The following is a 72,089-nucleotide window of genomic DNA, read 5'->3' on the forward strand; positions in this document are numbered from 1 at the left end:
AAACAAATCGGTAGCTCGACGAGCGACATGCCAGCACATAGGCCAGCCCATCGCTCGACGAGCCAGCCCGCAAGTGCATCGCAGCACGTCAGGCGCAAGGCCCAGCGCACAGCAATGCACGCCCAAGCCGCAAGGCCCAGCGCACAAGGCAGCACGCCAGGCCCAGCGCGCACGCATGGAGCTAGGCAACGTTGTTTGGGCCAGCGCACAAAGCAGGCTTCGAAGCCTTGCTTATGCATCAAGGCTGGTCAGTTTGCTTCCCTTGCAAGCAGCCGGTCAACCCAAGTGTTTTAGGGTTTTGGTTTTTGGTAAATTCCTAAAACTTGCCTAATTCCTTCTAGGGTTTTGGCTCCTAGGGTTTTTCCTGTTTCCTATAAATACATGGCCTATGGTCATGAATTAAGACACACAATTCAATACACTTTGCCTATCACCTAAAAGCGAGGTCCCGAAATCATGAACTAAGACACACAATTCAATACACTTTATATCCTAGTTGGTACGATCTAAAGCGGATCCGAACGTACTGTGGACTTTCTACGGAGGGACGACGTTTGGCGTTCTAACTTTGTTCTTGTTCGGTTCGGGAGCAACAAGGGAAGGCACGCCTCACAAAGTGTGTTCACTACATTATGCTAAATGATTATGTATATTTAATTTGGATTATGGCATTTATGGTTTTTCCGCATGACATTAGATTGTTCATAACCTTACACATAGGAGACGCGCTGGTGCCAAAATAAGGCGTAGGTAGCCATAGACACAATATTGTCTAATACCTAAGGGAACAACTTGGAGTTATTCAAATCATACCCGACAAGGAAAGTCGTGTCCTCCAAAGAAAGTAGCTTGAGTCTACCCATTCCCAAGTTACTTTAAAGTGAACTACCATCTCCATGAGCATGGGTTTTGTCATTGGCAATAATAAAGGAGATCTTGTTCTTGCTTGAGCCAAAGCTTTAAACCCTAATGCTTTGGCGGTGGGATGCAAAAATCGAAGGGGATAATTTGGTGTTAATCAATTCCATGAATTGAGTGTGGCAAGTCCTTGGGAAATTGGTGGCCTCATTGAGGATACTTTGACGGACTTAGGTAACACCGAGGGCTTCTTGATCAACCATTGCTAGCGAATTTTATGGCGGCAAAAGGAAGCTCTTGTCATATTTGTCGCTCTGGTTTTCGTCTTTTGACCCTTCACTCTCTCTCATCATCCGAAAGGAAGTTGTAGGTTGACAAATCCTGGTTTTAATTTCTTTCCTTATATATTTATATATATGCAGAGCTGACCTGACAATGATCTAAACCCTACTCGAGAAACCGAAACCACTTATAACCCGATATGATTGGTGGTAAAATAAAAGTTTGGATTTTTAGGTGGTAAAACACAAATTTGGATTTTTTGTAGGTGGTAAATCACAAAAAACCCTAAAAAAAATAAAGAGAAAAAAATTAACACACTAAACTGTTTGTCTATATTAATAAAAAACAAAGTATATCAATGTCCTTAATGGTCATTTTACATATTAAACAGCTAACAGCTATCAGCTAATTTACCAAACACTTTTACATAAACAACTAATACAACCAGCTAGTCAAATCAACTAATACAAACAGCTAACCGCTAACAACTAGTCAAACCAGCTAACAGTTCCTAACCAAACGGAGCCATAAATCCAAACGGTGAAAAAAGTGAAATATTAAACCCCATTTATTAACTTAACTCTCTAATTTCTTGTCATGTTTGTCTGATTAAATCTGGCCAACTCCCAAAACATGATTTTACCAATGGGCCCATTACCCAACCTAAAAGCTCAAAAGTAGCGGAGTAACATTTTTGGAACCTCTAATTCCTAGTATCGATTCAAAAATTTCACCATTAACAAGCAAAAGTACTACACAAAACCCTTGTTTGTTCACCATTCCAAACATTTTCCATTTCCTCTCTCCTCTAATTGGGCGGTGTGGAAATGCCTTCAGAAGACGCAAAACCATTGAAGAAAGAGGAGCTTGAAGACGACGAAGACGATGACGAGGTGCCTATTTCTGTAACCCGCAACAAAAACAAGAAACCCAGTAATTCTCCTGCAACTGCGACGCCCAAGCCGAAACCCAAAGTGACTAAAAAAGAAGAAGATTCAAGCGACGACGATGTCCCTCTGAAGAAACCAACTCCTAAATCAACCAAACCCAAAAAGGAAGAAGTTGATACTAAGAAAATTGTTGCCAAAGATGACAAGGTTTGTCTCTCCTTTCCAATTTCTTTTGGGTTTGTTGTAATTTTAATTTAATTTCTGGGTTGTTGTAATTTTGATTGTTTCTATGTGTTTTTTTCTGGGTTTGTTGTAATTTTAATTATATTTGCGATTTCTTCTGGGGTTTTAGAAAAAAATCAAGAAGAAAAAGGAGGAGGAAACGGTGAAGATTGAGGTGAAGAAGAGGGAGAGAAAGGTGTATAGTTTACCTGGGCAAAAACGCGATCCTCCTGAAGAAGTAAGCTCTAACAATTTTGGTTTTTGTAAATAAAATAATTTTGTAGGTGTTTTGATTTTATAATGTGAGTGATATCTCATTATCTTGTTTGCAGAGAGATCCTTTGAGGATTTTCTATGAGACATTGTATCAGCAAGTGCCCACCAGTGAACTGGCTGCAATTTGGTGAGCATTTTTTCATTTCTAATTAAGACATTATTGTTTATTACTTCTATGAGTAGTTTATAATGTAATATGAGATTGAAAAGAGGAAGATCGAATAGACTGAATGTTGTGTACTAACAGAGAGGAAAGGGGTAATCTTTTCCAGTTGTCTAACCTTCCTCATTATGCTTGCACGAAATGATAAACTTTGGTAGAACTTGCAATTTGTAATTTTAGAGTTTATGATTTTTGTATGGTTCTTGCAATTTGCAAATGTCTCTTAAGGTTATGGTTAGGAAAAGCTGCCCAATAGTAAACCTTTACATGCCTCAAGGGCCAAGCTTTCCATTTTCCGAGGATTCTCCTGCTTGAGGGCTCAGGGTATTGTAGTGACTTAGTCCCTGGAATTTTTATGGATTATGTTACTTTGTCAGCTTCGTTAATGTATTTGAGACTTGAGAAATCAATTTTACATCAGCGTTTGCTGTTATTTTATTGGCACTCAGTGTGCATTGACACAGTAGGCCTATTTTATGGTGTTCTGATGTAGCTGAAGTTCCTCCTTTTCTGAACCAAATTATTATGTTTCTTTTTTTCTTGTAATATGTCTTTCCAAAGTTTGTCCTCTGATGACTATCCACTTTCAATTTGCTTGATTTTCCATTCCTATTGACTAAAGTCAACCAGTAATTTCTTACATATAATCTTCACTCTTTAAATTTATTTCAGATTGAATTCAGGTGTATGTCTTTGTTGAGTCGTTGTAGTAGTTGGTTTGTTAATCTGTTGGGAGTTACAGATAACGTTATTCTTCCTCCATTTTTTAATAATTGCACCATTTGGGTTTTAACACTATTCCTATATTCTTATATAGTCATTTTTTTGTGATTTATATGTGGGAAAAATATATTCATGTGAGATCTTGTTAGATTCGTCTCGAAATATAATTTCAAATTATCAATTTTTTTTAATTTTTTAAAATGTATAATGAGCGATATTAGTATTTAAAATAGTACATTAGCAAGCGTGAAATCTCAAATGGCGCAATTATAAAAAAAATGGAGGAAGTATATGATTTTTTTCTTAGTATTATAGAATCACCGTTGCATCATATCTATAAGTTTAACACTTAAACTGTTAAGTTATTTGCAAGTTTGAAAAAGTTGAAATTGAATTTCTTGAGATGCTACGTTGGCCTTTTAAATTGACACCGTAGTTAGTGTTTAATCTTGAAACCTGAGAAGCACATCATTGTTTGAAGCCGCATCTTTGGCTAATAGAGTGTTTCACAGACTGAAGTCTTTTGTTAATTCTAACGTGAAAAGGTATGAAGTGCACAGCATGATTAATCATTACAGTTCATTACAGTTCATGGAAACTTTCTACTTGACGAGGCAGAGTTAGACTTAATATGATTAATCTGCAATAGTTACTTTTATGTTTATGATTTACTTGTCAGTGTATCTTTGAGCTTCCAAGGACGCAGATACTTCAAAGTTTGTGTTTTTATAGATACAAACATCTTATCTGAAACATCTTATCTAGTTGTGAGTTGCGAGTTGCGAGTTGCTACGTGGCACCACTTTAACTGCTTAACCATAAGAATCTATCGCATGTGCATTCTTTAGCTAATTTTTTTCTGTATTTATATTGTTATATGCTTAGTGTTATATTTTCTCTGTGGTGCATAAATTTGCAGGATGATGGAATCTGGTTTGCTTCCATTGAAGGATGCGACGCAGGTGTATGAGAAGAAAATGAAGAAGAGTAAGAACCAAAGAGTTACTTCCCCATTAAAACATGTGAAGACAGTTAAGGAGACCAAATCCGTGACTGTTAAAAAGAAAGTAGTTTCTTCCACCCCAAAGTCCTCAGACAAAAAGAAGAAAATAGAAACCACTACTGCGACGAAACAATCAAAGAAGCGCAAGGCTGTAAGCTCTGAAGAAGATGCAACCTCTGAGGAAGATTCGGAAGATGATTTTGTTCTGTCAACTAGGAAGAAGGTAAAGAGAGCCAGAGTCAATTAACTTAATGATATCAGTAAAAAGTAAAGGATTCATGATGATTTTTAGAGATGAAAAGTTTGATAGGTAACCTGATTTGTATTGACATATGAGCAAATCTTTTAGATTTATCAGTGAAAAAAACGGTGTAAGAAATTCTGGTGTTCCGTTGTTTGTCTCGTAACTTAATCCACGCGATGCATGGACAATGTGGCATACTTTTTGGGGCTAATGTGCAGTTTAGAGTTATTGATTAATTGTCCATGCATCGATTAATTTCTTATAGTTATCGATTAATTGTCTCAGCTGCTGTCATGTTCTTCCATAAATTTCTCGTCCGAAAACATATTTTAAATTTCCTATGATGAAAATGTGAAAGGGCTGCTTCACATTTTTTCATATGCAAATCTCTGTTGCCTTCATGAATCTACAAAATTCATGCAATTGGTTGGCCTATTGTTAGAGATTTGCCTTTATGAATCTACAAAACCAATTGGTTGGCCTATTGTTAAAGATTTGCCTTTATCATGAATCTACAAAATTCATGCACACCCTGCCAAGGGTATCTTCGGATGTTCCTTTATCATTTCCCCTTACTCTGTATATCGCATTCATATTGAGGGGATTCGCGGTAATTAAAAAAACTCCACAAAATGACCCGAATTTGTATAAATTGTACAAAAATCTACTTCCTCCGTTTATAAATAAGTGTCCATATTGAGGGGATTCGCGGTAATTAAGAAAAGTGAGAAGTATCACTGTAATTACAACTAAAAATGTCAAAATATGTATTGGAGTATCATGCATTGCAGCATCAACATCGAGCAGTCATAGCTCTCAGCAAGATCAGCCACACACAATGCAAGATAGCAATGCCACATGGGAAGCCTTCTAACTAACTTATTCTAGAAGCATCTTAAGTGTAACAAACTCAATGATTCTGTTATGGAATCAATTAGGCATTCATGATGTAATAACTAGCATTAGATGATGATGTGTACTTTAGGCACAATATGATTGGTCATCAGATTGTATGAAGCAATCTGATTGGTTAGCATACATCATAGCTCTTGTATATATACTAATCTAGCTGCTGTAATAATGATCAATCAATACAATAATTATCTTCTCTCTATTTCTTCATTCTCTGAGTTCTCTACTCTATCTCTCTCTTTCTGAGTTCCTTAGAACTCTAACATGGTATCAGAGCAAGATCACTGATCCTGCTTCTCTTTGCTTCTAAATCTGGTTAACAGATTGAGTTCTTCAGTATTTCTTTTGATAGTAAATCAAGAGATTCCAACTTTCTCTTCGAAAATTCAGTAGAATTGTTTGAAGAATTCTCATCACAATGCCTGGAGATCAACAAACCGAACCTGCTACAAATCCAAATTCAGCCTATTACTTGAGCAACAATGATTTGAATGCTCCCAAATTGGTTAATATAGTGTTTGAAGGTAAATGTTTCAATGATTGGAAACGTTCGATGATAATAGCTTTATCAGCAAGAAACAAGCTGTGTTTTGTTGATGGTAGCTTAAATCAGCCAGCTGCAAACTCTCCTAATTTCAGAATATGGAATAGATGCAATGATTTGGTCATTTCCTGGATTTTAGCTTCTTTAGAACCTTCAATTGGCAGAAGTGTTTTATATCTCAGAACTGCAAGGGAGATATGGCTTGATCTAGAAGAAAGATTATGTCAATCTTCTGGTCCACAGTTATACACCATACAACAGCAATTGAGTGATCTTAATCAGGAAGAAAATGAGGAGATCTCAAGTTTTTTCACTAAAATTAAGCTATTATGGGATCAGCTTGATGGATTAGATCCTATACCAGCCTGTGTATGCACTGGATGTAGTTGCACACTCACCTTGAAATTGCTGAAAATACAGCAGAACCAGAGATTGATTCAGTTTTTAATGAAACTGAGTCAGAAGTTTGATCACTCTAAAAGTTCAATTCTCATGATGAATCCACTTCCTACCATTTCGAAAGCTTCTGGATTACTGCTCCAGGAGGAACAACAGAAAGGAGTTTACATTAACAAAACACAGCCTACTGAATTAGCAGCTTTTGCCACAAGGAGATTCAATGAAAACAATAAGCCATACAGAAATGTGTACACACCAGGAAACAACAATATTTCACATAACACAGCTGGTCAAGCTAGAAACTACAGCTACAACAGGAACAGTTTGTTCTGTGAGCATTGTAGAATGAAGAATCATACAATTGACAAATGCTGGAAATTGCATGGCTATCCTAAAGACTTCAAGAACAAAGGCAAAAGAGTAGCAGCTGCAGCTCAATTGGAAGATTATGCAGACAAAGATAAACAAAGTGAAGAGGATTCAGGCATGATACATGCCACATTTACTGAAGAACAGTACAACCAGTTGATGAAATGCTTTAACATTCCCCAAGTTGCTAAACAAGTTGAGGCACATGGCTCTAGCTCACTTGGTTTGGCAACTAGCTCTCAATACAAAGGTACTTTCTGTCTTTTCTCTGATTTTAAAAGAAAGTGGATATTAGACAGTGGTGCTAGTGATCACATGTGTTCAGATATCACTATGTTTTCATCTATTGAAGCTATTCACCACAGAAATCATACTATTACAATACCAGATGGTAAAGAATTACAAGTTACTCATCAAGGACAGATTAATCTTGCTGACAACATTGTTCTACGGAATGTTTTACATGTTCCTGGATTCAAGTTTAACTTGATTTCTATCTCTAAGTTATGTTCTGATTCTGGATATTCTATTTCTTTCACCAATGATGAATGTTTCATTCAGGACCTTTCCAAGAACAAGCTTACTCTGCTTGGTAAGCTGGAAAAGGGATTATACACTTTCAGTGAAGATTTACTGGTTTCTGGCACTCCTCCAATTCCACAGACTGACTATGCCTTGTCTAGCCTAGATTCAGCTGCTGTAGAAGAATCTAAACTCTGGCATCTTAGACTAGGGCATTTACCTTTTGGTAGAATAAAGAACATCCCAAATATTGATGTTAAAGGTTGCTTAGCTGAATGTTTCTGTCAAATCTGTCCATTGGCAAAACAAACTAGGTTTTCATTTCCAATTAGTAGCATCAAAAGCACTCAACCCTTTGAGTTGCTACATATAGATGTATGGGGTCCATACTCTATTCCTGATCATTCAAAGTGTAATCAGTTTCTAACCATTGTTGATGACTTTACCAGGATGACCTGGACACATCTTTTGAGAAATAAAACTGAATCAGTTTCTATTATGGCTCAATTCTTTCTCTATGTTGAAAACCAGTTTGGTTTATCTGTCAAAAATGTTAGATCAGACAATGCTCCTGACTTGACTGAAGGTGATATGAAAGCTTTGTTTCTTAGCAAAGGAATTTTACACCAAAGAAGTTGCAGTTACACACCACAGCAAAATGGTGTGGTTGAAAGAAAGCACAAACATCTCCTTGAGACTGCTAGGGCACTTTCTTTTCAATCTAAACTACCAGCAAAATATTGGAGTGATTGCATTCTTACTGCCACCTATCTAATCAACAGAATGCCTCTCAAAAGCATACAATTTTCTACACCCTATGAGAAGCTCTTTAAAGTTCCACCTGATCTGTCTCATCTCAGAGTTTTTGGTTGCCTAAGTTACACTACCACTCACAAAGTAAACAGATCAAAATTTGATCCAAGGGCAGATCCTTGTGTTTTCCTTGGGTATCCATCTGGCCAAAAGGCATACAAACTCCTCAATCTTACTACTCACAAAATCTGAAGGAAATAATGCCCTTGGTCCAAGTATGCATTCTATGTTAAGTCTAATAAATGCGGTTCAGTATTAATTAACAAGTTAATAATTCAGTGAGATCAAGTGAGCTGAATGCCTAGCTAGAGGCCGCTTCAGTTCAAGTGGAATTAATGATATTAATCCACAGCTTACTCTTGACTGAACCCGTAGGGTCACACAAATAGTACGTAAACGGATCAAGTATTTAATGGCATTAAATACTCCATCTATGAATATTCGGAACCGACGGATCTTGGTTTCAGTGGGAGCTAAGATCGTCACAGGCAAGAAATGAATACTCCGGAAACGATGATATTGCCGGAAACGGAAATATGGATCGTATCGGAAATATGAATATTATCCAAGTCGTAGATGTTGCCGGAAACGGAAACATGGTACGTATCGGAAAATATTATTGGAAATGGAAATATTACCAGAATCGGAAATATTGCCGGAAACGGAAATATTGTCAGAATCGGAAATATTACCGGAATCGGAAAATAATTCCGGAAACGGAAATATTAAATATTTGTTCGAAACGGAAATTAATTCCGGAATCGGAAATATTAAATATTGTTCGTATCGGAAATAAATTCCGGAACTGGAAATTTAATCGGAAGCGTATCGTACGAATTAGCATCGGACGAGGCCTGCCGGACGAAGGCCCAGCACGAAGCCGGGCCATCGCCCAGCAAGCACGCGCGCCACAGGCCCAGCCAAGGCAGCGCCCAGGCCTACCGCAAGGCAGGCCCAGCGCGCGCCAAGGCCACGGATGCGTGGGCCGCGCTGCGTGGGCTGCTGCTCGCACGCGCATGGGCAGCCCTTGTGGCTGCCGTGTGTGTGTGAGTTTGTGCTCATGCGTGATTCCTAAATCTACAAGAGTTAGTGTATGATTAAATTCCTATTCCTAATTGGATAAATTAATTAAATAGAATTCATGTAGGATTCTAATTTCAATTAATTCGTATCCTACTAGGATTACGATTCCTTTTCCATAACTCTATAAATAAAGGCCTAGGGGTCATTATTTATACACAAGTTTTAAGTATTCAAAACTAAGATTTTTAAGCAGAAAAATCAGCCAATATTCTTGCCTACCTAACCGAAAATATTAGAACCTTAAGGGCGATTCTAGTTGGTCAATCTTAAGGCGGATCCGGACGTGCTGTGGACTATCTACGGAGGGACGACACTTGGAGTCCTAAAGACTTGTTCTTGTTCGGTTCGGGCGCAGCTAGGGAAGGCACGCAACAAAGAGTATGCATCTAAACTATGCTAAATGATTATGTGTAAATAATATGTTTCCTGGCTTTATGGTTTTTCCGCATGATTTATGAACTGTCATATGAATCATAACCTAACAGTGGTATCACGAGCCCCTTATTATTTTCATAATCTAAATTGCATGAACATGGTTAAATATTACAAATTTGCAAGAATTAAAAGGGGTGATTAATTTTCGTAATTGTTAATTAATTGCAAATTGCGTTTATTTAATTATACGTACGCAGTTTTTCGGCAGTTTCTTCGTTACTCATCCAAATCGAGTGATTTTTGTGTCAATTCCGCATGTAAAAGGCATTCTAAAATTTTGACAAAAATAGCATTTTTCTGCCGAACCCAGAATTCTCAAATTCGAAGCCTAACTATGACTTTTCGAAGGTTTTAGTTTTTCGAATGCAAAATTTCGTAAATTTAAGATGTTAAATTAAATATTTGCAATTCTTGTTGATAAATCTTGAATTTTTGATTGACCTACTGCATATGTTTAACAAGTTTGAATGCCTAGTCTTGTTAATTATGCAATCTAATTTGTAATTATGATTAATTTGTTGAAAATTAGAATAATTTAGAATTAATTTGATTTTCATAATTAATTGTAATTTAATTAGAAACCTATGATTAAAAACCACCATAAAAATTGTAAATTTACGATAAGTTTTAAATTTTTATGACCTAGACTTGAATCCATAACAATCGGAAATCAATTGGATAATAAATTTTCGATTTTTTCGCCCTAAAATTATGAAATTAATATTATTTATTAATTTGTCATTAATTTTAAATATAAATTTTAAATTTTATGCGATTCGTTCATAAAACTTGCACGCACGAAGCAATGGACGCTTCGTGTTACCCTTAAGGGGTGTTGTATAATGCGGGCATGCGACGACGAGCAAGGGAGCTCGTCGCCCGTGCGGCACGAATGCAATGAGCAAGGGCGTAGTGCACGAGCACAAGGCAGCAGCCCTGCCTTGTGTCGTGTGCCACGAGCAATGAACGAATGGGCATGGGCGAAGGGCGAGCCAAGGCAGTCGCGTGTGGGCAGCAAGCGAGCTGCGCCACAACGCGCGCTGCCTCGCACAAGAGCGCGCAGCCTCGCGCGCAGCGAGCGCAAGCTCGCGTGCCACGAGCGCTGCGCCCAGCATTACTCGCGCGCACAGCGCGCGAAGTCGCCCGCCCAGCGAGCGATGTCGCGCCCCAGCGAGCGATGGCTCGCGCGCACAGCGAGCGATGTCGCGCGCCCAGCGAGCGATGTCGCGCGCCCAGCGAGCGATGGCTCGCGCGCCCAGCGAGCGATGTCGCGCGCGCGCACTGCGAGCGATAGCTCGCGTGCGATGAGCGCTGGCGCGTGCAGCGAGCACCAATGCGTGCGGAGGCTTGCGATAGGGAAGCAGCAGCTATGCGACGAGCGCATGGGCTGCGCGCACATGGCCAGCAATGGCTGTGTGCGTACGGTCCATGGGCGTGCAACGCGTAGGGTGTTTGCGTTACGATTAGATCGTTTTGAATGTTTAATTTGAAAATTTCAGTTCACGTAATTTTAATTAATTTTAAAATTAATAATTTGAATTATTTTCTTGGATTTTAATTTTGAATATTATAATTATAATAAATGTTATTTATTCTAATTATTTTACTAAAATTAAAATCATGAATTAATTTAAATACGACTGAAATTAAATTAAATTTTTTTTTGGATTCAATTATAAATTGATATGAGCTTTAAATTTTAATTAAATTTGTATGTTTCCGGTTAGACTAGAAATACATTTTTATGTTTAAAATTGGTAAAGCATATGAATTTATTGGTTTAAGTGGGAGCGCTTTTTAGTCATAAACTCTTGATTAGGTCTACAAATCCTTAAGGTTAAAACAACTTGATTAGAATTAATAAGGACTGAATAATTGGTAGATTATTGGTGCCCTTGATTAATTGCTGCAAATGTTTACGTGATGCATAATGTGTTTTACTAACCAGCTATGTGGGCCATTCATGATAATGAATGGGTGAATGGTATATATTGTATATGTACTGTTTTGCAGGTTATGAAGTGACTAGTATGGCCCAAATAGGATAGAAAATATGGTCTGCGTACCATTAATTTGAATGTAATTGGTCTAAAGTACCAAAGTTATTTTTCAATTCAAATATGGTCTGCGAACCATCAAATAGTTGTAATTAGTTATAGCTTATCCTATTTGAAGAAAATGGTGCCTCCCACGGAGATTTTCAAGACGGACTTTGAAGTCAAAGCTTCAAGATGAAGTCGGGCCATACTAGATCACAAATATCTTATGCATGTTTTAAGTTATTTATTGTTTTAAATATGTCTTAAAATGCATGAGATCAAAAGCTTGATTATGTTGCATGATTAAGGATTTTAGTTCACTTAAAATCTAACCAACATAGTAAGAGCCTTAAGTTCCAAACTTAAAAATTGAGTTAAAAGGTGCCATGCCAAAATATACACTTGCTTGGATATCCTTTACATCAATCTAGTAATAGTTTTCGCTCAGCGAGGTGTTACTTATTGGTCCTAAAGGGGCAAGGTACACAAATAATTGTGAGTACATGTTAGTTTTGGTGAAACTCAACGATATAAGTAAGGAGTCCTTTTATGTCGTGGCAAATTCGATAGGTTTACCTAATAAGTTCTTAGACGTACCTATCAACCAAGAATAGTTTCTAGACTATTAGCAAAAGGCTTTTGCTTACCTAAGATGTTCTAGGATTAAGTCGACAAACTGTGCTTAGTTCTTCAATGATTTTAGGATCTTGGAATCATTTTATTCACACCTGCCGGAACACATTATTTGAATAAAATGCTTAATAAACACTGAATTATGCATGTATGCTAGAATTTAAGTTTATTAAGAGAAACTGTGAATGGTTATTTATTTGTTTATTCTTTTCAATTGTAGTTTTTAATATGGCAAACAACAATTCATTCAACATTCGATCAATTCTCGAAAAGGAGAAGTTGAACGGGAAAAACTTCCTTGACTGGCAAAGGAACTTGCAAATAGTTCTTATGCAGGAAGAAAAGGAGTATGTCCTAGATGAGGCGATGCCCGAAGCTCCAGGCGACGGGGTCACTCAGGCAGCCCTCAATCGTTGGATTGATGCCAACAAGGATGTGAAATGTCTAATGCTCGCCACCATGAGTGCGGATCTGCAGAAAACGTTCATCAACTCAGATGCTTTCACAATCATCAGTGAGTTGAAGAACATGTTCCAAGATCTGGCTCGAGTCGAAAGATTCGAGACTCATAGGCAAATTCTTGAGACCAAGCTTAAGAAAGGCGAGCCCGTAAGTCCACATGTTCTCAAAATGATTGGACTCATTGAGAATATGAGTCGGCTGGATCAGCAATTTTCTCAGGAAATGGCTATAGACACCATCCTCCATTCTCTTCATAGCGGGTATGATCAGTTCAAACTGAACTACAGTATGAATAGTCTGGACAAAACGCTCACTGAGCTTCACGGTATGCTGAAGACCGCTGAAAAGACGCTCAAAAGTGATAAGCAGGATGTGCTTATGGTGCGTGGGGGCAAGTTCAAGAAATCTGGAAAGAAGAGGAATGCAAAGAAAGGTGGCAACAAGGCCAGCCCAACTAAGCAAATTGGCGCCAAATCTGCAAAGAGAAAGGTCAGTCAACCCACTTCTGAATCCGAATGCTTCTACTGCAAGAAGAAGGGGCATTGGAAGAGAGATTGCTTGAAGCTAAAGGAAGATCAGAAGAACGGAACAGTCGTTCCATCTTCAGGTATTTTCGTTATAGACTGTATACTTGCTAATTCAACTTCTTGGGTATTAGATACAGGTTGTGGCTCACACTTATGTTCCAATCCACAGGGACTAAGAAGAAGTAGAAAGTTAAGCAAGGGTGAAGTCGACCTACGAGTGGGAAATGGAGCACGGATTGCTGCATTAGCTGTAGGAACTTACTATTTGTCGTTGCCCTCCGGGCTAGTTTTGGAACTGGAAGAATGTTTCCATGTTCCAAGTCTTACTAAAAACATCATTTCAGTTTCTTGCTTAGATGCTAAGGGATTTTCCTTTATAATAAAAGACAATAGTTGTTCGTTTTATTTTAAAGAGATGTTTTATGGATCTGCTAGATTAGTCAATGGACTTTATTTATTAGATCACGACAAACAAGTATATAACATAAATACCAAAAAGGCCCAAAAGGATGATTCAGATCTCACCTATCTGTGGCATTGTCGATTAGGCCATATAAACTTGAAACGCTTAGAAAGACTTCAAAGGGAAGGAATTCTAGAACCATTTGACTTAGAGGATTATGGTAAATGCGAATCATGTTTACTTGGCAAAATGACAAAGCAACCTTTCTCTAAAGTTGGAGAAAGAGCAAATGAACTATTGGGTTTAATCCATACAGATGTATGTGGACCAATGAGTACAAATGCTAGAGGTGGTTTCAGCTACTTTATCACTTTCACTGATGACTTCAGTAGGTATGGTTATGTCTACCTAATGAAGCATAAGTCTGAATCCTTTGAAAAATTCAAGGAATTTCAGAGTGAAGTAGAGAATCAATTAGGCAAGAAGATCAAGGCACTGCGGTCTGATAGAGGCGGTGAATATCTGAGCTATGAATTTGATGACCATCTGAAAGAATGTGGAATTCTATCAGAATTGACTCCTCCTGGAACACCACAATGGAACGGTGTGTCAGAACGGAGGAACAGAACCTTGCTAGACATGGTCAGGTCAATGATGGGTCAGGCCGAACTTCCATTAGAATTTTGGGGACATGCACTAAATACAGCTGCACTCACTATAAATAGAGCTCCGTCTAAAGCTGTCGAAAAGACTCCATACGAATTATGGTTTGGAAAGCCTCCAAATGTGTCTTTTCTTAAGATTTGGGGATGTGAAGTATACGTCAAACGATTAATTTCAGAACAACTTCATCCAAAATCTGACAAATGTATCCTTGTGGGCTATCCAAAGGAAACAAAGGGGTATTACTTCTACAATACATATGAGAACAAAGTGTTTGTTGCTCGAGATGGTGTCTTTTTGGAGAAGGATCACATTTCCAAAATGACAAGTGGGAGAAAAGTAGACCTCGAAGAAATTCGAGTCAAACAACAAACTCTAGAGAATGCTCAAGATGACATTCAGGATGAAACTCAGAGATCTTTAGAAGAATCTGGTGAGAATCATGGTCAATCTAGAAATGTTACCCCGCGTAGATCGCAAAGATATAGATCTCAACCGGAAAGGTACTTAGGTATTTTGACGAACGAGAGCTTTGACGTTCTATTACTTGAAAGTGATGAACCTGCGACTTACAAGCAAGCTATGACGAGCCCTAGCTCCAAGCAATGGCAAGAAGCCATGAAATCTGAATTAGACTCCATGTCTGAAAACCAAGTATGGGATTTGGTCGATTTGCCAGATGGCTACCAAGCCATTGGAAGCAAATGGGTTTTCAAACTGAAAAAGGACAAGGATGGGAAACTTGAAGTTTTCAAAGCTAGATTGGTTGCAAAAGGTTACAGGCAAGTCCACGGTGTGGATTACGATGAAACCTTTTCACCAGTTGCAATGCTAAAGTCTATTCGAATAATGTTAGCAATCGCTGCATATTACGATTACGAAATATGGCAGATGGATGTCAAAACTGCTTTCTTAAACGGCGTTTTAACAGAAACTGTGTTTATGACACAGCCTGAAGGTTTTGAGGATCCAAAGAATGCTAAAAAGGTATGCAAGCTAAAGAAGTCAATCTACGGATTGAAGCAGGCATCCAGGAGCTGGAATATACGTTTTGATGAAGCAGTCAGTGACTTTGGTTTCATCAAGAACGCGGACGAATCTTGTGTATACAAGAAGGTCAGTGGGAGCAAAATTGCTTTCCTAGTATTATATGTCGACGACATATTACTTATCGGAAATGACATTCCTATGTTGAACTCTGTCAAGATTTGGCTTGGGAAATGTTTTTCGATGAAGGATCTAGGAGAAGCACAGTACATATTGGGCATCAAGATTTACAGAGATAGATCTAAAAAGATGATTGGACTTAGTCAAAGCACTTATATCAATAAGGTGCTTGATAGGTTCAAGATGGCGGACTCCAAGCGAGGCTACCTACCCATGTCTCATGGAATGACTCTAAGCAAGACTCAGTGCCCAAAAACACTTGATGAGCGTAGACGAATGAATGGGATTCCATATGCATCATTGATTGGTTCAATAATGTATGCTATGATATGTACACGCCCGGATGTTGCGTACGCACTCAGTGCTACGAGCAGATACCAGTCAGACCCAGGAGAGGCGCATTGGACTGCTGCCAAGAATATTCTGAAGTACCTGAAAAGGCACAAAGATGACTTCCTGGTCTATGGTGGAGATGATGAATTAATTGTTAAAGGCTATACGGACGCAAGTTTCCAAACCGACAAAGATGATTTCAGATCACAGTCTGGGTTTGTCTTCTGCCTCAACGGAGGAGCAGTAAGCTGGAAAAGTGCTAAGCAAAGCACCATTGCGGATTCTACAACTGAAGCGGAGTACATTGCTGCACATGAAGCAGCAAAGGAAGCTATATGGCTAAGGAAGTTCATAGGAGAACTTGGTGTAGTCCCCTCCATTAAAGGACCAATAGCCCTGTATTGTGATAATAACGGAGCTATTGCACAGGCAAAAGAGCCTAGACACCACCAGAGAGTCAAGCATGTACTTCGTAGATTTCACCTTCTACGAGAGTTCGTTGAAAGAAAAGAAGTCGAGATAAGCAAAATTGGAACTGATGACAACATATCAGATCCATTAACTAAACCTCTGCCGCAAGCGAAGCACAACTCGCACACTGCAGCTATGGGAATCAAGCATATTGGAGAATGGCTTTGATGTCTCTGTTTAATGTTTTAAAGTTTTAGAGTTTAAATCTTTGTAAAACATTATTGGTTAATCATTCACAATAAATGAAAGGAATTCATTTTTCCATTTAATTTGTGGTTTATTAAATGATGAGTCCCTTCAACTTGACGATATATTCAAGATAGACTGTCAGGACCAGTCCTGTGACTAAGAAATGTCTATCAAGTGAACTTGAATGTCAAAGGTTGAAAATGGTCCCTAATCGGAGTTTTCTATAAAATTGGACGCATAGAAAACGTTAGACGATTAGAATGCAAGATGACTAGTAGTTCTGTTTCTTGAACTATGTGGACATGGCAATGTCATAATCATTTGCATAGATACTTACTTTGGGAAGACTAGTATCGGACAAGACCTATGAAACTTTACTGTAAGAGATGAAAGTCTGTCATAAGTAAATTTCATTAAATTATTAGACACTAAATCCTCAATACCTGAGTGATTTGAGATTACTTGTTTGAGAACTGGTTGCTTTGACGTTGACCAACCGTCGCACCGTAAAAGGAGGCTATAAAGGCAACGCTCAGGTAATCACCTATCAAACGAAGTCTAATCTCAAGATCGCAAGATTGGGATTGTCCTCCCATAAATCGGGATGAGATGCTTAAAAGTTGTACAAGGCCACTCGGAGAGCTAGAAACTGTGAAATGCATGGCCGTGCTCGGATGAATCATAGGCTATGATTATCTGTTTATTTGATCAGTTGAACTCTGAAACCGAGGAACACCTCTGGACATAATAAGGATGACAACTCTTACCTTATGTTCAAGAGCAAGCATCGAGTGACAAAGGAATTAGGAAATGCACACTTGTCCCTAAGGACAAGTGGGAGACTGAAGGAAATAATGCCCTTGGTCCAAGTATGCATTCTATGTTAAGTCTAATAAATGCGGTTCAGTATTAATTAACAAGTTAATAATTCAGTGAGATCAAGTGAGCTGAATGCCTAGCTAGAGGCCGCTTCAGTTCAAGTGGAATTAATGATATTAATCCACAGCTTACTCTTGACTGAACCCGTAGGGTCACACAAATAGTACGTAAACGGATCAAGTATTTAATGGCATTAAATACTCCATCTATGAATATTCGGAACCGACGGATCTTGGTTTCAGTGGGAGCTAAGATCGTCACAGGCAAGAAATGAATACTCCGGAAACGATGATATTGCCGGAAACGGAAATATGGATCGTATCGGAAATATGAATATTATCCAAGTCGTAGATGTTGCCGGAAACGGAAACATGGTACGTATCGGAAAATATTATTGGAAATGGAAATATTACCAGAATCGGAAATATTGCCGGAAACGGAAATATTTTCAGAATCGGAAATATTACCGGAATCGGAAAATAATTCCGGAAACGGAAATATTAAATATTTGTTCGAAACGGAAATTAATTCCGGAATCGGAAATATTAAATATTGTTCGTATCGGAAATAAATTCCGGAACTGGAAATTTAATCGGAAGCGTATCGTACGAATTAGCATCGGACGAGGCCTGCCGGACGAAGGCCCAGCACGAAGCCGGGCCATCGCCCAGCAAGCACGCGCGCCACAGGCCCAGCCAAGGCAGCGCCCAGGCCTACCGCAAGGCAGGCCCAGCGCGCGCCAAGGCCACGGATGCGTGGGCCGCGCTGCGTGGGCTGCTGCTCGCACGCGCATGGGCAGCCCTTGTGGCTGCCGTGTGTGTGTGAGTTTGTGCTCATGCGTGATTCCTAAATCTACAAGAGTTAGTGTATGATTAAATTCCTATTCCTAATTGGATAAATTAATTAAATAGAATTCATGTAGGATTCTAATTTCAATTAATTCGTATCCTACTAGGATTACGATTCCTTTTCCATAACTCTATAAATAAAGGCCTAGGGGTCATTATTTATACACAAGTTTTAAGTATTCAAAACTAAGATTTTTAAGCAGAAAAATCAGCCAATATTCTTGCCTACCTAACCGAAAATATTAGAACCTTAAGGGCGATTCTAGTTGGTCAATCTTAAGGCGGATCCGGACGTGCTGTGGACTATCTACGGAGGGACGACACTTGGAGTCCTAAAGACTTGTTCTTGTTCGGTTCGGGCGCAGCTAGGGAAGGCACGCAACAAAGAGTATGCATCTAAACTATGCTAAATGATTATGTGTAAATAATATGTTTCCTGGCTTTATGGTTTTTCCGCATGATTTATGAACTGTCATATGAATCATAACCTAACAATCATCATCTCAAGAGATGTCAGATTCTTTAAGAAACATTTTCCATTTCATTATTCTTCATCACCAACAACTACCTACCCTAAGAAATTCTTCTTGCCACTTGTTACTCCCTTTTCTACCATTCCCCATGATCTTACTTCTCCTTTGTCCATTTCTACACAAACAGATTCCCTTCAATCTCCACCTCTACAGGACACTTTTCTATCTGAATCACCTTCACCAGAATCATCTCAACCAGAATTATCTCAACCAGATTTAACACACCCTGAATCACCTCCAATACAATTATCTCACCCAGAAATCTCTTTTCTTTCCTCATCTCCTCCTGAACCTCCCAGAAGATCCACTAGAATCATTAAACCTCCATCTCACCTTCAGGATTTCATTTGTTCCAAGTCAACCAAGCATTGGTGCAATCTGGTTGCTTTTGATCATCTACCTGATCATCACAAAATTCTCATTGCAGCTCACATGGATTTTGTGGAACCTACTTCATATAAAGAAGCTGCTGGTGACTCTAAATGGATAGATGCTATGGAAAAGGAGATTAATGCTTTAAACAAAAATCATACATGGGATTTTGTACTCCTGCCTAAAGGAAAGAAACCTATAGGGTGCAAATGGGTTTATAGAATCAAGAAGAATGCAGATGGTTCCATTGACAGATACAAAGCCAGACTAGTTGCAAAAGGCTTCACTAAAAAATATGGCATTGACTACACTGGAACCTTCTCTCCTGTGGTCAAAATGTCTACTGTCAGATGTTTAATCTCTCTTGCTGCCAGGAAAGGTTGGAATTTGTTTCAACTTGACATTAATAATGCTTTCCTCCATGGAACTTTGGATGAGGAGGTTTATATGAAGGTTCCTGAAGGTGTTCATGCTCCACCAGGCCATGTTTGCAAACTCACAAAATCCCTCTATGGCCTTAAACAGGCATCTAGACAATGGTTTGCTAGACTTGTTCAAGAACTTAAATCTCAGGGCTTTCATCAATCAAAGAATGATTATTCTTTGTTCATTAGACATACTGGCTCAGATGTTACTATCATGGCTGTCTATGTGGATGACATCATAATTACTGGCTCAAATGTTGCTCTTATCAATGATATTAAAGCTCATTTGCACAATACATTCAGCATCAAGGATTTGGCGTTTCTGAACTTCTTCCTGGGTATTGAAGTCAGCAAAACTACTGAAGGCTACATCCTTACCCAAAAGAAATACACCAAGGAACTTCTTCATGATTGTGAGCTTGACATTTCAAAGTCAGTTGTCACTCCATTTCCTATCAATCTCAAACTTACCTCTGAAGGCCCTCTCTTTGACAACCCTGAACTCTACAGGTGTTATGTGGGAAAACTCAACTTTCTCACACACACTAGGCCTGATATTGCTTTTGCAGTGCAATCTCTCAGTCAGTTTATGCACTCTCCTAGAATACCTCATGTTGAAGCTCTTACTCATACCCTTAGGTATGTTAATCACACAGCTGGCCAGGGCATTCTTCTTCAAGCTACTGATCAACTCACACTTCAAGCTTTTTCTGATTCAGATTGGGCTGCATGTCCTACAACTAGAAGGTCTGTTACTGGCTACATTCTTCTCCTTGGCAATTCCCCTATTAGTTGGAAATCCAAGAAGCAAACAACTATTTCAAAGAGCTCCTCTGAAGCGGAATATAGGGCTATGTCCCATGCAGCAGGAGAAGTTACTTAGATAATCAGATTACTTGAAGAACTTGGTGTCCATAATCTCAAACCAGTTGTGCTACACTGTGACAACCAATCTGCATTACACATTGCTCACAATCCAATTTTTCATGAACGTACCAAACACATAGAGGTTGATTGTCATTTTACAAGAGATAAAGTCCTTGAGGGTTTATTACAACTAAGCTATTTGCCTACACAGAATCAGCTAGCTGACATTCTCACCAAAATTCTTCCTAGTACTCAGCATAGACTCTTATCTTCCAAACTTGGCATGGTTAATGTTCCACCAGTCCCAAGTTTGAGGGGGGGGGGGGGGGTATTGGAGTATCATGCATTGCAGCATCAACATCGAGCAGTCATAGCTCTTAGCAAGATCAGCCACACACAATGCAAGATAGCAATGCCACATGGGAAGCCTTCTAACTAACTTATTCTAGAAGCATCTTAAGTGTAACAAACTCAATGATTCTGTTATGGAATCAGTTAGGCATTCATGATGTAATAACTAGCATTAGATGATGATGTGTACTTTAGGCACAATATGATTGGTCATCAGATTGTATGAAGCAATCTGATTGGTTAGCATACATCATAGCTCTTGTATATATACTAATCTAGCTGCTGTAATAATGATCAATCAATACAATAATTCTCTTCTCTCTATTTCTTCATTCTCTGAGTTCTCTACTCTATCTCTCTCTTTCTGAGTTCCTTAGAACTCTAACATGGTATCAGAGCAAGATCACTGATCCTGCTTCTCTTTGCTTCTAAATCTGGTTAACAGATTGAGTTCTTCAGTATTTCTTTTGATAGTAAATCAAGAGATTCCAACTTTCTCTTCGAAAATTCAGTAGAATTGTTTGAAGAATTCTCATCACAATGCCTGGAGATCAACAAACCGAACCTGCTACAAATCCAAATTCAGCCTATTACTTGAGCAACAATGATTTGAATGCTCCCAAATTGGTTAATATAGTGTTTGAAGGTAAATGTTTCAATGATTGGAAACGTTCGATGATAATAGCTTTATCAGCAAGAAACAAGCTGTGTTTTGTTGATGGTAGCTTAAATCAGCCAGCTGCAAACTCTCCTAATTTCAGAATATGGAATAGATGCAATGATTTGGTCATTTCCTAGATTTTAGCTTCTTTAGAACCTTCAATTGGCAGAAGTGTTTTATATCTCAGAACTGCAAGGGAGATATGGCTTGATCTAGAAGAAAGATTATGTCAATCTTCTGGTCCACAGTTATACACCATACAACAACAATTGAGTGATCTTAATCAGGAAGAAAATGAGGAGATCTCAAGTTTTTTCACTAAAATTAAGCTATTATGGGATCAGCTTGATGGATTAGATCCTATACCAGCCTGTGTATGCACTGGATGTAGTTGCACACTCACCTTGAAATTGCTGAAAATACAGCAGAACCAGAGATTGATTCAGTTTTTAATGAAACTGAGTCAGAAGTTTGATCACTCTAAAAGTTCAATTCTCATGATGAATCCACTTCCTACCATTTCGAAAGCTTCTGGATTACTGCTCCAGGAGGAACAACAGAAAGGAGTTTACATTAACAAAACACAGCCTACTGAATTAGCAGCTTTTGCCACAAGGAGATTCAATGAAAACAATAAGCCATACAGAAATGTGTACACACCAGGAAACAACAATATTTCACATAACACAGCTGGTCAAGCTAGAAACTACAGCTACAACAGGAACAGTTTGTTCTGTGAGCATTGTAGAATGAAGAATCATACAATTGACAAATGCTGGAAATTGCATGGCTATCCTAAAGACTTCAAGAACAAAGGCAAAAGAATAGCAGCTGCAGCTCAATTGGAAGATTATGCAGACAAAGATAAACAAAGTGAAGAGGATTCAGGCATGATACATGCCACATTTACTGAAGAACAGTACAACCAGTTGATGAAATGCTTTAACATTCCCCAAGTTGCTAAACAAGTTGAGGCACATGGCTCTAGCTCACTTGGTTTGGCAACTAGCTCTCAATACAAAGGTACTTTCTGTCTTTTCTCTGATTTCAAAAGAAAGTGGATATTAGACAGTGGTGCTAGTGATCACATGTGTTCAGATATCACTATGTTTTCATCTATTGAAGCTATTCACCACAGAAATCATACTATTACAATACCAGATGGTAAAGAATTACAAGTTACTCATCAAGGACAGATTAATCTTGCTGACAACATTGTTCTACAGAATGTTTTACATGTTCCTGGATTCAAGTTTAACTTGATTTCTATCTCTAAGTTATGTTCTGATTCTGGATATTCTATTTCTTTCACCAATGATGAATGTTTCATTCAGGACCTTTCCAAGAACAATCTTACTCTGATTGGTAAGCTGGAAAAGGGATTATACACTTTCAGTGAAGATTTACTGGTTTCTGGCACTCCTCCAATTCCACAGACTGACTATGCCTTGTCTAGCCTAGATTCAGCTGCTGTAGAAGAATCTAAACTCTGGCATCTTAGACTAGGGCATTTACCTTTTGGTAGAATAAAGAACATCCCAAATATTGATGTTAAAGGTTGCTTAGCTGAATGTTTCTGTCAAATCTGTCCATTGGCAAAACAAACTAGGTTTTCATTTCCAATTAGTAGCATCAAAAGCACTCAACCCTTTGAGTTGCTACATATAGATGTATGGGGTCCATACTCTATTCCTGATCATTCAAAGTGTAATCAGTTTCTAACCATTGTTGATGACTTTACCAGGATGACCTGGACACATCTTTTGAGAAATAAAACTGAATCAGTTTCTATTATGGCTCAATTCTTTCTCTATGTTGAAAACCAGTTTGGTTTATCTGTCAAAAATGTTAGATCAGACAATGCTCCTGACTTGACTGAAGGTGATATGAAAGCTTTGTTTCTTAGCAAAGGAATTTTACACCAAAGAAGTTGCAGTTACACACCACAGCAAAATGGTGTGGTTGAAAGAAAGCACAAACATCTCCTTGAGACTGCTAGGGCACTTTCTTTTCAATCTAAACTACCAGCAAAATATTGGAGTGATTGCATTCTTACTGCCACCTATCTAATCAACAGAATGCCTCTCAAAAGCATACAATTTTCTACACCCTATGAGAAGCTCTTTAAAGTTCCACCTGATCTGTCTCATCTCAGAGTTTTTGGTTGCCTAAGTTACACTACCACTCACAAAGTAAACAGATCAAAATTTGATCCAAGGGCAGATCCTTGTGTTTTCCTTGGGTATCCATCTGGCCAAAAGGCATACAAACTCCTCAATCTTACTACTCACAAAATCATCATCTCAAGAGATGTCAGATTCTTTAAGAAACATTTTCCATTTCATTATTCTTCATCACCAACAACTACCTACCCTAAGAAATTCTTCTTGCCACTTGTTACACCCTTTTCTACCATTCCCCATGATCTTACTTCTCCTTTGTCCATTTCTACACAAACAGATTCCCTTCAATCTCCACCTCTACAGGACACTTTTCTATCTGAATCACCTTCACCAGAATCATCTCAACCAGAATTATCTCAACCAGATTTAACACACCCTGAATCACCTCCAATACAATTATCTCACCCAGAAATCTCTTTTCTTTCCTCATCTCCTCCTGAACCTCCCAGAAGATCCACTAGAATCATTAAACCTCCATCTCACCTTCAGGATTTCATTTGTTCCAAGTCAACCAAGCATTGGTGCAATCTGGTTGCTTTTGATCATCTACCTGATCATCACAAAATTCTCATTGCAGCTCACATGGATTTTGTGGAACCTACTTCATATAAAGAAGCTGCTGGTGACTCTAAATGGATAGATGCTATGGAAAAGGAGATTAATGCTTTAAAAAAAAATCATACATGGGATTTTGTACTCCTGCCTAAAGGAAAGAAACCTATAGGGTGCAAATGGGTTTATAGAATCAAGAAGAATGCAGATGGTTCCATTGACAGATACAAAGCCAGACTAGTTGCAAAAGGCTTCACTCAAAAATATGGCATTGACTACACTGGAACCTTCTCTCCTGTGGTCAAAATGTCTACTGTCAGATGTTTAATCTCTCTTGCTGCCAGGAAAGGTTGGAATTTGTTTCAACTTGACATTAATAATGCTTTCCTCCATGGAACTTTGGATGAGGAGGTTTATATGAAGGTTCCTGAAGGTGTTCATGCTCCACCAGGCCATGTTTGCAAACTCACAAAATCCCTCTATGGCCTTAAACAGGCATCTAGACAATGGTTTGCTAGACTTGTTCAAGAACTTAAATCTCAGGGCTTTCATCAATCAAAGAATGATTATTCTTTGTTCATTAGACATACTGGCTCAGATGTTACTATCATGGCTGTCTATGTGGATGACATCATAATTACTGGCTCAAATGTTGCTCTTATCAATGATATTAAAGCTCATTTGCACAATACATTCAGCATCAAGGATTTGGCGTTTCTGAACTTCTTCCTGGGTATTGAAGTCAGCAAAACTACTGAAGGCTACATCCTTACCCAAAAGAAATACACCAAGGAACTTCTTCATGATTGTGAGCTTGACATTTCAAAGTCAGTTGTCACTCCATTTCCTATCAATCTCAAACTTACCTCTGAAGGCCCTCTCTTTGACAACCCTGAACTCTACAGGTGTTATGTGGGAAAACTCAACTTTCTCACACACACTAGGCCTGATATTGCTTTTGCAGTGCAATCTCTCAGTCAGTTTATGCACTCTCCTAGAATACCTCATGTTGAAGCTCTTACTCATACCCTTAGGTATGTTAATCACACAGCTGGCCAGGGCATTCTTCTTCAAGCTACTGATCAACTCACACTTCAAGCTTTTTCTGATTCAGATTGGGCTGCATGTCCTACAACTAGAAGGTCTGTTACTGGCTACATTCTTCTCCTTGGCAATTCCCCTATTAGTTGGAAATCCAAGAAGCAAACAACTATTTCTAAGAGCTCCTCTGAAGCAGAATATAGGGCTATGTCCCATGCAGCAGGAGAAGTTACTTAGATAATCAGATTACTTGAAGAACTTGGTGTCCATAATCTCAAACCAGTTGTGCTACACTGTGACAACCAATCTGCATTACACATTGCTCACAATCCAATTTTTCATGAACGTACCAAACACATAGAGGTTGATTGTCATTTTACAAGAGATAAAGTCCTTGAGGGTTTATTACAACTAAGCTATTTGCCTACACAGAATCAGCTAGCTGACATTCTCACCAAAATTCTTCCTAGTACTCAGCATAGACTCTTATCTTCCAAACTTGGCATGGTTAATGTTCCACCAGTCCCAAGTTTGAGGGGGGGGGGGGGTATTGGAGTATCATGCATTGCAGCATCAACATCGAGCAGTCATAGCTCTCAGCAAGATCAGCCACACACAATGCAAGATAGCAATGCCACATGGGAAGCCTTCTAACTAACTTATTCTAGAAGCATCTTAAGTGTAACAAACTCAATGATTCTGTTATGGAATCAGTTAGGCATTCATGATGTAATAACTAGCATTAGATGATGATGTGTACTTTAGGCACAATATGATTGGTCATCAGATTGTATGAAGCAATCTGATTGGTTAGCATACATCATAGCTCTTGTATATATACTAATCTAGCTGCTGTAATAATGATCAATCAATACAATAATTCTCTTCTCTCTATTTCTTCATTCTCTGAGTTCTCTACTCTATCTCTCTCTTTCTGAGTTCCTTAGAACTCTAACATGGTATCAGAGCAAGATCACTGATCCTGCTTCTCTTTGCTTCTAAATCTGGTTAACAGATTGAGTTCTTCAGTATTTCTTTTGATAGTAAATCAAGAGATTCCAACTTTCTCTTCGAAAATTCAGTAGAATTGTTTGAAGAATTCTCATCACAATGCCTGGAGATCAACAAACCGAACCTGCTACAAATCCAAATTCAGCCTATTACTTGAGCAACAATGATTTGAATGCTCCCAAATTGGTTAATATAGTGTTTGAAGGTAAATGTTTCAATGATTGGAAACGTTCGATGATAATAGCTTTATCAGCAAGAAACAAGCTGTGTTTTGTTGATGGTAGCTTAAATCAGCCAGCTGCAAACTCTCCTAATTTCAGAATATGGAATAGATGCAATGATTTGGTCATTTCCTAGATTTTAGCTTCTTTAGAACCTTCAATTGGCAGAAGTGTTTTATATCTCAGAACTGCAAGGGAGATATGGCTTGATCTAGAAGAAAGATTATGTCAATCTTCTGGTCCACAGTTATACACCATACAACAACAATTGAGTGATCTTAATCAGGAAGAAAATGAGGAGATCTCAAGTTTTTTCACTAAAATTAAGCTATTATGGGATCAGCTTGATGGATTAGATCCTATACCAGCCTGTGTATGCACTGGATGTAGTTGCACACTCACCTTGAAATTGCTGAAAATACAGCATAACCAGAGATTGATTCAGTTTTTAATGAAACTGAGTCAGAAGTTTGATCACTCTAAAAGTTCAATTCTCATGATGAATCCACTTCCTACCATTTCGAAAGCTTCTGGATTACTGCTCCAGGAGGAACAACAGAAAGGAGTTTACATTAACAAAACACAGCCTACTGAATTAGCAGCTTTTGCCACAAGGAGATTCAATGAAAACAATAAGCCATACAGAAATGTGTACACACCAGGAAACAACAATATTTCACATAACACAGCTGGTCAAGCTAGAAACTACAGCTACAACAGGAACAGTTTGTTCTGTGAGCACTGTAGAATGAAGAATCATACAATTGACAAATGCTGGAAATTGCATGGCTATCCTAAAGACTTCAAGAACAAAGGCAAAAGAATAGCAGCTGCAGCTCAATTGGAAGATTATGCAGACAAAGATAAACAAAGTGAAGAGGATTCAGGCATGATACATGCCACATTTACTGAAGAACAGTACAACCAGTTGATGAAATGCTTTAACATTCCCCAAGTTGCTAAACAAGTTGAGGCACATGGCTCTAGCTCACTTGGTTTGGCAACTAGCTCTCAATACAAAGGTACTTTCTGTCTTTTCTCTGATTTTAAAAGAAAGTGGATATTAGACAGTGGTGCTAGTGATCACATGTGTTCAGATATCACTATGTTTTCATCTATTGAAGCTATTCACCACAGAAATCATACTATTACAATACCAGATGGTAAAGAATTACAAGTTACTCATCAAGGACAGATTAATCTTGCTGACAACATTGTTCTACGGAATGTTTTACATGTTCCTGGATTCAAGTTTAACTTGATTTCTATCTCTAAGTTATGTTCTGATTCTGGATATTCTATTTCTTTCACCAATGATGAATGTTTCATTCAGGACCTTTCCAAGAACAAGCTTACTCTGCTTGGTAAGCTGGAAAAGGGATTATACACTTTCAGTGAAGATTTACTGGTTTCTGGCACTCCTCCAATTCCACAGACTGACTATGCCTTGTCTAGCCTAGATTCAGCTGCTGTAGAAGAATCTAAACTCTGGCATCTTAGACTAGGGCATTTACCTTTTGGTAGAATAAAGAACATCCCAAATATTGATGTTAAAGGTTGCTTAGCTGAATGTTTCTGTCAAATCTGTCCATTGGCAAAACAAACTAGGTTTTCATTTCCAATTAGTAGCATCAAAAGCACTCAACCCTTTGAGTTGCTACATATAGATGTATGGGGTCCATACTCTATTCCTGATCATTCAAAGTGTAATCAGTTTCTAACCATTGTTGATGACTTTACCAGGATGACCTGGACACATCTTTTGAGAAATAAAACTGAATCAGTTTCTATTATGGCTCAATTCTTTCTCTATGTTGAAAACCAGTTTGGTTTATCTGTCAAAAATGTTAGATCAGACAATGCTCCTGACTTGACTGAAGGTGATATGAAAGCTTTGTTTCTTAGCAAAGGAATTTTACACCAAAGAAGTTGCAGTTACACACCACAGCAAAATGGTGTGGTTGAAAGAAAGCACAAACATCTCCTTGAGACTGCTAGGGCACTTTCTTTTCAATCTAAACTACCAGCAAAATATTGGAGTGATTGCATTCTTACTGCCACCTATCTAATCAACAGAATGCCTCTCAAAAGCATACAATTTTCTACACCCTATGAGAAGCTCTTTAAAGTTCCACCTGATCTGTCTCATCTCAGAGTTTTTGGTTGCCTAAGTTACACTACCACTCACAAAGTAAACAGATCAAAATTTGATCCAAGGGCAGATCCTTGTGTTTTCCTTGGGTATCCATCTGGCCAAAAGGCATACAAACTCCTCAATCTTACTACTCACAAAATCATCATCTCAAGAGATGTCAGATTCTTTAAGAAACATTTTCCATTTCATTATTCTTCATCACCAACAACTACCTACCCTAAGAAATTCTTCTTGCCACTTGTTACTCCCTTTTCTACCATTCCCCATGATCTTACTTCTCCTTTGTCCATTTCTACACAAACAGATTCCCTTCAATCTCCACCTCTACAGGACACTTTTCTATCTGAATCACCTTCACCAGAATCATCTCAACCAGAATTATCTCAACCAGATTTAACACACCCTGAATCACCTCCAATACAATTATCTCACCCAGAAATCTCTTTTCTTTCCTCATCTCCTCCTGAACCTCCCAGAAGATCCACTAGAATCATTAAACCTCCATCTCACCTTCAGGATTTCATTTGTTCCAAGTCAACCAAGCATTGGTGCAATCTGGTTGCTTTTGATCATCTACCTGATCATCACAAAATTCTCATTGCAGCTCACATGGATTTTGTGGAACCTACTTCATATAAAGAAGCTGCTGGTGACTCTAAATGGATAGATGCTATGGAAAAGGAGATTAATGCTTTAAACAAAAATCATACATGGGATTTTGTACTCCTGCCTAAAGGAAAGAAACCTATAGGGTGCAAATGGGTTTATAGAATCAAGAAGAATGCAGATGGTTCCATTGACAGATACAAAGCCAGACTAGTTGCAAAAGGCTTCACTAAAAAATATGGCATTGACTACACTGGAACCTTCTCTCCTGTGGTCAAAATGTCTACTGTCAGATGTTTAATCTCTCTTGCTGCCAGCAAAGGTTGGAATTTGTTTCAACTTGACATTAATAATGCTTTCCTCCATGGAACTTTGGATGAGGAGGTTTATATGAAGGTTCCTGAAGGTGTTCATGCTCCACCAGGCCATGTTTGCAAACTCACAAAATCCCTCTATGGCCTTAAACAGGCATCTAGACAATGGTTTGCTAGACTTGTTCAAGAACTTAAATCTCAGGGCTTTCATCAATCAAAGAATGATTATTCTTTGTTCATTAGACATACTGGCTCAGATGTTACTATCATGGCTGTCTATGTGGATGACATCATAATTACTGGCTCAAATGTTGCTCTTATCAATGATATTAAAGCTCATTTGCACAATACATTCAGCATCAAGGATTTGGCGTTTCTGAACTTCTTCCTGGGTATTGAAGTCAGCAAAACTACTGAAGGCTACATCCTTACCCAAAAGAAATACACCAAGGAACTTCTTCATGATTGTGAGCTTGACATTTCAAAGTCAGTTGTCACTCCATTTCCTATCAATCTCAAACTTACCTCTGAAGGCCCTCTCTTTGACAACCCTGAACTCTACAGGTGTTATGTGGGAAAACTCAACTTTCTCACACACACTAGGCCTGATATTGCTTTTGCAGTGCAATCTCTCAGTCAGTTTATGCACTCTCCTAGAATACCTCATATTGAAGCTCTTACTCATACCCTTAGGTATGTTAATCACACAGCTGGCCAGGGCATTCTTCTTCAAGCTACTGATCAACTCACACTTCAAGCTTTTTCTGATTCAGATTGGGCTGCATGTCCTACAACTAGAAGGTCTGTTACTGGCTACATTCTTCTCCTTGGCAATTCCCCTATTAGTTGGAAATCCAAGAAGCAAACAACTATTTCTAAGAGCTCCTCTGAAGCAGAATATAGGGCTATGTCCCATGCAGCAGGAGAAGTTACTTAGATAATCAGATTACTTGAAGAACTTGGTGTCCATAATCTCAAACCAGTTGTGCTACACTGTGACAACCAATCTGCATTACACATTGCTCACAATCCAATTTTTCATGAACGTACCAAACACATAGAGGTTGATTGTCATTTTACAAGAGATAAAGTCCTTGAGGGTTTATTACAACTAAGCTATTTGCCTACACAGAATCAGCTAGCTGACATTCTCACCAAAATTCTTCCTAGTACTCAGCATAGACTCTTATCTCCCAAACCTGGCATGGTTAATGTTCCACCAGTCCCAAGTTTGAGGGGGGGGGGGGTATTGGAGTATCATGCATTGCAGCATCAACATCGAGCAGTCATAGCTCTCAGCAAGATCAGCCACACACAATGCAAGATAGCAATGCCACATGGGAAGCCTTCTAACTAACTTATTCTAGAAGCATCTTAAGTGTAACAAACTCAATGATTCTGTTATGGAATCAGTTAGGCATTCATGATGTAATAACTAGCATTAGATGATGATGTGTACTTTAGGCACAATATGATTGGTCATCAGATTGTATGAAGCAATCTGATTGGTTAGCATACATCATAGCTCTTGTATATATACTAATCTAGCTGCTGTAATAATGATCAATCAATACAATAATTCTCTTCTCTCTATTTCTTCATTCTCTGAGTTCTCTACTCTATCTCTCTCTTTCTGAGTTCCTTAGAACTCTAACAATATGGCTGTTACAACAGCTTAGCTCCTCTGCTTGCTGCTCTTAACAAATACAGCAGCCCTGCTTAATTGTTTTAACCAAAAGTTGAAGCTTCTTAATTGTTTTAACTAAAAAAAAAAATACAGTTATCAGGTTAAGTTTTAGCAAAAGTTTACCAATTGCAAGCTTGTGTTTCTTGTACTACGTTTAGGAATTGCAAATTTGTCAAAATTTACCTTATAAAATCGTTGAATTGATACTTGTGCTATAGTCCATCTGCAATAAAATTACAATATATTTCATCCCAAATTAATTTGATGCAACAAAATTCTGATCATACTATGTACTTGTTTAACTAACACTTGAATACGGCTCAATTCGAATTAATAATTGTTTGAAGTTGGAATGATAGTCTAATTTTATGCGAGAAAGGTTTTGAAGTTTTCCTTTTGTTGTTCTTTCTTACGATGTAATGTAGTACGTCTTGAGGTTTTATTAAGCAATCGATCGATCATCCTCCATGTTTCTTGCGCAAACATGAAGGATGATCGCTTCAATTCCTTTCCACCCTAAAAAATTCAGGAAATGATTTCGTGGCTCGTTTAATATGAACAAGTATTATTTTTTCCCAACATTTTTTTGGCAATTAATAATTGATTGTATTATAACCAACGGACCTCGGGAAAACCCAAGGGAAAACAACGTGTTACAAGCCACCAAAACAACAACAGCTACAACACCTCAGAGCTACAATAGCAGCTACAACTAGGGATGACAACGGGTAGGATCTGGACCTGATCCTCTAGGATCCAGATCCAGATCCGTTTTTTAGGCAAGGATCCAGATCGTACCCGGATCCGCTGGGTAATGAAATCGAGGATCCAGATCCAGATCCGACGGATCCTAAACTATTTTTCTTTAAACGACCCTAATTTTCGAGCAAATTAAAAAACCAAGCTGATTAAACAAGCAAAATAAATTTCGAGCAAATAAAAAACCAAGCTGATTAAACAACCCAAATAAAATAAATTTCGAGCCAAAAAACAATCGAATTAAACAAGAAAAAAACCAAATTCATCAAAGCAACACAAACTGTTTCCGACTACTGTTCGAAACAAACAAGAAAAATAAAGAACAAATTCATCAAAATAATCCGAGCAAATAAGGAACAAATCGAGCCAACAACAAGCAAAATAAATCAAACAAACAAGAAAAATAAATCGAACAAACATGCAACTAAAAATTTCTGACTAAATCGAAAGATAAACGAAAGAGTTGAGAGCAACCTGATTTCCGGCGCCGGCGGTTCTTGCTCGCGGGTTGACTGCTGTTGTTGTTCGCTGGTTCGTGGCTCGCTGGTTCCGGCTGCCGAGTTTCGGCTGGTGTTGTTCGGTTCTGGCGACCGAGTTCCGGCAATTTTAAAGATCAAAGCAGCAGCGACCATTTTCTTTTTGAACTGAAAATCTCTAGGCTCTAGCTGTGGTAATTAGATTTAGAATCTATTGCTATTATTTTACGATTAACTAGTTGTGGTGATTAGATTTAGAATCCATTGCTATTATTTTACGATTAACTAGTTGTGGTAATTAGATTTAGAATCCATTGCTATTATTCTATGGAGTAGAACTGATGTTACAGCCTACTAGATAACTTAATGAAACTACAGTAGGATTACAGTCTTAGAAATGCAGTCCATTACTATTTTCGGAAATGTGAACTTTTTCTAGGCATCCTAACATTAGTATATACGACTCTCAATTCTGGACAGAGGGAGTAATTGCTAAGTTAACACACATATGATCATAATGCTAGAGTTCACAGCTGAGAAACAAAGTATTTAACTATGTACGGCCCTTTTTGTTGTCTGAATATCTTGTGACAGAATGCCCCTTGTCTACAAAATAGTTCTTGGAAACAGAAGTTTCATATTGCTCAATAAAGTATGTCTGCGGTCTGTTGTGCAGTGTTGCTGTTGTGTAGCCTCGGCTGCAGTTTCTGCTGTCAGTCTGAGCCTCTGTGCAGCTGCTGCTTTGTGCTTTTTATGCTATGCTCTGCTGGTGCTTTGGCTTAATTTCCTGGTACAAATGCTTTACCTGTGGTACTGGTGCTGTGTTTTGTTGCTGACTGCATCGGTTTCTCTGTTGCATGTTGTGATGCATCAGGACCATAAATACATAGAACCGTTACTGGTGCATTTTTTTTTTTTGACTTTGTTATTGTCTGGATTAATAGGAAGGGTCAATTTTTTTTAACAGTTAGCATTACTACTAACAGAAGAAATTCTCCATGAACATCAATAGAAACATTAATATTTTTAATATTTAAAACCCACCCATCAATTTTACACGTAAATACTCCCCAAGAAAATTTTTGAGTACTGACAACTATTAGCAAGAGAGCATTTATGATAAATAAAATAATCCAGGAAATTGCTAAATTTGATTCATTTAATACAAACAAAACCTGGAAGAAAAAGAACAAAATCGAAAATGTTGAGATCATTGAGTTAAAGAATAACAATTTGGGGTGCTTTAATAGTTCATCTCTATCTCTCAAATCCTCCTCCACTACCTTCATTTATGATAACTCTCCCCCTTGACCCTCTTATGCATGATAAACATGAAAGAGTGAACGGGAACTAATCGAAAGGAGATAAAGATCAAATAATGAATGGATGAGAAAGTGATGCTTATTGCGATAGAATCTGAATATATAAGTTACTCAGGTGATTCAAATTACTAAAGTAAATAATTCTAGGTTATTATACTGTCCTATTATATCTTTTTTGTAAGATTACTAAGGCCTCTTACATAATCACAGTGCATACCGGACTTCATTTTGGACCAATCCAACTTCTCTCATGCCAATGGAATTCTTCTGTCACTGCTGTTGACAAAGGAACTGAAAGAAACAGGACATTATCATAACTGGTGCTAACACGTTGTCTAAGGATGAGGTACGTTTTTGTTGTCGGAAAATGAACTGAACTAGAAAGAACTGGGTAAGGAACACGATTTGTGGCCTGGAATAAAATTCAACCCAAAGCTGGCTAGAAACTGGTTTAAAAAGAATCTGATTAGAAACAAAATTAAACGATCAGAAGCATACACATAATTTGATTTGCACCGACTTCCTCTTGGTAAGCAGCACAGTTGTTTAGATTGATACTCATGCGGATGAAATGAATGTAACAGGTGGAAAACATGGTTCAAGAGGTTTGCAAAGGGGGATAAAGAGAAGAGACAAGCAATTGACATCAAGAACCAAGCTAATTCTGTAGTATACCAAATTGAGAAACAGCTGAAGGAGTTAGGAGGAAATCCCAGCTGCAGTGAAGGAGAAAGTTGAAGCCAAGCCAAAAGACCTTAAGGATGCTATGGATGGAGAAAGTTGAAGACAAGCCAAAAGACCTCAAGGATGCTATGGAAGGTGGCATTACTCACAAGATTAAGGATGCCATAGCTGCAGTAAACCAGTAAGTAATGCAGATAAGGCAAATATTTGAAAGAAAAGAAACATTAAGTATTTCTGTAAAAATCTTGCTAAGAAAACGAGCACTTTTAAGTATCAAGTATTAATTTGTGCATGTATTCATTTTCAACGTACCAATTAAAATTACTACGTACTTTAAATCCGGAAAGGGTGAAATTTTACCAAGAAGGTCTATAATCTGTTGAACATCATAGGTAGGATCTGAATACAAGAAGTAAGAAAATAATCTGAAGTTTACTCTTTCCCTCACCCACCTAATCCCATCGAAAACAAAAAAATTGTTATAGCACTAATACATGAAGCAGCAACTAGAAAATCCAGTGAATTTTTGATCGAGATGCATTGGTATTTTCCTATCCCTCACCCTTTTCCCTACAATTGATCTAACAATGAGCGGTGTTCAGTTGACAAATTCATTCATACAAGGTCCATGACTCACTCTAGGGTGTGACACGGTGATAGTATGGAACATTGAAATTTGTATGTGAGGATCCCCTGCATCATCATCCCTAAGGTCTCAACCTGAAATATCATTATTCTCATATCTCAACCCATGACATAAAGTGCAACATAAGACATAATCATAGTAGTAAATTTTAGCATGTGAGAAACTTGATCCCAGATTACCAGCTGTAGTTCATTAAATGCCTTGCAATGTTTATCATGTATGAAGACGAGCCAATAGTACCAGTTTACCACCCACTAATAGTTGAATGGTGTACACTAAGTTTATACCTAACTCAATCATTACAACATTTTCAGTTTCTGATACATTTTCAGTTTCCAAACTAAGCAGCAAGAAAGGTTGATATTATGTTATGGAAGATATTGTACAACACAAATGCATGAATCATGATTAGCTAATGCTAGTTCTACGAGACCTTTGTGGTTAAAGAGACACCACCTCAAATGGACCAAGTTACATAAGATGAGAATTTAATAGGTATTATCAAACAAAAGTCATTAGTATAACTCAAATTCTATTCTAACAGTAATACAAAGTACCAAGTAACAATGCGTATTAAGCATAGCCTCACGGGTTTTATTATGTTATCACAGATATGACATACATGATACTGTGATAGATGATACATGCCACCATTAGTATTGAACCGCATTTTTGAAACTACTAACTTGCTAACTACTCATGGAGTGGATCGGATCGGATAGATTACCTCTTCGCTCTTCTTCTTAAAGTGGCTCATGATCCCCACTGTATAATACAGGTAATCTGTTCTTTGTTAATGCTAATTGCTAAAGCTTTCTCATGCAAACAAGCCAACCATAAATATTAAAATATAAAACAAAAGACTAAATAGAATTCCCTCCAGATATGACATATCTCAACAAAAATATACAGTACGATTATATGTTATACATGTTGAGCACTAACACTCAAAACACGTAGACGTATTTTTTTCCCTTGCCAAATACGGACTAGTTTCAAAGATTATCAGAATCACATACATAATAAGAGTTTTTCAGCTGATGCAACTAATTAACAACTCACATGACTATGCGTATTTCAGATCAACAAAAATACCATACAGAAACTGTCTTTGTCTTCTTCTCTGTCACCAATACTTCTCGGATGAGACATTAAAGATTCTGCACCAAACGATATTGAACCAAGTCACAAAAATTATCAAACAAAAGGTTTAACAAAGAGAAACTAAAGGTATTCATTTAGACCTTCAAGTCACTTCCAGAGTAACCATCCGCCATATTTGCAAGTGCAGCCAGATTAACATCAGGTGCCGGCTCTTTAGCCAAAATTACACACAGAATCTTTTGCCGGTTTGTTGTATCTGGTAAGCCGATCATCAATCTGCCACAAGTAAATAATCCAGGAACATCAATTAATGAACCATTAAAAATTACTGAATGAAAAAATAATCAGAACCTCCTGATAACAGCTTCATCCAGGTCAAAGGCCTGTTTGTCGCTGCGAGCACTAACACGCGTTCTCTATCCATAGTACGCAAACCATCCCGGTTCACCATAAACTCATTCTTTCATCTCTCATAGCTTAGTGTTCACCTCTGGCCTCTGAAGAGGTAACATTACTAATTCCTTTAATGTATCTTTAACATTTTCCAAAGGAATACAATGTTTCACTGAGAGAGGTTTAAAAGGAAGAAAAGTAGGAAACAGTTTATAAAAACCTTTCGCTAGAGATAACGAGTTTTGAACATCAACAGAAGTATAATGCCTGAATTGACAAGTAAACACCCAACTATAACTACAAGTCTACAAAGACAGAAGAGAGTGCAAGAGACATTAAACCAAACAATTTGATTCACTAATTGTATTCCCAATCCTGTTTCCAGAAAGAATTGAATTACAAATGTACACACACAAAAAAAAAATGAAGTATAAAGATAACCAGATGCTTTGCTTGCACTTCCAAGTTGTTTATTCCCACATGTATTCGCTTCCTATATAGAAAATGGTGACACCAGACTCTTTATGCGAGTAAGAGCTTTCCATTTGTTCTCGATATTCACCTTGAACACTTGGAGTGGACTTGATTCAAAATCCATAATCATTACATTTTGATCCTCAGTCATAACCAGAACTTTGCTTGAACAAGGGAATCAAAATAATTCTTGAATATAATGCCCGGGGTCCAATTGAAATACTTTGATCCAACACTCAGAAACCCCATAGTGTTTGAGCATCCACATATCTAATACTTCATCATTTGGATTTCCTGCTTAATTAATCCTATCACTAACTTTCCCCATGCGCATAAATTTCCATTCAAAGAGCAAAGTTTAAAGGTTGAATAGTATTTGAACACAGAAGCAACTCCAAAACCTCCATATGGTAATTGGATAATCCTGAACTCTGTTGAAATATTAATCTAGAAAAATCTAGATAATATGTTTGTAAAAATCGAGTAGGAAAATTTCTAGAATTATCCTAAGAAAAATCTAGTAAAAAAAAATCTAGATATATGACAAGTGTAGAAAAATCTGATAGAAATTTGAGGACGCACGCGGAAGTTTTGATGGACCCGAATAATATATCAAAATTGTATTTTCATCATTGATTATATGGATAAAAATTGATGTACAACAATATTTGCGAGAGCTCATGTCTCTCACTTATCTCTTTGGTAGAACCCTTCTTTCTACCCCTCACTCATGGTTTTTGTGGGAGCTCTCTTGATTGGCTCACCCCAAACTTATGCACATACAACCTATTTATAGTTGTTGTATTATGGTTTCTAGATTTTTCTACTCCCTTCATCATCTAGATTTTTCTTAGGATAATTCTAGACATTTTAGTTACTAGATTTTTCTAGTCTAGCTCCTAGATATTTCCTAAGATTATTCTAGATTATTATATTTCTAGATTTTTCTACATAATACATTTAACTATTTTTACAAGTGTATTATCTAGATTCTTCTAGATTAATATTTTAACAAAATCTAGAAACTACGATACACTCACTATAAATATGTTATTTGCATAAGTTTAGGATGAGTCAATCAAGAGAGCTCCTATAAAATATGAGGGATAGAAACATGGTTCTACCAAAGAGATAAGTGAGAGACATGAGCTATCGCAAATATTATTGTACAATTCTTATATATTAATGTAATCAATGATAAAATACAATTTTATTATATTATTAGGGTCCAGCAAAACTTCCGCGTACGTCCTTAAATTTCTATCAAAATCAGCTATAAATTTGTGATCCCCTATAATAATGTTCCAATGTAGATGTTCATTCACAAGGACAATATGAGAGTCCCAACCCTTTTCTTGGAAATTAATTGGCATTTTGCCTGAATTTGAGAACTCTCCATTTTGTGGCCCCAAATGAATATTCATAAAACACTATATTGGGATACCTCGGGTTTAAAGGTAACACTTGAAGGAAATAATGTCCTTGGTCCAAGTATGCATTCAATGCTAAGTCTAATAAATGCGGTTCAGTATTAATTAATTATGCAAGTTAAAAATTCAGTGAGATCAAGTGAACTGTATGCCTAGCTAGAGGCCGCTTCAGTTCAAGTGGAATTAATAATATTAATCCACAGCTTACTCTTGACTGAACCCGTAGGGTCACACAAATAGTACGTGAACGGATAAAGTATTTAAGTGAATTAAATACTCCATTTATGGATATTCGGAATCGACAGATCCAAAAAGTTCTATGGAGTGGCAAGTGGTGGAGTTTATAATTTGTACTATTGTACTACATAATAGTTGTAAATGTAAGATTAACATAAATATAACAAGGGAGTGTTTGTGTTAACGATTTTCATATGAATTTGAAGGGAAAAATGGTTAAGGTGGTGGTGCTCTGGACAACAAACAGGGAGAGGTACAACAATATGGTTATGTGGTTGAATTACACCACAAGAACCTGATAGCATTATAGACTTATAGGATTAGTACAATTTTTTTCCTAGATGTATCAACAAAGTGATGGGGAATGATCCTTGTTTTCTTTGATTGATTTTTGTCTTTTATGCTCTTGTTGACTGCTCAGAACACCAATTGCTTCTCCGAGATGATAATGCTAATAGTCGTCTTACGCTGTTGGCTATGAAATTGGTTCAGTTGGAAGATACACCAAGATAAGCAGTCACGAATGAAGAAAAAAGGAACGACTGAAAACTGTCAGGATATATGGTAAGTCCTCTTCTTTATTTTATTTTTTACACTTTCTCCAGGGCAAGAAGTTGTGGGTCAGAGAAGGGGCATTATCATAGCAAGAGTTTCTTGTGATTCTCTTGAAGTTATTGTGGAAATTATGAGTTGTTTTCTCATGCTGTATTGCAGTTTTTGAAAGGAGTTGTGATCCTCTTAACAGTCTAATATGCTATGTGAAAACTCAGGAAGGGAATACTCTACGAGAGATATTATAACGAATATTTTGAATTTATACAGCCTTCCCTTTTTTGTTGCCACAATAACTAATTTGTTCTCATTTTCTGGTGTGGTGGTTGTTTTCTTGCCTGTTCCAAATATAGACTTTCCGTTGGTCAACAATCTACTCTTTTGAGTAACTTTCTCTTACAGGTTTCTATTTTCGATTTAAAATGTGGAACGTCGTAATACAAATAGAAGTAAAGCTGTTGCTTTCCTGGGTATGCTTAAGTTTCTGATTCTCTTTTTGGATTGTTTGTAGGTAGTGATCTGGCTGCTAATGTTACCCTCTTATCTAGCCAACCAGTGAAGAATTTATCAACCTTGGAGAGCCTGCTGAAAAAGCCACATGTAGACTATAAAACTCTGGATAGGCACGGCTTTGGAAATCAATGCTTATTCAAAGTAGAGAAACAAATATTTACAAAACAAATGTTATACATGTATTTATAGAAATCAGTAAGAAATATATTTCCTCCTTTAAATACAAGGTTGTATTAATTAACCATAATTGAGATAATTCAATAAAAATAATTACACGATTGATTTTTTTTTCTACCTTGGGAGACGGCGCGCGTTAGCGCGCCGGCCAACAACTAATTTATTTAAGGGATAGACTTGCCTTTTCCGGACGTATTTATTTAAGAGATACATTTGTCATTTTTAGTAACTTATTAATCCCACCATCTAATTAAATAATCTATCTAATATATCATATGTTCCACCATCCTATTAAACAAATAATTTTAGAACCACACCCACCCGACCACCCCCTACCCCTCTAAAATAACATGGTCCCCACTTGTTTTACTTATTAAATACATACCCCAACTCTACTTATTTTATTACTTTATTTATTTAATTCTTTTTCTTAATACTCGTGTCCGGTCAAGTGTATCGCTTAAATAAATACTGATGAAATAGAGAGATAACTAAATGGGTGGGCAAGCAGCAAACTTACTACTCCCTCCGTATTTATTTAAGGGATACACTTGCTTTTTCCGGCCGTATTTATTTAAGAGACACACTTGCCATTTTTAGTAACTTATCAACCCCACCATCTAATTAAATAATACATCTAATTTACCCTATGACCCACCAGGCCACCATCCTATTAAACAAATAATTTCATAAACCCACCTCACCTCACCTCCCATCCCATCAAAATAGTATGGTCACCACTTATTTACTTATTAAAATATCTATCAAATTCCACTTGCTTTATTTTTTTATTTCATTCAATTCTTTTTCTTAATACCCGTGTCCGATCAAGAGTATCTCTTAAATAAATACGAAGGGAGTATTCCATAAGTACCCGTCAAAAAAAAATACTATTCCATAAGCAAGAGCAACATAAGTGGGCTAAAAATGTAAGAGTACTACTTGACAACACGATTGTAAAATCCAAGAAGTGATTAGCCCATTAGGGTTTATTTTTTATTTTCATCGGTGTATAAAAAGGAATCAAAACATGGCTGGCCATCTTCCTCACTCATTCAGCAGCTGCAATTTGCAAATACTCCAAAATTTTTCTATCTTTTTAAAATCTAACTAGTTTTTGGGCCCGGGCGATGCCCCGGGTTACTATATTAATAACATTCATTTTTAGTTATATGTGTTTTTTTTCCAATAATTACATGAAACGTGTAATAGCTTAGCGGTAAAAAGCTTTATGGGTTAAACTCTAGGTCAAGGGTTCAAACCTTAGCAAACTATATTTGATTTTTTTTAATGCATATGAAGATTACATAGAGCAAATTACCCATAAGCAGAGTGCCACGTGTCACGTATACTTTCTCATAGACGCCTTTTAATATATAGTATAGATTTTCTCTCTCCAATGTTTTTTTGTTAAAAATAAAAATGGGTTGGCAAATGATGAGTTATTTGATTATATTATGCGAAGCTTTGCATCTCATTTAATATTTATGAGATTGCTAGGCCATGTTGCTTCTTACTTCCATGACTCTGATGCCTTCACTCCTCATTCATTTATACGATTAGCTCGATCTTAAATCATTTATACGATTAGCTCGATCTTAAAGCACGTGTTGTGTGTTTTAAATTCATTTATCGAGTATTTTTTCTTCGTATATTTGTGTTGTGTTAATCTCAAATCTTAGACCTTTATTTTCAAATAACCACATTGTTTGTAATTTGTTTGGCCCAAGTTATTATTTCTAAATGTTTCGTGATAAAAATAAAAAATATATTATGGATTTAGTTGTTGTTACGTATCGACCTTTATAAAGATCCTTTGTCAAAAATTTCGTACTTTGGTGAGACTTGGTTCGCAATAATAATCTCCAGTACTCCGTATCTATGTTTTCTAAAGAAAAACATTTACGAACTGGTAAATGTCCCAAGTTCTGTTTTATCTTAATTTTTATTTTATAATCATATTATTTTAATATTTTCATGTTGAATGATTAAAGGCATCACCCAGTCACCCTATGAACAAGATAAACAATATTTAAATATTTAAATAATTTGTAAAACAATTGAGGGACACAAATTAATGGGGCAATTTTTGTCGTGATATAGAATTTCCGTCGTTAATTTACTGATGATTAGTAAGGATTCGTCGTGACTCATGACTTTAGCTCCACAATTACCAGAAAAGTTTCAAGGAACACTCTTAGTCTTAGCGGCAGAACTTCACTCGTTGGTTCAACAAAAAGATTTTGATTTGTAAAGAAGGAGTAGCTCTTCCAAAAGCTTCGCTTTAGTATACCCATAAGCTTCAATTTCATTCATGGCCGGAAAAACTCCGGTAGAAAAGACCAAGGATAGAACCAATTCATCCCATTCTTCGGTTGAAGCTGCTAATGTTTTTTTCGCCGCCTTCACCCGCCTTTAGAAGTGGATTCGAACCACTGGACTCTCTTTTCTGAGGAGACATGGACTCTATTCGTTCAGCCGTGACCGTTCTTCTATATGCCTTTTCCGCCTTCAAGCCCTTATCTCGGACCGGATAGGGGATGTATGCAAACGATGCAGGAATCTAAGTTGAGTGATTCAGTAAGATAGAAGAGCAACAGTTTGTTTCTTAGTTTCCTACAGGTTGACCGACTCAGCTCGGCATGCCATTAAATTAAAGGTTTTCTTTTTTCTTTTGAATCTTATCCTCCATAAGCATAGCTTTAGCGTGTAGTCCGTCAAAATTATCTTTCTCTTTTTTTGACTCTTATTAGTGAAGCTCAGCTGGAAGAGATTCTAAGCGGGGGACAGTCTTTTCTCAATTCGATAGAAAATGAAACAAAACACAACTTAAGCGGATTAATCAGTAAAAACAGTAGGCTCGAGAGCCTCTCTATACTTTCACCTTCCTGACTTCTTCCGGTGCATCAAATTCCAAGTTCCACATCATCAAAGAATTAAAAACCCTCCTCTTCGCCGCCGTTTACCTGAAAAGTGCTGCTCTCTCCTCTGTGACTTTAGCACGCCATCGGCTTCTCTGATAATCGTATTGTCTCCGATAACTGCTCGGGCATGTTCGGCGGGGCAGCGGGTAGCATTTGATAAAATTATAATAAACTTTTAAACAATATATATAGGCTGTATTGTATTTTACAATTCTCAATTGCTCATTTTATCAAACGTTTGAATTGATTTATTAATTTAATGGGTGTTAGTTGATAGATGTTCAAGGACCCTCGGCATCATACCCTTCGAATAACGGCTGAGGTGGACATAGAAAGAGTAGGTGGACAATCCAATAGACTAGGAGTGTAAAAGCATTTATTAAATTTATAATCAATAAATTCAGCTAATAATGTACTCCCTCTGTCCCTTAATACTCGCACCGTTTTGACTTTTTGCACTATTCACATAATTTATTTTGACCTATTTTATTTATAGTATATGAAAACAAATATTAGTATATAATATATTGTTGGCTTCATCTTAATATATATATACTTTCAAAATATTGCGAGTATTAAGGGAGGGAGGGAGTACAAAAAAAGAGATGCTGCATTACCGATACATAATTTGTATCAATACAAACTCATTGCCTCCATGTTTACATAATCTTTGAATATATAATTTCTACGGAGTACTTTTTATTTTACTCCGTATTTTGTTTTGCGTAAAGCTAATTGAGATAGGTGAACAAAGGCAATCTTCTTCTTCTTTGATAGACCTTCGCAACAATGGCGAACTGAAAAGGCGACTCAGTTAATCAAGAATAAGGTATGTATCAAAACACTATTTTCGTATATTTTTCTTCAATTTGGCAATTGCATTCATGGATAATAATAAATGATAATGTAAGTTCCTCTTTCTTTGAAATTGAAAATCGGAATGCGAATAGACCTTCACAGACTTGTAGGCATTGATATTTTTTATCTTGTTTTGACTTTTGATAGTGAGGCATTACATTGTTTTGAAGCTTATAATGGTTGTCTGATATATGAGGTTCTCCATGACTTTTTTACACATAGAGATTATATTCTACCAATTTTAAATTTTATGGTAGTATATTTGTTAATTTTAATTCTAAATATGTCAACCTAATGTGTAGGTACAAGCCATTATCACCCGAGAGCAGGAAATGAGAACAAATTCAAAAAATTTGTACGTCATGGATAATTCAAGTGGGATAGTTTATTTCTCTATATAAGATGATTACAACTTGTGTGATCCAGGAACTTCTAATTTATGGGTTGTGTTTTGGAACGTTTAGTTGTAAATTGTCATACTACATTAAGGATAATTGTAATAGATATTGACTTAAGGAGAGATGCAGTTGGTCCTCCATTAAGGATTTTGTTTTGCAACATGTGTTTTACATATCTGAAATTATTTTATGAGTATGTATGTACAGCCACAGCCCACAGCCCACAGCCCACAGGTAATTAAGCTGTGGAGCTTACTGATACTACAAGTAGAAAAAAGGAACGCATGCTTATGAATCTTTTCTAATTGGACTTAAACACCAATCACGGTAAAGAAAAACACTTTGATAGCCAAATCAATTAGTCAATGTACATATGACATATCAGAATAATATATTGATAATTAGCTTAATATCCACATATTTAGCAAGTACTCCGTATATATTTAGCGTATAATATCCCTTATGTATAGCTAAATTAGGCCCTAATATCTAGCAGTTAATTATACAATCAATTAGACGGTAGAATCCAAAGGACATTTGAAATTGTAATTCTTTGTTCATCAATTTCTTCTTGGAACCAGTATAAATAAACCTTGGTACCATACAAAAATTCAAGAGACATTTTACATTTTTCAAAAGACATTAATTTCTAAAAGGGAGGAGTTGAAGGGAGCTGTAAAATGAAAAGGTGAGAAGATACGTACTCCATCATACTACGTATTTATCAGTGGTAACTATAGCACACTCCATCATACAGAGTATTTATCTTTTCAAATTTCATTTTTAAATATTTATTATTTTATAATAATTATAATATTAATATTAATATTTATTATTATTATTATTATTATTATTATTATTAGTATTATTATTATTATTATTATTATCATTATTATTATTATTATTATTATTATTTTTATTTCTTTTATAATATTCAATGAATAAGTCTGTTTTCCATTATTTTTCCAATCTCTTATTTATAGCATACGTTGAATTAAAAAAACACTATCAATCAAATGCATACATGTGATTATTACCCTTATATTCAAATAATACTCCATCCGTCTCTTTTTGACTTTTTGTTCTTTACATTTTCTTTTTTGGGTATTTCAAAATGTTCTTAAATTTCCTTTTATATTATCACATAAATGACTTAGTATTCTATTAAAATTTGTGTCCAATTATTATTTTAACCAATTAAATTCATTGGGTCATTTAATCTTTCACATTTTTTCATTGGCACATTAAATTTTTGTCATTTCCCAATATCAGAATTTTGATAAAAGTGCAAACATTATAAATAAACATAATTTATCTTGTTCAAATAAAAAAATTGAGGAAACTCGATGCAAATTAATTAATCGTTAAAACGCGTGAAAAATACCAAACGTAAAAAACAAAAGGAGACGGATAGAGCTTAGTAATAGGTAACAATAATTCTCATAAGATAATAGGAAATTATTTTTTTGACCATAATATCATGTTCTCGAGTTTTTTTTTTTAAAAAGTATACAAACAAATATATGATATTTTAAGAAAGTCGTGTTTGGAGAGTAAGAAATACTATTTAAAATTACATTACTCTTTGTGAGGTACGAGGGTATAAGGTTCTTTTCGCGCGGGGGGGGGGGGGGGGGGGGGGGTTAGGGTGTAAAGTTAAAAATTAGTCAAAAATGTATGGTTGCATTTAACATTGTGATCTAGATCATATGACCTTATGTAGACTTGTCAAAAATCAACCAGACTCGTACCCAACTCGAATGCGACCCATTATTTTGGGTTTAGGGCACAATTTTCCATCCACTAACACAAATGAAACCGTAAAAATGTGGGTCTTAATGGGTCATCTTAGGGTCGCTCGATGGGTTAAGGAAAAAGAGGGTCACCGCACCATATTTGAACCCTAACTCAACATGAAATTCCCTCAAAAAAAAAAAAAAAACTCGACATGAAACACTTATACGTTCAACACGTATTTACCCGAATAGATGTACACCTAACCTATTTTTCAAGTCGAACTCGAATTTACCCTACTCGAACCCAACCCATCTAATCCATTTGACAGGTCTAATTTATATGCAAGTTGACAGAATTTCTATTCTACTTTAAACCGATAGGGTGGTTTAAAATTAGATGGTAGAATCGTAAGATTCTATGTACACACTTACTAAAAATCTAGAAATACCATTTTTAAATGTTTATAATTACAATAAATCATATTTTGAAGTTAAAGTACTTTTACCTCCGTTTCTAAATATAGAATTACAGAAATATCAATTTTTAATGACCATGTGAACGTACATTAAACCCTAAAACCCTAAACCCTAACCCTAACCCTAAACCCTAAACCCTAACCCTAAACTCTAACCCTAAACTTGAGTAACACTTAATTAACATTTATCTGCACTTTTTAACCTTGTCCATATAAATAAAATTAAGGCGGGTTGATCGAAAATATATGATGTACTCTATATAATAAATTCAAATCGTATAAGATAAGTACGTGTAATTAAATTGAAATTGAAATTTCCTTGGCTATATATCTTTACAAATTTTATTGAGCTAAGTCATATATTAGGTTGTTCGAGTTAAGCTTGATAACAAGTTTCACGAGTTCTTAACTTAAACGACTTTCTATTTGATGGAGTTTTAACTTGTTCACGAGTTGTTTCCTAGTGCATCGACTTACTCATATCCCGGTATGTGATATAATTGTAAATGAGTAGCTACGTACTATTATTGGCATGTAAATTTGAAAGGATAAAATGAGAAGTTCCTAATAAATTTGAAAGGATAAAACTAAAAACTCCTAATAAATTTGAAAGAATAAAATTAAAAATTCTATATTTTGATTAATATTACAAATGACTAATATTAACATAAATTACAACAAAATTAATGATTATATAGGTTCATCTAAAAATATTACATCGGTTAGAAGTAACATTAAAAATAACTTTTAAATTTGAAAATCCTGCCCAAAGCAATTGATTTCCAGATTTCATCGAATTGTTGTAAGTACGTGTTCATCGGTCCAAATCCGGACCAGATCGGACCGAAGACCGAAATTTGAAATTCAAGATCGAAAACCGGACCGATTATGCTTGGACCGATTTCGGACTGGACCAAAAAAATCGGTCCAAAACCCGGACCGGTTTGGACCGGTTGTAGACCTATTTCTATATATTTTTTATTTTTTATAAAAATTATGGTAAAAAAGAAAAAATATATATAAAAAACTAATTGTTTAAGGCTTTTTTTGGAAACTAAAATAAAATAAATTACAATATAGTAATATTTACAACATATTAAAGGAGAGAATAAAAATTTTAGGTTATATTATATATTATTAAGGAAAAATCGGTTCGGTTCAAAATCTGGTTTTGGACCGGACCGGATCGAAGACCGAAAATTGAAATTTCTCGACCCGAAGACCGGACCGATTGCCTTCGGTCCGGTCCATTTTTTCGGTCCGGACCTACAATAATTAATAAAGAGCAGCTCAAATCCTCAATTGGAGGAGTACTACGCAACCACAATGGTCTCTTCATATGCATTTTTTCCAGCCTTATCCCATTTGTAGAGATAAACCATGCAGAAGTGTTGACAATACACACAATGGCGGATCCAAGAGTATAACATAGGGTGGGTCGGTATGTACCAAACTACCAACGTAAGTGATACTCCGTATACACATTATACTTGAAAAAAACATGTTTTTACGAGAAGTAATTATACACATTATATTACAAGTAAACGATAAAAATGACTTACTATGTTTTAAAAAATACACTACTAATAAAAATTATATTATTTTATATTCCTATAATTTCCATGTTAATCTAGATGCAAAAAGGAATTTGAAATCAAACAGCAATCAAGCATAAAGAAATTGGAGGGGGAGTGAAAAAAACAAAAGACAATGACGAATATCAGTCGAACCCTTGCAATTAAAAAAAAGGAGCAGCTTGTAAAAGATTAATTCCTTGCAATTAATTGTTATGGGAACAAGGGGAATTAATGCCCAAATTTTGAGATGGGTAAACATGAATAATATCCATTTAATTTGTCTTGGAAATCACTCAGTCCATGTCATTTTTTATGTCTTGTCAGCATGCCACTTGTCTTGCCACATCAGGTGGGTAAACGACCCACTGGGTCACAATAGTTTTCTCCTGTTTCAACTCCTCTCGGCCAGGGACCCAATGTATAGGAAGAATACTCACGGTGCCACAAGGCTAATGATCATCTGACTCCGAAGATATAAGGCCACCGAAGCCTCAATGTCGTCCATCTGATCCACTTGGCGGTTCATGTGCAAATTGGGCTCAACTAATGTGGGTACCAAGGCAATATCCCAAGTGTCAGGCTCCGCATTGTATACATACAAAAACTCCCCCCGGAAAGTGTGCTGGTTGGACACCAACCCACTGATGACCTTGTACCCCTTACGAACGGAGAAACTCCACCAGCCATACCCATTCGGTTTCGACGACACAGGCCCCAGATGGAAGAGGTTTCGCCACAATCTCAAGGTAGGACTGATTTCCATCATATCATAGATCATGAGGAAGCAAAGAACAGAGCCCCAAGAATTGGGAGAAACATTGCAAATAGCCAAACCATAACAATTCAACAACTCTGGAATAAAAGGATGCAGAGGGAAACGTAGACCCATCTCTAAGCTAATAACATACACAGCTGTACAACCTGGAGCAGGTGTAGTAACAGTAGCCTCCACACCTGGCTTCACCAACATATATGGAGGCTTAATCCCATATTTAGATGCTAAACCAGACAAGCGACAGCCTAGCCCCTTACGAAAAAACGAACGAAGAATGATAGTATGAGGACCTACTACTTTTACACCCCCTTCCCCACCAGGCGGGGAGGGGTCTTTACCCGCATCCGCAAGCTCTTCGGACGCCATTATTGTCACTACATGGTTTAATAAACAAGAATCAAAGCAACTCCTTTGGACTCGGGATACTGCCACCACTCTAGGGCCCGGGATCCGATCCTCGTCGCAACAAATTGAGCCCGACGAGAAATCGGAGATCACAACTCCTTCAGGGACGGCCGAGGGGTGTGAAAAATCTAAGTTTATTTCTACGGCGGGTTTCCCCAACGAGTCCCCCTCAGTCCGCCTACTAGACTGAGGGGAAGAAGTGGAGGATGTGTTCGGCTCCAATTGGGGCTTGGAATTATTATCCATCTACAAGACAAACCCCAATTGCCTACACTTATTCAAAACAATAAAGAGGAGATGGAATTAACGCGTACCTTGGCCAAGTGAAGAAAATCCGAAGAACAAGAGCCAAGTAACGGTCGACGGAGACACCTTAACCCACAAAACTAAAAAGGCACACCTCGCCCGCGCGCGAACAACAACCCAATTACTAGCTCCCTTTCTTGAGACTAAGCGGACCCCACCAACTCCTTCACCCATGCGCAAAAAGGACAGCCGCGCGCACAAATATCGTCGCCCACTCCACAAAATTCGTGTGAATCAAGACCGAGCCTACCCTCGCCCCCAAGCCAGACGCGCAGACCACGACGACAGCAGCGTGAGCAACAGCCACGCCCAAAGACCGAACTTCCTTCGCCCCCTTGAACACCTAAAACAACCGCCCAAAAAAGTGACCCCCCCTCTCTCATAAATTTTCAGAGCATCTCTCTCTACTTTCTCTCTCTTGGAGGTTGTAAAATGTGAGGTGAGGAAAATAGAGGAGAAGGGATGCTATATATAGAGAAAACTCCAACATAAGGAGGAAACCCTAACCCTAACTACAATTGGGCCTCACATTAAGTAAGCCCAACTCACAAATGACATCCCTAAACACAATAAAACCATCAGCCATCATTTACACACGGTACCAAACGAGCGAGAAATTAACAACCTCGAAGCTCCATACCTCGCACACAAAAACAACCGCCAACTTTGAGTTCGGCCAACTTAGCGCCCAACAAACACACTCAAAGCACAAAGAGGGACGGCCTAAGGGCACAAAATAACAGCCCCCGTGGGCGGATATGAGCGACCAACGCACGTAGCCCATACACTAAAAGAAACAACTACGCTCAAGTGCCCTCGTCCGAAGAAAACAACAGCCAAGCCCACCCCATGTGAGCTTGGTGTGCGCGCGCCCTAAGGGCAAAAAAAACAACAGCCCTGCCCGGCCGTGTGCCTGCCCATCAACCTCGCCAACACACGAGGCACGAGTGCAGCCCTTGCGCACGCCCCGCGCGAGAGGAACAACAGCCAAGCCAAGCGCACGTCGCGCCACACCTATTCTCACTCACGCCCGCGCACCCGCGCACTCCACGCGTAACAAAACAACAACCCCGCTCGGGTGGGCGGTGAGTGATGACGGGTAGTTCGTGCGCGCCTTGACTTAGAAAACATCAGCCACACCCCTTGTCACCCAGCTCGCCTTGCGCCCAGCATGGGGCTCGGATCGTTCAAGGGACGAAACGCCAAAGATCAGCCATGGGCATCATGTCTCGGGCAAGAGCAGCCCCGTCCAGCCCAAACACACACACAACGCCCAACTTTGGCCATCCGACATCAACCGCCCAAAAGCTAAGGCATCAATCGCCCTATAGCCCGTGCGCACATCACTCAAACAACAGCAACGCCAAGCCTTGCCGTCGGCGTGCGCGCGCACAAATACCCAGTGCGACGACCGAGCGACCGACCGAACATCAACAGCCTGGCGCGCACCGCTCGCTTGATGCCTGGGCATGCGCACGAAATGCGCAGAAAAGCCGCAGCCACGTACGCCCGACACAAAGATCCCCCGCGCACACCATCAACCAAGCCTCGCGCGCGGTGAAACCAACAGCCACGTCGCGCACATGGGGCGTAAAAAGTAGCAGCCACGCCATGCTCTGTGTAGGGAGAATAGCACATGGGGTCTCGCATGCTTAGCGCCTAAGGCTCGCCCCAGCAGCATTCCCCCAAAGCCAAGCATCGCAAGCCGCTCACGCACTACGCAAAGATAACGAAGTCGGGATTACTTCCGCCAAACACCCAAGTCTTCGACCAAACTCGCAAATTTGGCGTGGGGCTAATGTTCGGGCCGGTATTTTTTAATGTAGTTAGTGGGAAATGTGTAAGAGGTGGGGAGTGGTGAGTGGGGGTGTGGATTTTTAAATGATTTTTTGTAGGGAGTAGGGGTGCAGGTGGGGTTAGTAAGTGTGAGAAATAATATAATATTGGTATAAATTTCCATTTATAGAAGCAGTGCAAGTATTAAGGGACGGCCAGAAAAGGAAAGCGGTGCGAGTATTAAGGGACGGAGGGAGTACACGATACTCAATTGATACCTCTAGCGGTTGAATAGCGGGTAGCGGTGAATAATAGTGGGTAACGATTAGCTGTCAAAGTAGCGGGTAACTAATACGAGTGTTCGATAAAGTAACGGTTGATATTACAAAATAAAATAAAAGCTAGAATATTGTCAAACGCTACCCGCAACCTTAAACGCTAGTAATTTTAACGTTTTACAAAAGTCACCCAATCGATACCTCTACCGCTAATTAAACTGCTACCTTGTAAAACACTTGCTAATTTTTCAAGTATCGTCTTGACTATGTCAAAACGCTACCTCAAACGCTAACGCCGAACATGTCCTAAGTGTGGGGACTGGGATACACAAGAAGGGATAAAAGATTAATATAATTAGAAGTGGGTACCATGACATGCCAAAAAAGGAAAGTGTGTCTTTTAATTAAATACAGATGAAGTAATTGTTATTGATAAATAGTAAATCACATAACATCATCCTAAATAATTAAACGGATTTTACATGAAATACCCTTGAGTTTTTACAGAATTCACCAAATGCCCATCGACTTTCAGAAATTCACCAAATGCCCCTCACAGATGACTTGATACCCAGAGTAGCCTTACTAATGACACGCCGTTAGTCCCTCCGTTAGCCTAATTTCAATTTCACCATAGACCCCTATTTTAATACTTATTTCACTAAATACCCCTTTTCTGAAACTTAATTCATTAAATACCCAGAACTTAAAATTACCCATTTTGATGCTAAACGCTAGTTTTTGGCTTTAGGATCAGATGAAACATCAATAATTTGGAGATTTCCTAGTAAAATATCGTCAATAAGTAGGATCTTGAGATTAGGACAATCAAGTGAGTAGTATTAGTCTTCTGCACCATCTGGTTCTGTACTAAATTCCAGCTCTATCTTTTCAATGCTTAGAGCAGTAAAATGCAGTTGATGTAATTCGTAAAGAAATATAATGGCCAATTCTTGTAAATAAGGGCATCCAGTTATCATACGCCTGAAATCCCCATCACAAACAACCACAAAAGCAAGTTTGCTGGGAAGTTCTTCAGAAGTATGCAATATTCCAGCCCTAAAAGCAACAACAACTGAAGTTTCAATCAACTCCAGAAAAGACAATCTTTGCGTTTACAGCTTCACTCCTCTGAGTTTCAGACTGAGAAAAAGGGATGATACCTTGTGCAGGAAAAAAACACATGAAAAAGAATCATCAAATTTTGTTAATTTATCCAAGTCCTTGCTTCCGCGTGATACAAATCAACGAGTTTCTTGTTGTCAATGCTGATCATTGAGTTAGCAAAGAAGTAATACACCTGCATAATCAACAAAATCGAGGAACTAAGACAAATGAGAGGGGTATCTACTCCAACGGAGTATATGACATCAAGACATTGTTTTTTCTTTTATGCAAGCCAAGACATTGTTCAAACATACCAAATTATCAGGAAACTATACTGAATTTGAGTGCAAGAGGAAAAGTGACAGACGTATCACATAACCTTGAATTAAATTGAATTATTTTTTACTATTAATTGAGAAATTAGCAGATAAACTGAACTTATACAATCAGCAATAATTTGTGTTGAAATCGAATGTGTAAGTTAATTGATTGATGAAACAGAACATTATCGGAACATATTTAATGAGCAGCAATTCTAGCAAATTTTATGTTGAATTTGAGAGTGAGAATCCACAGATTAAATCAACATTTTCAGAACTGTTGAGATTAACAAATTCACGGATATATCAACAAATTCGTAAACAAAATGAAATAATCCTGTAATTAATTGATACAAAGTAAATTTCAGTTAAGAAATTATACCGGTTCTTCGGAGAAAATCCTGATGAGTTTTCCCACATCAGAGTTGGTAGCTTCAAGAGTACCGGTGAGTGGTGACATCAGCGACATCGGCGAGCGCAGAGGCGTACCTTCTGGCGGTGGAGTCCACCACGCGCGTACCAAGAGCTCCGCTGCGAGGTTTCATGGTGAGCTTAGAGGCTAGACCTGATCAAGACGAGCCCGGCCCGTCGGCCCGACCCGACCCGCCCGAAATTTTTGCGGGTTTGGGCAGAATTTTCCGGCCCGGTTTCCGGGCCCAAAAATTTTATTTTTTTGGGCGGCTTTGGGAAACACAAAAATACACTTTTTAGTTATAAATTTGGCCCGGCCCGAAAATGGCTTGAAAAGGCCGGTATTTTAGGCCCGAAAATAGCGGGTTTGGGCACAAAATTTTGGCCCGAATCTTGGCCCAGCCCGACATACCGGGATGATTTTTCATGCCCAAGCCCGGTCCGAACCGAACCTGGCCCGGCCCGCACTTTGATCAGGTCTATTAGAGGCGGTAAAAATTTTAAGCCTGAGAGGATTGAAGGTGGCAGTGGAAGAAGAAAAGGAGAGAGAAAATGGCTGCGGAGAGAGAAAGTGAGAGAATTTGGGGTTGTGCCGTTAAAAGTAGAAGAGAGAGAATGAAGATTGAAATGTGTGATGGATTAAGGGAAAAATAGTAAAGTCGTGTTAACGGAGACTTAACGTCCGTTAAGTGTAAGGGTACTCTGGGTATTATGTCATTTGTGAGGGGTATTTGGTGAATTTTTGAAAGTCGAGGGGCATTTGGTGAATTCCGTAAAAACCCAGGGGTATTTCATGAAAAATCCGATAATTAAATCTTTAAGATATACATTTAAACCTAATTTTATTAATTTAATCTTGCACCATTATAGAACCAGTGCAATTGCACGGTTTTATAAAGTTTGTATTGATAATTTAAATAAAATCATTTAATCGAGTGATGGTAAAATTTCGGATTGTGCAAATCATACGAGTAATTAGTTAACATTATGACTCTTTACAATACACGTTGTTAATCTTACCCATTTTACTATTTTAAAGACCGTATTAAGGTAGTCAAGGATGACGGCAAGGTAAACCAGGGCTCCAGAACCAACACTTAGGCAGTTTGTGAAGGAAATAATGCCCTTGGTCCAAGTATGCATTTAATGTTAAGTCTAATAAATGCGGTTCAGTATTAATTAACAAGTTAATAATTCAGTGAGATCAAGTGAGCTGAATGCCTAGCTAGAGGCCGCTTCAGTTCAAGTGGAATTAATGATATTAATCCACAACTTACTCTTGACTGAACCCGTAGGGTCACACAAATAGTACGTAAACGGATCAAGTATTTAATTGCATTAAATACTCCATCTATGGATATTCGAAATCGACGGATCATGGTTTCAGTGGGAGCTGAGATCGTCATAAGCAAGAAATGAATACTCCGGAAACGATGATATTGCCGGAAACGGAAATATGGATCGTATCGAAAATATAAATATTATCCAAGTCTTAGATGTTGCCGGAAACGGAAACATGGTACATATCGGAAAATATTATTGGAAATGGAAATATTGCCGGAATCGGAAATATTGCCGGAAACGGAAATATTGTCAGAATTGGAAATATTATCGAAATCGGAAAATAATTCCGGAAACGGAAATATTAAATATTTGTTCGAAACGGAAATTAATTCCGAAATCGGAAATATTAAATATTGTTCGTATCGGAAATAAACTCTGGAATCGAGAATTTAATCGGAAGCGTATCGTACGAATCAGCATCGGACGAGGCCTGCCAGACGAAGGCCCAGCACGAAGCCGGGCCATCGCCCAGCAAGCAAACACGCAACAAACACACGCCAAGCTCGACCAGGCCCAGCGCAAGGCCAGGCCCAGCCAAGCCTTGGCGCGCGCGCATAATGGGCTGCGGGGCTGTGCGCCGTGCGTGGGCCGCGAGGCTTGCGCATGGGCGTGCAGCTCGTGCGTGCGTGAGTGTTTGTGAATCCTAACGCTATCGGGATTCTACGTATGATTAAATCCTAAACCTAAAAGGATAAATTAATTGATTTAGAGTTCTACTAGGATTCTAAGTTAATTAATTCGTATCCTAGTAGGATTACAAGACCTTTTCCATAACTCTATAAATAGGTGCCTAGGGTCACATATTTAGATCGAGGATTGAAGTATTCAAAGGTAAGATTTTCAAGAAAAATCAGTCACTCTCTTGCCCCATAATAGCCGAATTTCATACTACCTTAAGGGCGATTCTAGTTGGTCAAGCTTAAGGCGGATCCGGACGTGCTGTGGACTATCTACGGAGGGACGACACTTGGAGTCCTAAATACTTGTTCTTGTTCGGTTCGGGCGCAGCTAGGGAGGGCACGCTACAAAGTGTATGCATCTGAATTATGCTAAATGATTATGTGTTAATAATATGTTTCCTGGCTTTATGGTTTTTCCACATGATTTATGTTTATTCATATGTATCATAACCTAACAGTGGTATCAAGACCCTCTTATTAGTTTCATAATCTAAATTGCATGAACATGGTTAAATTTTACAAATTTGCAAGGAATTAAAGGGGTGATTAGTTTTCGTAATTAATTGCAAATTGCGTTTATTTAATTATATGTACGCGTCTGTATTGTTTGGTGTCCAGCTGTATTGGTGCCAAATTTTTGTGATGCCTAAAAAGGTTATGAAAGAAATTCAGAGGTTGTGTAGAAGTTTCTTATGGACAGGCAATGAAGTTGGGTCCAAGAAGGCTCCTGTTGCTTGGGAAAATCTCTGTCTACCCAAGACCTGTGGTGGTTGGAACTTGAAGGACCTCATTACTTGGAACAAAGCTGCTGTGCTGAAACACTGTTGGGCTTTATCTATGAAGCAGGATAGGCTCTGGGTTAAATGGATGCATACCTACTACATACAGCAGAGGGATTTCTGGACCGTGCCAGTTCCTAATGGCATTACTTGGTCAATGAGGAAAATTTGGCATCAAAGGGAGTTGCTGTTGCAAGTTGGAGATGGAAGTCAGTTTGTGGTAGCTGGTAAATTCAAGATTCATAAAGCTTACAGACAACTGCATCAGAGTGGTGTTCAGGTGCCTTGGAAAAGATTGGTCTGTAATAGTAAGGCTAGCCCTAAGAGTACATTTGTTGTGTGGTTAACAGTCCAAAATAGGCTTGCTACCAAAGATAGGCTGATTAAATGGAATATTAATGTAGTTAGTACTTGTGAGCTGTGTAAACAGTATGATGAGGATCTGACTCATCTGTTCTTCTCTTGCAAGTATTCTTCTGGAGTTTGGCAGTTGGTTCTGAATGACATGGGAATTCACAGGAGGGGTTTACAGTGGCATGAAGAAGTTGATTTGGCAGTTAAGAAAAGTAGGAGCTCAAGGAAGACTGATGCTACCTATGTTATGGCTTTCATTGAGACTGTTTATGGGAATTGGTTGCAAAGAAATTCCCAAATTTTCTCTAGCAAGGTTGATCCTCCTAAGGTTGTTGCTAACAGGATTATTTTCTGTGTAGCTTGTAGACAGTAGTTTCCTCTTTGGTTTAGTTGCTTTTTGTTGTTGCTTAGTTGTTGTAGTAAGGAGGTTTGTGGACTTGGTGTATTTTTCTCTTTTGGTAAATCAATAAAATCTTTATTTGCCAATAAAAAAAGAAAGAATTATATGCAGTTTTTCGGCAGAATATTCGTTACTCAACCAAATCGAGTGATTTTTGTGTCAATTTCGCATGTAAAAGGCATTCTAAAATTTTGACAAACCCAGAATTCTCAAATTCGAAGCCTAACTATGATTTTTCAGAGGTTTAAGTTTTTCGAACGCAAAAGTTTGTAAATTTAAGATGTTAAATTGAATATTTGCGATTCTTGTTGATAAATCTTGAGTTTTTGATTGACCTACAGTATATGTTTAACAATTATGAATTCCTAGACTTGTTAATTATACAACCTAATTTGTAATTATGATTAATTTGTTGAAATTCGAATAATTTAGAATTGATTTGTTTTTCATAATTAATTAATAATTTAATTAGGTATCCATGATTAAAATCCACCATAAAAATTGTTAATTTATGTTAAATTTTAAATTTTTATGACCTAGATTTGAATCCATGTTAATCGGAAATTAATTGATTAATAAATTTTCGATTTTTCGCCCTAAATTTATGAAATTAATATGATTTATTAATTTGTCGTTAATTTTAAATAAAAAATTTTAAATTTTTATGAAAACGCTCATAAATGTTGCACGCACAAAGCAAAGGAAGCTACGTGTTACCCTTAAGGGGTGTTGTATAGTGCGGGCACGCGACGACGAGCAAGGGAGCTCGTCGCCCGTGCGGTACGAATGCAGCGAGCAGCAAAGCATGGCGCGCGCGCGAAGCAAAGGTGCTGGCCGTGTGTGCTATGCGATGGGCGTGGGCGAGGGGCAGGGCAAAGCGAGCAGTCGCGTGTGGGCAGCAAGCGAGCTGCGCCACAGCGCGCACTGCCTCGCGCCAACGAGCGAAGGCTCACGCAGCGAGCGATGGCTCGCGTGCAGCGAGCGATGCCTCGCGAGGGAAAGCAGCAGCAGGCGCGACACATCACAGAGGATGCGCGCAGCGTGGCCAGCGATGGCTGCGTGTGCGTGTGGCCTGTGGCTGCGTGTTGCGTGGAGCTATGTGTGCCTTGTGCAGCGACAAGTCGTGCACACGATGGGACTTGGGCGCAAGCTCAAGTGCTCGTCGTGTTACGATTGAATCGTTTTGAATTTTAATTTGAGATTTTCAGTTCAGAAATAATTTTAATTAATTTTAAAATTGATAATTTAAATTGTTTTCTCAGATTTTAATTTTGAATATTATAGTTATTATAAATTTTATTTATACTAATTATTTTACTAAAATTAAACCTTGAGTTAATATAAATTCATTTAATTCAACTGAAAATTAAATTAAATAAATGGATTCAATTATAAATTTATATGAGCTTTAAATTTTAATTAAATTTGTATGTTTCCGGTTAGACTAGAAATACAATTTTATGTTTAAAATTAGTAAATCATATGAATTTATTGGTTTAAGTGGGAGCAATTTTAGTCATAAACTCTTGATTAGGTCTACAAATCCTTTAAGGTTAAACAACTTGATTAGAATTAATAAGGACTGAATAATTGGTAGATTATTGGTGCCCTTGATTAATTGCTGCAAATATTTATATGATTCATAAAATGTGTTTTTACACCAACCAACTATGTGGGCCATTCATGATAATGAATGGGTGAATGGTATATATTGTATATGTACTCTTTTGCAGGTTATGAAGTGACTAGTATGGCCCAAATAGGATAGAAAATATGGTCTGCGTACCATTAATTTGAATGTAATTGGTCTAATGCACCAAATTTGTTTTTCAATTCAAATATGGTATGCGTACCATCAAATAGTTGTAATTAGTTTAATTATAGCTGATCCTGTTTGAAGAAAATGGAGCCTCCCACAGTGAAATTCAAGATGAAGTTCCCAACCATTTTCAAGACGGACATTGAAGTTGAAGCTTCAAGATGAAGTCGGGCCATACTAGATCACATTTATCTTATGCATGCTTTAAGTTATTTATTGCTTTTAAATATGTCTTAAATATGCATGAGATTGAAGCTTGATTATGTTGCATGATTAAGGATTTTAGTTCACTTAAAATCTAACCAACATAGTAAGAGCCTTAAGTTCCAAACTTAAAAATTGAGTTAAAAGGTGCCATGCCAAAATAACACTTACTTGGATAACCTTTACACTAATCTAGTAATAGATTACGCTCAGCGAGGTATTACTTATTGATCCTAAAGGGGTAAGGTACACAAATAATTGTGAGTACATGTTAGTTTTGGTGAAACTCAACGATATAAGTAAGGAGTCCTTTTATGTCGTGGCAAAATCGATAGGTTTACCTAATAAGCTCTTAGACGTACCTATCAACCAAGAGTAGTTTCTAGACTATTAGCAAAAGGCTTTTGCTTACCTAAAAGATTTTAGAATTGAGTCTAAATACACAATGTGCTTAATTCTTCAATGGATTTTAGGATCTTGGAATCATTTTATTCACACCTGCCGGAACACATAACTTGAATAAAATGCTTAATGAACATTAAATTATGCATGTATGCTAGAATTTAAGTTTATTAAGAGAAATTGTGAATGATTATTTATTTGTTTATTCTTTCTCTATTGCAGTTTTACTATGGCAAACAACAATCAAAACATCATCATGGGTTCTGAGCTTATGGTCAAGTTGAACCTAACAAATTTTCTTGAATGGGATGCTAAGCTAGTTGAAATAGTCAGACTCAATGGACTTGAGTATGTACTGTTACATCCCATGCCAAGCTACTATGCCAGAGACATGACCCCTGAAAGATTTGCCGCCTGGGATGCGGATCTAAAAAAGGTTATGAGTCTCATGCTGAACAATATCCCTGATGAATGGGCTAGAAGGTTTGTAGCTTACGAACCTTTTACGCTCATCAAGAATCTGAGGGATATCTGTCGTGGAAGCACGGAGGACAGGGACCTGAACGTCCATGAGTTGATCGAATCAATGTCTGGTCTGAAGGTTAGTTCTCCCAACAGGTGTTATAGGATGGAGGTCCAAGAAACACATGTTCAGCTCCTTCGCACTAAACAAAGGGTAGGAGTCCCACTAAGGTACCATGTGGATCTTATTTTTTCATATTTGATCGCCTAAGTCTACTAGGAACACCAATAAGCGAAAGGATGACAATCTCTATCTTGCTCAATTCACTGCACAGTGGGTCTGATCGCTTCAAGCAACTATACCTAAGTGAACCAAGGGAAGAAACAGTTGCAGAATTTGTTCACCTTGTCAGAAAGGCTGAGATAATGCTGGACTGTGAAGCCAAAGATTTACTCAAGGCTAAAGGGAGACCGTTCAAGAAAGGTGGAAAGTCCAAGGGCAATGCTAAATCAAAGCAGGACAAGTCCACATCAAGCTGTCTTTATTGTGATGGAATAGGCCATTACAAAAGAGAATGTCCAAAGCTAAAGGAAGATCAGAAGAACGGAACAGTCGTTCCATCTTCAGGTATTTTCGTTATAGACTGTATACTTGCTAATTCAACTTCTTGGGTATTAGATACAGGTTGTGGCTCACACTTATGTTCCAATCCACAGGGACTAAGAAGAAGTAGAAGGTTAAGCAAGGGTGAAGTCGACCTACGAGTGGGAAATGGAGCACGGATTGCTGCATTAGCTGTAGGAACTTATTATTTGTCATTGCCCTCTAGGCTAGTATTGGAACTGGAAGAGTGTTTCCATGTTCCAAGTCTTACTAAAAACATCATTTCTGTTTCTTGCTTAGATGCTAAGGGATTTTCCTTTTAATAAAAGACAATAGTTGTTCGTTTTATTTTAAAGAGATGTTTTATGGATCTGCTAGATTAGTCAATGGACTTTATTTATTAGATCACGACAAACAAGTTTATAACATAAATACCAAAAAGGCCAAAAAGGATGATTCAGATCTCACCTATCTGTGGCATTGTCGATTAGGCCATTTTAACTTGAAACGCATGGAAAGACTTCAAAGGGAAGGAATTCTAGAACCATTTGACTTAGAGGATTATGGTAAGTGAGAATCATGTTTACTTGGCAAAATGACAAAGCAACCTTTTGGGTTTAATCCATACAGATGTATGTGGACCAATGAGTAAAAATGCTAGGGGTGGTTTCAGCTACTTTATCACTTTCACTGATGACTTCAGTAGATATGGTTATGTCTATCTAATGAAGCATAAGTCTGAATCCTTTGACAAATTCAAGGAATTTTCAGAGTGAAGTAGACAATTAATTAGGCAAGAAGATTAAGGCACTGCGGTCTGATAGAGGCGGTGAATATCTGAGCTATAAATTTGATGACCATCTGAAAGAATATGGAATTATATCATAATTGACTCCTCCTGGAACACCACAATGGAACGGTGTGTCGGAACGGAGGAACAAAACCTTGCTAGACATGGTTAGATCAATGATGGGTCAGGCCGAACTTCCAATAGAATTTTAGGGATATGCACTAAATACAGCTGCACTCACTATAAATAGAGCTCCGTCTAAAGCTGTTGAAAAGACTCCATATGAGTTATGGTTTGGAAAGCCTCCAAATGTGTCTTTTCTTAAGATTTGGGGATGTGAAGTATACGTCAAACGATTAATTTCAGACAAACTTCATCCAAAATCTGACAAATGTATCCTTGTGGGCTATCCAAAGGAAACAAAGGGGTATTACTTCTACAATACATTTGAGAACAAGGTGTTTGTTGCTCGAGATGGTATCTTTTTGGAAAAGAATCACATTTCCAAAATGACAAGTGGGAGAAAAGTAGACCTCGAAGAAATTCGAGTCGAACAACAAACTCTAGTGAATGTTCAAGATGACATTCAGGATGAAACTCAGAGATCTTTAGAAGTATCTGGTGAGAATCATGGTCAATCTAGAAATGTAACCCCGCGTAGATAGCAGAGATATAGATCTCAACCGGAAAGGTACTTAGGTATTTTGACGAACGAGAGCTATGACGCTCTATTACTTGAAAGTGATGAACCTGCGACTTACAAACAAGCTATGACGAGCCCTAGGTCCAAGCAATGGCAAGAAGCCATGCAATCTGAATTAGACTCCATGTCAGAAAACCAAGTATGGGATTTGGTCGATTTGCCAGATGGCTACCAAGCCATAGGAAGCAAATGGGTTTTTAAACTGAAAAAGGACAAGGATGGGAAACTTGAAGTTTTCAAAGCTAGATTGGTTGCAAAAGGTTACAGGCAAGTCCACGGTGTGGATTACGATGAAACCTTTTCACCAGTTGCAATGCTAAAGTCTATTCGGATAATGTTAGCAATCGCTGCATATTACGATTACGAAATATGGCAGATGGATGTCAAAATCGCTTTCTTAAACGGCAACTGTGTTTATGACACAGTCTGAGGGTTTTTGAGGATCCAAAGAATGCTAAAAAGGTATGCAAGCTAAAGAAATCAATCTACGGATTGAAGCAGGCATCAAGGAGTTGGAATATAAGTTTTGATGAAGCAGTCAGTGACTTTGGTTTCATCAAGAACGCAGACGAATCTTGTGTATTCAAGAAGTTCAGTGGGAGCAAAATTTCTTTTCTAGTACTATATGTCGAAGACATATTACTTATCGGAAATGACATTCCTATGTTGAACTCTGTCAAGATTTGGTTTGGGGAATGTTTTTCGATGAAGGATCTAGGAGAAGCACAGTACATATTGAGCATCAAGATTTATAGAGATAGATCTAAAAGGATGATTGGACTTAGTCAAAGCACTTATATCAATAAGGTGCTTCAAAGTTTCAAGATGGCAGACTCCAAGCGAGGCTACCTACCCATGTCTCATGGAATGACTCTAAGCAAGACTCAGTGCCCAAAAACACTTGATGAGCGTAGACGAATGAGTGTGATTCCATATGCATCATTGATTGGTTCAATAATGTATGCTATGATATGTACACGCCCGGATGTTGCGTACGCACTCAGTGCTACGAGCAGATACCAGTCGGACCCAGGAGAGGCACATTGGACTGCTGCCAAGAATATTCTGAAGTACCTAAAAAGGCACAAAGATGACTTCCTGGTCTATGGTGGAGATGATGAATTAATTGTTAAAGGCTATACGGACGCAAGTTTCCAAACCGACAAAGACGATTTCAGACCACAGTCTGGGTTAGTCTTCTGCCTCAACGGAGGTGCAGTAAGCTGGAAAAGTGCTAAGCAAAGCACCATTGCGGATTCTACAACTGAAGCGGAGTACATTACTGCACATGAAGCAGCAAAGGAAGCTATATGGCTAAGGAAGTTCATAAGTGAACTTGGTGTAGTCCCCTCCATTAAAGGACCAATAGCCCTATATTGTGATAATGACGGAGCTATTGCACAGGCAAAGGAGCCTAGACACCACCAAAGAGTCAAGCATGTACTTCGTAGATTTCACCTTCTACGAGAGTTCGTTGAAAGAAAATAATTCGAGATAAGCAAGATTGGAACTGATGACAACATATCAGATCCATTGACTAAACCTCTGCCACAAGCGAAGCACAACTCGCACACTGCAGCTATGGGAATCAAGCATATTGGAGAATGGCTATGATGTCCTTGTTTAATGTTTTAAAGTTTTAGAGTTTAATTCTTTGTAAAACATTATTGGTTAATCATTCACAATAAATGAATAGAATTCATTTTTCCATTTAATTTGTGGTTTATTAAATGATGAGTCCCTTCAATTTGACGATATATTCAAGATAGACTGTCAGGACCAGTCCTGTGACTAAGAAATGTCTATCAAGTGAACTTGAATGTCAAAAGTTGAAAATGGTCCCTGGTCGGAGTTTTCTATAAAGATGGACGCATAGAAAACGTTAGACGACTAGAATGCAAGATGACTAGTAGTTCTGTTTCTTGAACTATGTGGACATGGCAATGTAATAATCATTTGCATAGATACTTACTTTGGGAAGACTAGTATCGGACAGACCTATGAAACTTTACTGTAAGAGATGAAAATCTATCATAAGTAAATTTCATTAAAATTATTAGACACTAAATCCTTAATACATGAGTGATTTGAGATTACTTGTTTGAGAACTGCTTACTTTGACGTTGACCAACCGTCGCACCGTAAAAGGAGGCTATAAAGGCAATGCTCAGGTAATCACCTATCAAACGAAGTCTAATCTCAAGATCGCAAGATTGGGATTGTCCTCCCATAAATCGGGATGAGATGCTTAAAAGTTGTACAAGGCCACTCGGAGAGCTAGAAACTGTAAAATGCATGGCCGTGCTCGGATGAATCATAGGCTATGATTATCTGTTTATTTGATCAGTTGAACTCTGAAACCGAGAAACACCTTCGGACATAATAAGGATGACAACTCTTACCTTATGTTCAAGAGCAAGCATCGAGCGACAAAGGAATTAGGAAATGCACACTTGTCCCTAAGGACAAGTGGGAGACTGAAGGAAATAATGCCCTTGGTCCAAGTATGCATTTAATGTTAAGTCTAATAAATGCGGTTCAGTATTAATTAACAAGTTAATAATTCAGTGAGATCAAGTGAGCTGAATGCCTAGCTAGAGGCCGCTTCAGTTCAAGTGGAATTAATGATATTAATCCACAGCTTACTCTTGACTGAACTCGTAGGGTCATAAATAGTGCGTAAACGGATCAAGTATTTAATGGCATTAAATACCCCATCTATGGATATTCGGAATCGACGGATCTTGTTTTCAGTGGGAGCTGAGATCGTCATAAGCAAGAAATGAATACTCCGGAAACGATGATATTGCCGGAAACGGGAATATGGATCGTATCAGAAATATAAATATTATCCAAGTCGTAGATGTTGCCGGAAACAAAAACATGGTACATATCGGAAAATATTATTGGAAATGGAAATATTGCCGGAATCGGAAATATTGCCGGAAACGGAAATATTGTCAGAATCGGAAATATTATCGAAATCGGAAAATAATTCCGGAAACGGAAATATTAAATATTGTTCGAAACGGAAATTAATTCCGAAAACGGAAATATTAAATATTGTTCGTATCGGAAATAAACTCCGGAATCGAGAATTTAATCGGAAGCGTATCGTACGAATCAGCATCAGACGAGGCCAGCCAGACGAAGGCCCAGCACGAAGCCGGGCCATCGCCCAATAAGCAAACACGCAACAAACACACGCCAAGCTCGACCAGGCCCAGCGCAAGGCCAGGCCTAGCCAAGCCTTGGCGCGCGCGCATAATGGGCTGTGGGGCTGTGCGCCGTGCGTGGGCCGCGAGGCTTGCGCATGGGCGTGCGGCTCGTGCGTACGTGAGTGTTTGTGAATCCTAAAGCTACCGGGATTCTACGTATGATTAAATCCTAAACCTAAAAGGATAAATTAATTGATTTAGAGTTCTACTAGGATTTTAAGTTAATTAATTCGTATCCTAGTAGGATTACAAGACCTTTTCCATAACTCTATAAATAGGTGCCTAGGGTCACATATTTAGATCGAGGATTGAAGTATTCAAAGGTAAGATTTTCAAGAAAAATCAGTCACTCTCTTGCCCCATAATAGCCGAATTTCATACTACCTTAAGGGCGATTCTAGTTGGTCAAGTTGGTCTTAATATGGGAGTTCGGTTTCCATAAGTTGTCTAATGGTAAATAAATTAATTGTCTAATGAGTCGTAAATTAAAGGTATCAAGTGTTTACGTTTATGGGAAGTTCAGGAAGCCAATATATCGGGTTAAGGACAATTGTGTCGAGATATAGAGCATTCGAGAGAGATTGAGTTGAACATTAAGAAAGAAACCAATACATGATTGAGGGAATGAAACTTAAGTTTTGAGAACAAAATTATTTAGATTAGCATCAAAGTAATTATGTATGAGGAATTAGCTGTGTATGTGTGGCGTGATGCTCACATGCGTTAGTGATAAGCATCTTATTTGCAGGCGAGCGAAATGCTCGTAGCTGCTGTCTTGCAGGCGAGCGAAATGCTCGTAGATGCCGTCTTGCAGGCGAGCGAAATGCTCGTAGCTGCCGTCTTGCAGGCGAGTTAAATTCTCGTAGCGGCCGTCTTGCAGGCAAGTTCGATACTTGCAGCTGCCGTCCTGTAAGTCTTGCAAGCATATGGTAAACTGGAGGGCGACGGCCCCCATAGTATAGAGACAGATGGTCGTGGTGACCCCTCTCTATTCGTGTTCATTTTTCCCAATTGCTAAATTAATGTGTTGAATTAAATTATCTAGTTCCGCACTAAGTTATGAGTTTCTTTAGAATATGTATTGTGAAATTGAATTGTGTTTGTGAAAGTATTGTAAGTAAAGTTATTTGACTCTGGCAATGAATTTCTCATTGAGCTGTGAATACGTGTCTTAAGTTTCACCTTGTGGAATAAACAATGATTTGGGAAAAAGATTTACTTTTGGAGAAATGAATGGGTTATCTTTTAAGTAATTGTCGAATTAGGTTATGATTGAAGAAGATTAAGAGTGTGAAAATATCTAGATGAGACATAAGCCGCGAGCCAAAATTTTGAGCCGATTGTGAGTGAGGAATCATGTGGCATACTAAGTAAGTCGTGAGTTATTGTGATTATAGTATGGTAATGTGAATTCATTGTTTTCCTTTTAAAAGAATAGTATTGTTTGAACTATACAGACTTCATGAAATTGATTTTAAAGGAATTAGAAGGATTTTATCAAGTAATGTCTTTCATGTGTTTGAATAAGTAAAATTTAATTTCAAAACAAAACATAAAAGCTAAAAGTAAAACTAATTTGAGCCATCTATCAAACGTATTTAAGGTTGGATAATGTGTATTCAGATTTCCGCTGATGTTGTTCTTTGAACCTGTCCTGGTGGGGACAGAGTTATATTTTGCAGGTCTATGATGAGCATGAGTAAGGTATCGGCTATGAAATTCTTAGTGGTTATGTTATGGTGCATTTGATCCAGGAGATTGTTTAAAGAAGTTGATGTTGATTATCCATGTCGTAACCTAATCTTTCTCAAGTTATTATCAATTTGATTGTAATTTTTCTATTATTTTCTTTTATTTTTAGGAAATCTTTTCAGATCATCGTTGTTGATTAAGCTTGTGATTAAATATTCAAAGTTGTTTAAGGCGTTAAGTTTGTTTAGCAGGGTTAATTGTAATTTGCAAGCAGCTCGTTAAGGGCGGGCTATTACAGGTGGTATCCGAGCCAAGGTTGATTTTGGGTTCGTTGTGATCTTCAAATCACGACGTTTGAGTTGAAAAATAGGTTCACAGTAGATTTAGGGATACATAACTTATTTTGGGGTGATCAATTATAATTGCATTGAGGAATTGAGAACTGGTGTGAAACTATGAGGTTTTTAAAGCTTAGTGTCGAGAGTATGAGTTGGAAAGCCGAGTTTGATTTAAAAATTAGTATCATGGTATAGGGTTGTGAATAAGTTTAGAGTGATTGTTTAAGAATATATAGGGTGAATTTACTGTGATTTCCATTGTGGAACTTTGTTGGTTCAGAAGTTGGTGATTTAGGTTGGAATTTGTGAAGATGAGCCCAGAAGCTTGGAAGTTGAATTGGAATATGTGTTTAGAATTGTAAGGTGTGCTTATTTTCTTAAATAGAAGTTAAATGTTCAATTTTAAAGGATTTGGATTTTGATTTAATAAGGGTTAGATAATGTAAACCTGATGGTTATGGCATAATTTTTATATTAGAAACGAAATACTTTGTTATGGCAAGGATTGTCCAGAATGAGTTTAGAGAGAAGAGTTGTAAATTTAGAATCCTGAAGCTTTGAAGTACTTAAATTGGTTCATAGAAAAAAAAATCGTTGGGAATGTAGATTAATGGTTCGAGAATTACTATAACTAAGAGAAGTAATGTTTTGAAATTTCTAACCTAAGATTTTGATTCAAGGATCTCGAGATATTCCATTAAGATTATGAAACATTGAGGATTTAGGGTTTAAATTATAGTGTGAGTTAGAGATAAGTATTGTATTGGGATCATGATCGAGGATTAGAGTTTTGATTTGTTTACCTGTTTAATTGTTTCTTTACTTCATATGTAATTGTGTGTCCGTTAGTTGTTTATTTGAACTATTAGGATTGAAAGTCAAGTATAAATTCGTCGAGTTTGGGGAATTAAAGTCGTGAAGGTACAAGGTGAATATTGTATTTGGGGAATAGTATAACTGATAGAGGTATTGATCCTTGTGTGTGAGTCTGTTATAAACTTCGTATTATTTTAACAGTAACTCTAAGATACCTATTTGAACTTTTGAAATAAAAATCCATTTTAAAGAGTATTTAAGGTTTCAACCGAGTACTTTCTAATTTTGTTTGTATATCGTGGTCGAAAATTCTTTTCCATTAAAGTATTCTTAATAGAAGTTGTGTTTCTTCCATAAGTCTAATTTCAATCTTAGTATCTCTACATGGCTCCTTTATTTCTTTAGAAATTTCTTTCCATTTGATTTATTCAAAGCATCAACAATTCTACTCCTTTGACATATTTTGATCGTGAAGATGGCATAGAACTCATTTCTATATAAGTCTACTTTAAATTCTTTCTCTATAATATGGTCAAGTATTTCTATCTTCAATCCTATCGCTGTTGCATATATTCAGTACCCCGTTCAACTCCAATCTATCTAGAACTACCGAGTCTTTCTATCTAGTGTTGTTTTTATTGTTTTAAGTTCTGATTTTTAAATATCTAAACCGATTTATCATACCTTTTAATACCCTACGATTTCGAAGAACGACTTTAAAAGGATAAATTTTATTCAAATGCCTTAACATAATATGTTATAAAGTTTCGAGGTCGAAACTTATTTTAAGGGAGGTATAGTGTAATAGCCCTGATTTTTCAAGCAGCTATTTAAATTATTTTAAGGGTAATTATCGTCTTAAACATGTTATTATAATTTTTCTTAAGCCTAACTCGAGATTGAGATCTTGAAATTTGATTAAATTGGTGAATGAAGTTGAAAGTTTTAATATTATACTTAAGTTAGCCTTCGAATTGATTTCCGAGTTTTTGCTCGAGATAATTTATGGAATAACCAAAAAAAAAACAAAATGTTTAGAAATTTGAGATTTTAATACTCCGAAGTAAATCGTTTAAATCAAATGATTAATTGAAATTAAAGTCTTTGTCTTAAGAACGAATAATAATTTTTTTTTTTTGCTAAACTATTTTCCCTAAATCAATAAACTTTAAGTTAATTTGATAAAGAAAATTCTTATTTAAGTAATTGGGATTTAATATATTTAAACCTATTTGTAAAATAAATAGAATAATTAAATTTCATTTATAATTTATAAACACAACTTTTCCACTCAAATTTTGGATCCTCTTATTTTCAAATAAAAAAAAATATGGAAACTTCTCAACTCTCATTTTCTCTCTCCCCACCTTCGACACTCCTCTCTCTCTCTCTCTCTCTGTCCAGCTCCGCGCACCACCAGCGCCTCCGCCGCACTCCATTCTTCCTCGCCGGTGTGCTTCTGGGATGTGTGTGTTGTTTGTGTTGTTGAATCTTGGCTCCTCTCCTCCCCTCCCTTGTCTTTGCTCCGCCGCCTGCCGTCGCTGCTGCTTCCGACGGCGGTCATGACCTTGCATGTCATCCCTACTACTACTCCATTTATGTGGTAATGTCTTCAACCCTTTTCGTTTCTATCAATTCATTAGATTGAGTAAAATTAAAACCCCAATTTACAAACCCTAACTAATTAATTTTTTTTTTCTCTCCTCTTGTTGTGATGCGACGACCACTCTTCCACCGCTGTCGTTGTTGTGTTGGTGGAGTGTTGTTCTTGGTGTTGGGATTATGTTGCCGATCTCCCTGCCGCTCTTCGACCTTACCTCTCTGCTCACCTGAGTCGCCGCGGCCCTGCTCCCTGCTGCCGTGGTTGCTCCTGCTATTGTGGTTGCTAGTTGCTTCTTTTGTTAATTCGTTGCTTAATTCCTTGAGGGTATAATTCTATACCAAGACTCCAGTCACTCTATTTCCAATTTACTAATTCAATTTTCATAGGTATATAACTTATTTATCATTTGGATAACGTAAGGTTAGATTTTAGTTAATTGATTAGTTAGTTTTGATGTATTAAGTAGACAATTCAAGTTAATTTGGTTCTTTTTATTATCTAATCCCAATTTATTTCCTAACGAGTTTCTTGAAAAAGAATGTAACCATGATTTCTTTTCTTTTATCTTTTCAAGTAAACATTATTTTACAATATAGAATGCTATAACTCTCGGTCACAACCCTTGTTTAAAGAATTTGATTAGTTTTACTAAACTAGACTTAGCTCTACGGTAATTTTAAATGGATTTGGATATTAACTAAGAGTTTCTAAAGGAAATTCAAATAAATTTCTAGTTCGACTTAGTTAAATAGGTAATATAATTATGATCTTGATCATTATCATGTCCCCGTTCATTTCCTTGAGGAGAATGTGTTCCATATTGTAGACACCTACTTTTGTCCCCATTCCCGAAAGGGAAGGTTCGATGATGAGAACATAAATCTCCACTTGACAACGCATCTCCTATAAAATAACGAATCTCAATCCCCCTTTTCATTTCACCCGAAACCTGCTATTTATAGAAACCTGCTATTTATGGAAACCTACTAAAAATAGTAACTGCCGTAATGGGTAGTTGTTGAAAGTGGCAAGTCATAAACGATAGAAACCTGTCAGAATTAGGTGTTGCACTCCAACATAAATCCTAAATGAGATAGAGATTACTAGAGAATCCTATTCCTAATATGATTCGAAAATAAGAGTCACGTATTAATTAAAATCCTAACGAGCCTAGAGTTCGTAACGGGCCCAGACGCATTCCGTCACAAGGTTAATACGCACTAAAAGACTCGATTAAGTCTCAAACACTCCGGATTCTAGGAATCCGAATCTGACTAAGAAAACAGCCCAGACCCTATTTTCAACGCCTGGTTCTGGGCGCCGAAATCTTCGGCGCCCAGGCCTGGGCGCTGAAATTACCTGGGACGTATTCCTTCCTAATTCCTCGTGGATTAGAGTTCTACAATTCTATCCTTCCACGAACTCTTTCCTATAAATAGGGCCTTAAGTTCGACGTGAAAAAGACAACAACACACAATTATTATTCTGAGTATTGACTCCAACCCCTAAGCTTAAGCCTCACGCTGCGAAATTGATCACGCGTTCTGTCGCAATCGATCCATAAATCGAACAGAACGTATCCTGTCCCATAACTTGAGATTCATTAAATAAAAGGAGAAATAGCAAAGTCAAAGTGGTTAGTTTTCTGAGAACCGTGACGTACCTCTCAAGGGTGCGTCGTAATGTGTCCCTTTTCTATGATTTAATTGCTTTCCTCGCCCTTTTATGATCTGTTAAACTAATTAAATCTGATTGTTCTATCACGCCTAATAAAGATTATGTTTTTGGGAAATTGGATTATCATGCTAGGTCCCTTAATACAATCTAAATCAGATAATCGCGCTCGATCTAGTATTATATGTTGCATATTGTTGAAATCGACTCAGATTAGTTTAATAGTTAACGCATGTCCCTTCAATTATTTATGCTGAGCTAGTAAGGATATCCTGCCTCTGGAGTTATCGAAGAGCGAGTACTCCTCTCGGTAGTTACAGTCCCCCGAACCCTCAATCTCTACCCTGCGGGTGTACATTGAGCGATCCCCACCACCAGGGATCACAAGGGAACCTACGACCGTTGTGGTCAAACATAATTGCACTCCCTTTATGTCACGATAACCGGGTTTTGTCAGTTTTTCTCATTGTCGTTAAAAACTGAATGACGACTCCTATATTACTAGTCAATTGGGTGTAAACTCACAGGAAATCCAATTACACTTGATTTGACAAAAAGAAGCGTCACACCCACGAGGGACGAGGTCACGCATTAGCCTCGTGCTTTTTCGACCCCCTCATAGTGGCGACTACACTGGGGATAGTGAAGGAAATACTCGTGCTCGTAGGTAATCAAAATAGCCGAAGGGTGAAACGATCCTACCCCGCGTTTATTTCCCCATCAAGTTGGGACGACCTGAAAATCAGCATATTAATGTGAACG

The 72,089-nt window shown here is 37.7% G+C and overlaps 1 protein-coding gene and 2 long non-coding RNA genes across 3 annotated transcripts; 2 read left to right on the plus strand and 1 right to left on the minus strand.

The window, feature by feature from the left end:
• The first annotated feature begins 1,832 nt into the window (after positions 1 to 1,832).
• On the plus strand, positions 1,833 to 4,897 carry LOC110799528 (uncharacterized). The gene is made up of 4 exons (XM_022004797.2): positions 1,833 to 2,237; positions 2,383 to 2,490; positions 2,585 to 2,655; positions 4,334 to 4,897. The coding sequence occupies exons 1-4, from the start codon at positions 1,968 to 1,970 to the stop codon at positions 4,662 to 4,664; spliced, it is 780 nt and encodes a 259-aa protein (XP_021860489.1). The 5' UTR covers positions 1,833 to 1,967; the 3' UTR covers positions 4,665 to 4,897.
• A 27,722-nt stretch (positions 4,898 to 32,619) lies between these two features.
• On the plus strand, positions 32,620 to 34,868 carry LOC110799522 (uncharacterized). Its single transcript, XR_002536399.2, has 3 exons — positions 32,620 to 32,760; positions 34,099 to 34,234; positions 34,473 to 34,868. It is a non-coding gene; the product is annotated as an uncharacterized lncRNA (long non-coding RNA).
• A 712-nt stretch (positions 34,869 to 35,580) lies between these two features.
• Positions 35,581 to 38,043, minus strand: LOC110799530 (uncharacterized). Its single transcript, XR_002536401.2, has 3 exons — positions 37,278 to 38,043; positions 36,463 to 36,598; positions 35,581 to 36,378 (listed from the first exon to the last, which is right to left on the minus strand). It is a non-coding gene; the product is annotated as an uncharacterized lncRNA (long non-coding RNA).
• Between the last annotated feature and the right edge of the window lie 34,046 nt (positions 38,044 to 72,089).

Source organism: Spinacia oleracea, chromosome 6 (genome assembly GCF_020520425.1).
Source record: "Spinacia oleracea cultivar Varoflay chromosome 6, BTI_SOV_V1, whole genome shotgun sequence".
Taxonomy (NCBI): Eukaryota; Viridiplantae; Streptophyta; class Magnoliopsida; order Caryophyllales; family Amaranthaceae; genus Spinacia; species Spinacia oleracea.

Excerpts from the sequence above, each read along its gene's own strand:
- LOC110799528 (XM_022004797.2), top strand. The coding sequence starts at position 1,968 with ATGCCTTCAGAAGACGCAAAACCATTGAAGAAAGAGGAGCTTGAAGAC. Across the intron at positions 2,238-2,382 it reads TTGTTGCCAAAGATGACAAG|AAAAAAATCAAGAAGAAAAA; the intron begins GTTTGTCTCTCC and ends CTGGGGTTTTAG. Across the intron at positions 2,491-2,584 it reads AACGCGATCCTCCTGAAGAA|AGAGATCCTTTGAGGATTTT; the intron begins GTAAGCTCTAAC and ends TCTTGTTTGCAG.